At 44.4% G+C, this 72,089-nt stretch overlaps 3 protein-coding genes across 3 annotated transcripts; all 3 read left to right on the top strand.

Moving 5' to 3' along the window:
* The first annotated feature begins 9,313 nt into the window (after positions 1–9,313).
* Positions 9,314–10,783, top strand: LOC147987027 (uncharacterized). The gene is made up of 3 exons (XM_087542247.1): positions 9,314–9,593; positions 10,095–10,311; positions 10,420–10,783. Exons 1-3 carry the CDS (start codon positions 9,314–9,316, stop codon positions 10,781–10,783), a joined length of 861 nt encoding a protein of 286 aa, XP_087398373.1.
* Positions 10,784–44,833: 34,050 nt separating this feature from the next.
* On the top strand, positions 44,834–50,354 carry LOC125534237 (DNA topoisomerase 1 beta-like). The gene is made up of 16 exons (XM_087540225.1): positions 44,834–45,155; positions 45,269–46,244; positions 46,387–46,581; positions 46,734–46,814; positions 47,127–47,186; positions 47,279–47,373; positions 47,471–47,627; positions 47,718–47,843; positions 48,212–48,292; positions 48,375–48,465; positions 48,555–48,688; positions 49,002–49,070; positions 49,159–49,248; positions 49,371–49,474; positions 49,553–49,721; positions 49,981–50,354. The coding sequence occupies exons 2-16, from the start codon at positions 45,324–45,326 to the stop codon at positions 50,047–50,049; spliced, it is 2,442 nt and encodes an 813-aa protein (XP_087396351.1). The 5' UTR covers positions 44,834–45,155; positions 45,269–45,323; the 3' UTR covers positions 50,050–50,354.
* A 1,619-nt stretch (positions 50,355–51,973) lies between these two features.
* Positions 51,974–56,826, top strand: B73 (molybdopterin biosynthesis CNX1 protein / molybdenum cofactor biosynthesis enzyme CNX1 (CNX1)). The gene is made up of 13 exons (XM_048703481.2): positions 51,974–52,204; positions 52,277–52,403; positions 52,516–52,646; positions 53,240–53,341; positions 53,425–53,508; positions 53,608–53,835; positions 54,038–54,225; positions 54,304–54,408; positions 54,501–54,824; positions 55,762–55,919; positions 56,025–56,131; positions 56,296–56,352; positions 56,431–56,826. Exons 1-13 carry the CDS (start codon positions 52,046–52,048, stop codon positions 56,638–56,640), a joined length of 1,980 nt encoding a protein of 659 aa, XP_048559438.1. The 5' UTR covers positions 51,974–52,045; the 3' UTR covers positions 56,641–56,826.
* The last annotated feature ends 15,263 nt before the right edge of the window (positions 56,827–72,089 follow it).

Here is a 72,089-nt window from a genome sequence, read left to right as displayed (position 1 = left end):
GGTGGCCTTGTAATGTTTTATCATAAGTCGAATAAAATCGAGTTGAACTATGTATCATCTTATTTTATTGATGTTTTGTTTATGTATGAGGATGTGTACAGTGGCGATTCACGGGCTTTTATGGTCATCCGAACTGGAACGAACGTCATTTATCTTGGGATGATATTCGGAATTTACATAGTAAGGGCGACCACCCTTGGGTTGTTTTGGGGATTTGAATGAAATTTTATATTCCTCGGAAAAAGAGGGCGGTAATGCGAGACCAAATGGAATGATGAGGGATTTTCGTGAATGCCTTATGGACTGTGGGCTGGAGGACTTAGGTTACATGGGCGGTCCTTTTACTTGGAGTAGAGGTGAAATTCAAGAGTGTCTTGATAAAGTAGTTTGCAATGTGGGGTGGGCACATAAATTTCCTCGTGCGACGGTGATTAATGAAGAACATGTTCATTCCGATCATCGGCCGCTGGTCTTGGACATGGATTATTTGGATGACAATATTTTCAGACGACCAGAGGGGCGCGTGAAGCAATTTGAAGCTAGGTGGTTAAAGGAAGAGATTGTCACTGAAATTGTTAAGGCTTCTTGGGAAAAAGCAAAGTTAGCAGGTATTGTCCCTTCACTAGTTGATCGAATGAGAGCCGTGCATGCCGATTTGCACGCTTGGGATCGTGTAACTCTCAAGGGCCCGAAGCGGAGAATTAATAAATTAAAAAAATAGTTAGAGAGACTGAGGCGTGGTCCCTTGAACACATAATCACGCTGCCGACAAAAGGAGATTATTGTGGTAATTGAGAACCTATTGGACCAAGAGGAAATTTTCTGGCTACAAAGAGGTAGTGCAAACTGGTTGATGCACGGGGATCATAATACGTCGTTTTTCCATAACACAGCCACAGACAGCAAAAAGAGAAATAATATAAAGAAACTTTTAGATGATTCTGGGATTTGGAGAGAATGTAAGGAGCTGAAGAATAACATTACTGATTATTTTTCAAAGTTCTTCATGTCAGAAGTCCAACATCCAAATCAAGAGGTTTTGTCCCTAGTTCGTAGGAGAGTGGCGACTGAAATGAACAATGCTCTTCTTGCCCCTTATACTGCTGAAGATGTTCGTAAGGCGCTGTTTGAGATTGGGGACTTAAAAGCTACAGGACCAGATGGACTTCATGCTATCTTCTATAAAAGATTTTGGCCTATGTTAGGGGATGATCTAGTTGAGGAGGTCCTACAAGCCATCAATACGTGTACTATACCAGCTGGTTGGAACGATACTGCGATCATTACGATTCCAAAGGTTAACACACCGGAAAAGGTAACACAATTTAGGCCGATCAGTGATGTCTACTACACAACCTTCTTCTTGTAGACGTTGTTGGGCCTCCAAGTGCAGAGGTTTGTAGGACAGTAGCAAATTTCCCTCAAGTGGATGACCTAAGGTTTATCAATCCGTAGGAGGCGTAGGATGAAGATGGTCTCTCTTAAGCAACCCTGCAACCAAATAACAAAAAGTCTCTTGTGTCCCCAACACACCCAATACAATGGTAAATTGTATAGGTGCACTAGTTCGGCGAAGAGATGGTGATACAAGTGCAATATGGATAGTAGATAATAGTTTTTGTAATCTGAAAATATAAAAACAGCAAGGTAACTAATGGTAAAAGTGAGCATAAACGGTATTGCAATGCGTTGAAACAAGGCCTAGGGTTCATACTTTCACTAGTGCAAGTTTCCTCAACAATAATAACATAATTGGATCCTATAACTATCTCTCAACATGCAACAAAGAGTCACTCCAAAGTCACTAATAGCAGAGAACAAACGAAGAGATTATGGTAGGGTACGAAACCACCTCAAAGTTATTCTTTCCAATCAATCCGTTGGGCTATTCTTATAAGTGTCACAAACAGCCCTAGAGTTCGTACTAGAATAACACCTTAAGACACAAATCAACCAAAACCCTAATGTCACCTAGATACTCCAATGTCACCTCAAGTATCCATGGGCATGATTATATGATATGCATCACACAATCTTAAATTCATCTATTCAACCAACACATAGAACCTCAAAGAGTGCCCCAAAGTTTCTACCGGAGAGTCAAGACGAAAACGTGTGCCAACCCCTATGCATAGATTCCCAAGGTCACGGAATCCGCAAGTTGATCACCAAACCATACAGCAAGTGAATCAATAGAATACCCCATTGTCACCACGGGTATCCCACGCAAGACATACATCAAGTGTTCTCAAATCCTTAAAGATTCAATCCGATAAGATAACTTCAGAGGGAAAACTCAACCCATTACAAGAGAGTAGAGGAGGAGAAACATCATAAGATCCAACTATAATAGCAAAGATCGCGATACATCAAGATCGTATCACCTCAAGAACATGAGAGAGAGAGAGAGATCAAACACATAGCTACTGGTACATACCCTCAGCCCCGAGGGAGAACTACTCCCTCCTCGTCATGGAGAGCACCGGGATGATGAAGATGGCCACCGGAGAGGGATTCCCCCTCCGGCAGGGTGCCAGAACGGGTCTAGATTGGTTTTCGATGGCTACAGAGGCTTCTGGCAGTGGAACTCCCGATCTATTGTGCTCTCCAAAGTTTTTAGGGTATATGGGTATATATGGGAGGAAGAAGTACGTCGGTGGACCTCCGGGCTGTCCACGAGGCAGGGGGGCGCGCCCCCACCCTCGTGGGCAGCCCGGGACTCTCCTGGTCCATCTCTGATACTCTGTGGGCTTCTTCTGGTCCAAAAATAAGTTCTGTGAAGTTTCAGGTCAATTGGACTCCGTTTGATAACTGGCACTGGGCTCTAGGTTAATAGGTTAGTCCCAAAAATCATATAAAATAGTATATAAATGCATATAAAACATCCAAGTTTGATAATATAATAGCATGGAACAATCAAAAATTATAGATACGTTGGAGACGTATCAGCATCCCCAAGCTTAATTCATGCTCGTCCTCGAGTAGGTAAATGATAAAAACAGAATTTTTGATGTGGGATGCTACCTAACATATTCATCATGTATTTCTCTTTATTGTAGCCAGAATATTCAGATCCATAAGATTCAAGACAAAAGTTTAATATTGACATAAAAATAATAATACTTCAAGCATACTAACTAAGCAATCATGTCTTCTCAGAATAACATGGCCAAAGAAAGTTCATCCCTACAAAATCATATAGTTTGGTCATGCTCCATTTTCGTCTCACAAGAATGCTCTCATCATGCACAACCCCGATGACAAGCCAAGCAATTGTTTCATACTTTAGTAATCTCAAACTTTTTCAACTTTCATGCAATACATGAGCGTGAGCCATGGATATAGCACTATGGGTGGAATAGAATATAACGAGGGGGTTATGTGGAGAAGACAAAAAGGAGAAAGTCTCACATCGACGTGACTAATCAATGGTCAAGGGAGATGCCCATCAATTGATGTCAATGCAAGGAGTAGGGATTGCCATGCAACGGATGCACTAGAGCTATAAATGTATGAAAGCTCAACAAAAGAAACTAAGTGGTTGTGCATCCAACTTGCTTGCTCACGAAGACCTAGGGCATTTGAGGAAGCCCATTGTTGGAATATACAAGCCAAGTTCTATAATGAAAAATTCCCACTAGTATATGAAAGTGACAAAACAAGAGACTCTCTATCATGAAGATCACGGTGCTACTTTGAAGCACAAGTGTGGAAAAAAGGATAGTAGCATTGTCCCTTTTGTATTTTTTTATTTGGCTTTTTTTGCCTTTCTTTTTTTATTTGGCCTTTCCTTTTTTGGCCTTTCTCTTTATTTTGGAACAATGCTCTATTAATGATGATCATCACACTTCTATTTATTTACAACTCAAAGATTACAACTCGATACTAGAACAAGATATGACTCTATATGAATGCCTCCTGCGGTGTACCGGGATTGCGATGAATCAAGAGCGACATCTATGAAAAATTATGAATGGTGGCTTTGCCACAAATACGATGTCAATTACATGATCATGCAAAGAAATATTACAATGATGATGTGTGTAATAATAAACGGAAGGGTGGAAAGTTGCATGGCAATATATCTCGGAATGGCTATGGAAATGCCATAATAGGTAGGTATGGTGGTTGTTCTGAGGAAGATATAAGGAGGTTTATGTGTGAAAGAGTGTATCATATCACGGGTTTTGGATGCACCGGTGAAGTTTGCACCAACTCTCAATGTGAGAAAGGGCAATGCACGGTACGGAAGAGGCTAGCAATGATGGAAGGGTAAGAGTGCGTATAATCCATGGACTCAACATTAGTCATAAAGAACTCATATACTTATTGCAAAAATCTACAAGTCATAAAAAACCAAGTATTACGCGCATGCTCCTAGGGGGATAGATTGGTAGGAAAAGACCATCGCTCATCCCCGACCGCCACTCATAAGGAAGAAAATCAAATAGCACCTCATGTTTCAAATTTGTCACACAACGTTTACCATACGTGCATGCTACGGGACTTGCAAACTTCAACACAAGTATTCCTCAAATTCACAACTACCCAACTAGCACAACTTTGATATCACTATCTCCATATCTCAAAAAAATCATCAAGTATCAAACTTCTCTGTTTTGGGGTGATGATTGGAATCTCAACCCTTCTGCTGGTCCAAGTGCTGAGGTATGGCGACTCCACCTCTCTATGGCGACTCTAGGGTTTTCCCCTAGGATCTCTGTGGTTCTCCGGTGGATTCAAGCCTTTCTCCACCCATTCAACGCGGTGTGATCTCCTCTCCGTCTTGACCCCCATCTCAATGGGATCTCATGGGGGCTCCACTCTAGATCTGGATTTCTCTAAAGGTTTGGCTTTCGCTGATGAGGTTTTTCGGTCCTCTGGTCTTTCCATTCATCCTATGGAGGGTTCTCGTCCTTCCATTCTGGTTGTCTCTTTTAGTAGGCATGCTTTTCGGCATGATATTGATTCTGTGGCTGCGGCCCTAGAGGCTGCAATTGGGGGTTCAGCGATTGATCTTTCTGTTCAACTTCTCAAGGATAAGGTCTTCTCTTTTACGATCTCATGCCATTCTGTTGGGTTTCATGTTGTCAATCTCAGATCCTTTTCATGCCCACAATTCAAATGTTGCTTTCATCTCTGGGGAAAAGGGGGTCCTAATTGGTGGCGTGAGTTTAAGATTTGGAAAAAGGAGTGCGATGCTGAATGGATTTTGGTTAGTCCCTCCAAGCGTAGGGCTGCCCTTGGTATGATTGCTATGCATAAACCTCCCTCTAAGTCAGCCATTCGTTCGGCTAATTCAGTCAGGAAGAAGCTGTCATTTGCTACGTTTCAAAATTATGAGGCATGTCGCGGTTATCGTTATCCTGCTACCCAAGAATGTATTGAAGTGGCTCCAATTGCTGGGTACCCTCTCTCTGATCATGAGCGTGTTGTCATTCATCCTCCGTCGCCGGTGGAACTCCAGTGGACGGTGGCCTCTCCCTCCATCATGTTCGAAACGGTGGCGTCCATTCCGGAGCGATCACCTCCTTCTGTTGCTTCCCCTAGATCTTCGGGCGGGATTTCCGGTGCTTCAAATCTTGAGGCTTTGGGCTCCCCAGTCTCCGGCCTGGGCTGGTGGCTCTCTCGTCGCAGTCTACTTTGGCCCACTCTTCTATGGGCCCTGAAGAGGCATGCAGCCCGCAATCTGAGGATTTTCTTGGCCCATCTCCGACGCGTCTTCCGCCCCCGTGTTTTGGTAGGCAGGATTCTCTATCTGGGTTTCGTATTCCATCTTCACAGGAAGCTAATGAGAATTTTAATGCCATGGTCGATGACATGGTGGACCAAATTGTGACGTGTCAGATTTGCTCTGTCAAGGGCCATTTATCAGTGAGTTGCCCTAGTTCTGCTCTCTGTGTGGCTTGTGGGGTTGTGGGCCACTCCAGGAGGGATTGCGAGAGGATTGCTATTTAATATGGGTTGGTTTGGAAACAGAAGAGTCCCCCTATTTCGGTCTTGCCTTCCTGCCCCGAACGGCGCGCTCTGACTCCACCAATAGCCTGCCCCCTGGTCACATCACCATCATCATCGCCTAAACCCTGCACGCCCTCTACCTCACCACCGAAAACACCGCCTCCACCGCCTGAGCTTCCTCTGCATTCATCACCGCCGCCTAGTGCTTCGCCAATGGCGGTTTTTGAGCTGGACCCAGATCGCTATGTCCCGGTGGGGCATCACATCATCGATGGTGGCGAGCATCATCTTCCTTGGACCTTCGTCACCCCTGCGTCGCCGATTGTGCGCCGTCATGAGTCCTTTATGATTGCTGAAGTCATGCCAGCTCCGCCCCATGGTCAGATTGGTCAGGTTCGTCAGGAAGTTGTTAATCTTGTTAATCAGTTGGGGTTTCATGTCCGCTCTGCTCAGCCTTGGATCTCTGGGGTTGGTTTGTTTGAGGTCAGAGATGCGGGCGAGCGCTTTGCCTTGATTCAGCTGCCGCCGCAAGATCTTGGTAATGATAGATTTGTTCGTTTCATGAAGCATGATCATGGTGAAGGGTTCCGTGGAGTTCAGGGCTTTAGAGAGGGTTGCTTAATGTTTTTAGGGGTCCCCCTTGACCTTCGAAACACTGAAAATCTTAGTGCTGCGGTCAACACGTTTGGAAAGTTCCATCATTGGATTAGTGATGATCCGTATCTTGTCCGCTCTGTGGTTTTTGCGTCTTTTCCTGAGGACATACTTGTCCCCCGTGATGTGGTTTTCTCGGATTATGCTGCTTGGGGAGGCGCTAAGGTTTCTTGGACTGCTCCATGTTATATTCTTGGAGCTAATTTCGCTGAGCAGGTGCCGCAGGACAAAGATCCCATGCCCCTCAATGGCAATGCTCACCCTCTGCCTGGGGAGTTTGTTCAAGATCCCCACTTATTTGCTCTGCCACCTTTTCCAGCTCTGGGTTGGAACGATGTCCCCTTGCCCCCACCGCCTATGGATGAGTAGCACAATCATGCGGGTTGGGGCTGGCAAGCTAATGATCCTGTTGATGCTCACGAAGCTGGCCCTATTGCTCAGGATTAGGAGTCTATGGTCATTGATGAGCATGTTGCTTCGGACTCTGTTGAGCAGGTGGATGCTGTTGAAGATATTCTGATTGTTGATCCTCTGCATGATCATCTGCATGATGTGATTGTGCCCCAAGTGGAGGAAGATCTGCCTCCAGAGGACAATGCTCTTGCCATTGTTCCTTACCAGCCGCCCGTTATTCAACATGCAGAAATTGTGATTGGTATGGCTCGAGTGGTTTATGGGCTCGTTCTCCCTTCGGAAATGATTTGGAAAAGGGCTTTTGACTCCATGCTCCAGTTTGGTACTGCCACGGAGGTCCCTCGCCTGGTCAGCCTACCTCAATTTCAGCCGGTTTATATTCCTAAGCAGTCTTGGGCTGTCGTGATTGAGGATTCTGAATCTGTCTCTACTAACTTGAACGTGGATTCAGCTCGTCGCCCAGTTGCAAGGGCTCTGTTTCCTTCTCCATCCTTGCCTGACAGCAATGTTGCAAGCCAGTCCTCTATGCCTGTGTTGCCGACCAGTTCCTCTATATTGGATGATTAGTTTGATTTCTCTGCTCAACAGGCCAGGAAGAAGAGTGTGAAAAGAAAGATTACTCCTTTGGTTGATTCTTCTCTGCGTCGATGCACCAGGAGTGCAGCTAAAAGAGATGGTTTCAAGCCCGTTCTGCATCAGTTGCCTCTTTCCGAGCCACGCAAGAAGAAGCCAAGAGCAAAGCCATTGCTGAATGACATCCCCGTTGTTGATTCAGTTCCAGTAGATCATGCACCGCCTTCCTCTCCAGTTCGTGGTGAGGCTTCTTCGGGGTCTGTTCCGCCACCTACTCCCATTCGGACCATTCAGATTATTGGTCAAGATCTGGGGATTCCGTCGGAGAATCTCTCTGTTGCTCTGCTTATGGCAGACAGAACTGATGATGTTCAGAAAATGTTCGATGATTAGATCTCTTCTCAGCTCTTGGGTGTGGCAAGCCTGTAAATTTGCTAGTTATCTTAGGGCTATTTTATTTGCTTCTAGTACTTGTCATGTAAGCTATAAACGCTGCTGTAAGCGCTTGAACTTCTACTTTTGCTGTCTGCTGAACTGGTATCTTTGTGCTCTACTATGTGGTGGAACTTTTGGCTCTTTAACCTCAGTGTTTAATGGATTATCGTTCCAATAGAAGCTGGAAAGTTTTTTGCTGGAATGTGCGTGGTCTTAATGCCCCTGCTCGACAGCGTGCTGTTAGGAATAAAATTGATGAAAGTATGGCCTCGGTTGTCTGTTTGCAAGAAACAAAGATGCAGTCTTGTGATTATCAGTCAATTAAAAGTTTTTGTCCGTGGCGATTAGATTCTTTTGTGTATAGTCCTTCTGTTGGTGCATCTGGTGGTCTTTTGGTTGTTTGGAATTCTGCTGTTCTCACTGGGGTGCTTATTGACACTAACCTTATGGCATTGTTTTGCAATTTACCTCTACCCAGAATAATGAACAGTGGACCCTTGTCAATGTCTATGGCCCCTGTCATGGGCAGCTTAGGGATGAATTTGTTTCATGGTTGTACAATATGAATATCCCTGATTCTGAAAATTGGCTTTTCTTGGGTGACTTTAATTTTATGAGGTCCCTGGATAATAGAAACCTGCCTGGTGGAGATGTTAATGATATCTTCATTTTTAATGAAATTATTGGACACCTGGGTTTGCTTGAACTTCCAATTAAAGGCGGAACATACACATGGTCCAATATGCAAGATAATCCTTTGCTTGAGCAACTAGATTGGTTTTTTTTACTTCTGCTAACTGGATTTCTGTTTATCCAATGTCTCAAGTTCTGCCTCTTGCTAGAACTGCCTCAGATCATGTTCCTTGTGTGGTTGATATCAAAACCACCATCCCAAGATCTACTATTTTCCGTTTTGAGAATTATTGGGTGGAAATGGAAGGGTTTTTGGATTGTGTGGCAAACTCTTGGAAGTCTGGTTCTCAAAAGCAAGGTGTCTCTGCTGTTATTTAGATAAACCTAAAGGACTGAGACAGACCCTAAAAAAGTGGCAAACTAATCTGTCTAGACTAAAGATCCTGATTGCCAAGTGCAATAGAGTGGTCCTCATACTTGATTCTCTTGAAGAGCTTAGACCTCTTTTCAGACAAGAATTTAACTTCAGATCTATTGTTAAACTTCATATTGAACATTTGCTGCATCTTCAATATATTTATTGGAGGAAGAGGTGCACCATTAGATCTATCAAGGTTGGAGAGGAAAATACCAAAAAAATCATGCTATGGCCACAGAGAGGTTTAGAAAAAATTCCATTGCCAGTCTGAAGCTTGATGATGGGACAGTTGTTTCTGACCATGAGTCTATGGCTACTGCAGTCTGGGAAGCTTTTAAAGGTAGAATGGGCACCTCTAGAGGGATCAGTATGAGATTTGACCTTTCTTCCATCATCACAAGGGTTGAGGGTCTGGATGTTTTAAGCAGACCTTTCTCCAAGGAGGAAATGTACAAAACAATAAAGGAAATGCCTATTCATAAGGCTCCTAGTCCTGATGGGTTCAATGGTCTGTTTTTTTAAAAGTGCTGGCACATTATCTGTGAGGAGTTTTATGAGTTGGCCAGAGGGTTCCATGAGGGTTCTATTAGTATTGAAAATATTAATTATTCTTACATAACTCTTGTGCCTAAGAAAAATTCTCCTGAATCTATTAATGATTACAGACCTATCTCTCTCTGGCATGGGAGTTAAATTCCTCTCCAAAATGGCTGCTAATAGGTTGCAGGGGGATATTTTGAATTGTGTCCACAAAAACCAATATGGATTCATTAAATCCAAAACTATCCAGGACTGTGTTGGGTGGACTCTTGAGTATATTCACCAGTGTCATCAATCCAGGCGGCCCATTGTTATTCTGAAGTTAGATTTTGAAAAAGCATTTAATTCCATTGAGCATGAGGCCATTTTTCAAATCCTCAGGGCCAAAGGATTTAATGACAGGTGGATCTCTTGGTTAAACAATTTTTATCTACTGGCACTTCTTTTGTGCTTTTGAATGGAGTCCCAGGTAAGCAGTTCTGTTGCAGGAAAGGTGTCAAACAGGGTGACCCTATTTCACCTCTCCTTTTTGCAATTGCTGCTGATTTGCTTCAATCTGTGGTTAATGATATGCATGTTAAGGATCTTCTCCAGTTGCCAATACCCTGCCATGACAAAGATTTCCCAATAATTCAGTATGCTGATGACACCTTGATTATTTTGCCTGCTGATGAACAACAGTTACTGTCTCTAAAAAGCATGCTACTCCTGTTCTCTCAATCCACTGGTCTGCATGTCAATTATCATAAATCCTCAATGTTACCCATTAATGTTGATTCTGTGGAAATGAATAGGCTTCCTGGGTTGTTTGGCTGTGTTGTGGGTACTCTACCTTTTACTTATCTTGGCCTCCCTGTTGGTTTTATGAAGCCAAAAATAATGGATTTGATGCCTTTGGTTGATTCTATGGAAAGGAAGCTTTCTGTCAGCTCTAGTTTCCTTGCACAGGGTGGAAGATTACAGTACCTCAGCTCAGCCCTGTCTTCTGTGCCAATCTTCTTCCTTTGCAGTCTAGATATTCCAATTGGCATAATCAAACAACTTGAGAGAATTCAAAGGCAATGTCTTTGGAGAAAATTTGGAAATGACCATGCTCCTTCCTTAGCAGCATGGGGTTTAGTGTGCAGGCCAAAGAACAAAAGGGCTTGGGAGTCCTAAACCTGAGAATCCATAATGAAGCTCTGCTGTTAAAGTTTCTTAGCAAATTTTACAATAAGGCTAATATTCCTTGGGTCAGCCTGGTTTGGGATACTTATTACCATGACAGGGTACCTCATGCTACTGTCTTGTGTGGCTCCTTCTGGTGGAGAGATTTATGCAAGTTGATGGATAAGTTTAGAATGGTTTCAAAAGTTCAGGTCTTGGCTGGGGATACTGCTCTATTTTGGGGTGATGATTGGAATCTCAACCCTTCTGCTGGTCCTTTTGATCAGGTGTTTCAAAGGTTGTTCTCCTTTGTTAAGGATCCTCTCCTTTCTATCAAGGAGGTTTTAGCAACTCAAGATATTACTACTTTATTTCACCTTCCTCTTTCTGAGAGGGCCCATTCTGAGTTGCTGTCTTTGCAGCAGCTAATGTCTGATTTCTCTCTTGACATTACTAAGTCTGATGTTTGGACGTGGAGAGAAGATGGCAAGCCTTATACAGCTAAAAATACTACTCTTTCCTGCATATGCATATCAACCCCAATCCTTTATTGTCATGGATCTGGTCTAGTTGTTGTACTATGAGAATCAAATTCTTTGCCTGGATGCTCATCATGGGTCGGCTTAATACCCAGGATATGCTGGAGAGAAGGCATTGGAATGTCTCTGATTGTAATCACTGTGTGTTGTGCCCCACCCAAACTAAGGAGGACAGAGATCACCTCTTCTTCTCATGTAACTTCAGCTGCAGGGTATGGACTTATTTGCAAGTGTGCTGGCCGCATGGTGATAACATGGCTGCCATTGCTTATGCTGCAAGAAGGGACTTTCAGAAACCTTTCTTTGCTGAAGTGGTCTTTCTTGCTTGTTGGAATATCTGGTCTGTGAGGAATGATAGAGTCTTCAGAAACATAAACCCTTCCTTTAGAAGGTGGAGAGCATGTTTTATTCATGACATTTCTTTGTTTGCCCATATGATTAAAAATAAGTATAAGGATGATCTTCTTAGATGGATTGCTTTTTTCCACCTTGAGGTGAGCTTTGTATTCTCTTAGCTTTAGATCTCTTCTTTTTTGATGTACATACCTTGTATCTTGTATAGTAAATAAAAATTGCAAGAGCTGTGGGGTGTTTTACCCTATAGTACCAGGTTAAAAAAATCTTCTCTTAGTATTCAATGCACTTATATGAAAGTTTTTATTATATCCCTCTTGGATGCCCATCATATTAGGACTAAATTCATAACCAAAGCAAATTACCATGCTGTTTAGGACTCTCAAACTAATATAAGTGAAGCATGAGAGTTCATCTATTTCTATAAAATAAAACCACCACCGTGCTCTAAAAGGATATAAGTGAAGCACTAGAGCAAATGACAAACTACTCCGAAAGATATAAGTGAAGATCAATGAGTAGTCGAATAATTATGCAACTATGTGAAGACTCTCTAACATTTAAGAATTTAAGATCTTGGTATTTTATTCAAACAGCAAGCAAAACTAAAGAAGAAAGGTGGGGTGTCAACCGGGGTATCCCCAAGCTTAAATGCTTGAGACTTCTTGAAATATTATATTGGGATGCCTTTGGCATCCCCAAGCTTGAGCTTTTGTGTCTCCTTAATTCCTCTCATATCACGGTCTCCCTAAATCTCAAAAGCTTCATCCACACAAAACTCAACAAGGACTCATGAGATAAGTTAGTATAAACCAATGCAAAAACCTTATCATACTCTACTGTAGCAAATCACTAAAATTATTATTCAACATTGCATACTAAATGCCTCTGCATATTTAATAGTCCTATCCTCAAATAGAATCATTAAAGAAGCAAACATATGCAAACATAACAGCAATCTACCTAAACAGGACAGTCTGTAAAGAGTGCAGCAAGATCCATACTTCCCTACCTCCAAATATTATGAAAGAAAATTCCCACTGTAGTAAATTTATCAGAGCTTAATATGAAAAAGTTTTCAACATTTTATCACATTCTGAATTTTCTAGGGAATTTTTGCAACAGCGGTAAACTTTCTGTTTTCAAACAGCAACATGAAGACTTGTAAAATAGGCATAGTAAAGGCTATCAATGCCACTTTTATTGAAATAAAATATGCAAAACATTGTTCTAAATAACAGAAATAAAATCCTAACAAAATAAATTGACGCTCCAAGCAAAACAGATATCATGTGGTGAATAAAAATATAGCTCCAAGTAAAGTTACCGATGAACGAAGACGAAAGAGGGGATGTATTCCGGGGCATACCCAAGCTTAGGCTCTTGGTTGTCCTTGAATATTACCTTGGGTTGCCTTGGGCATGCCCAAGCTTAGGCTTTTGCCACTCCTTATTGCATAGTCCATCGAATCTTTACCCAAAACTTGAAAACTTCACAACACAAAACTTAACAGAAAACTCGTAAGCTCCGTTAGTATAAGAAAGAAAATCACCATCATAAGATACTGTAATGAACTCATTATAAATTCATATTGGTGTAATATCTACTACATTACAACTTCTCTATGGTTCATACCATCCGATACTACTCATAGATTCATCAAAATAAGGAAACTACACATAGAAAACAGAATCTGTCAAAAACAGAACAGTCTGTAGTAATCTGGATCAAACGTATACTTCTGGAACCCCAAAAATTCTAAAATAAATTTCTGGACATGAGGAATTTATCTATTAATCATCTTCAAAAATAATTAACTAAATATCACTCTCCAATAAAAAATTGCAGCAATTCTCATGAGCGCTAAAGTTTTTGTTTTTTATAGCATGATCGCAAAGACTTCACCCAAGTCTTCCCAAAGGTTCCACTTGGTACAAACACTAATTAAAACATAAAAACACATCTAAACATAGGCTAGATGAATTATTTATTACTAAACAGGAACAAAAATAAAATTGGGTTGCCTCCCAACAAGTGCTATCGTTTAACGCCCCTAGCCAGGCATGATGATTTCAACGATGCTCACATAAAAGATAAGAATTGTAACATAAAGGGAGCATCTTGAAGAATATGACTAGCACATTTAAGCCTAACCGACTTCCTATGCATAGGGATTTTGTGAGCAAACAACTTATGGGAACAAGAATCAACTTGCATAGGAAGGTAAAACAAGCATAACTTCAAAACTTTAAGCACATAGAGAGGAAACTTGATATTATTGCAATTCCTACAAGCATATATTCCTCCCTCATAATAATTTTCAGTAGCATCATGAATGAATTCAACAATGTAACCAACACCTAAAGCATTCTTTCTATGATCTACAAGCATAGAAATTTTATTACTCTCCACACAAGCAAAATTCTTCTCATGAATAATAGTGGGAGCAAACTCAACAAAATAATTATCATGTGAGGCATAATCCAATTGAAAACTAAAATCATGATGACAAGTTTCATGGATATCATTATTCTTTATATCATACAAGTCATCAAAATAATCATCATAGATAGCAACTTTGTTCTCATGATCAATTGGAACCTCTTCCGAAGTAGTGGAATCATTACTAAATAAAGTCATAACCTCTCCAAATACATTTTCATCACTATAATCATCATAAATAGGAGGCATGCTTTCATCATAATAAATTTGCTCATCAAAACTTGGGGGACAAAAAATATCATCTTCACCAAACATAGCTTCCCCAAGCTTGTGGCTTTGCATATCATTAGCATCATGGATATTCAAGGAATTCATACTAATAACATTGCAATCATGCTCATCATTCAAATATTTAGTGCCAAACATTCTAATGCATTCTTCTTCTAGCACTTGAGCACAATTATTGGAATCCTTATTTTCATGATAGATATTAAAAAGGTGAAGCATATGAGGTACCCTTAATTCCATATATTTTTTAAATTTTCTTTTATAAACTAAACTAGTGCTAAAACAAGAAACAAAAAGATTCGATTGCAAGATCTAAAGATATACCTTCAAGCGCTAACCTCCCCGGCAACGGCGCCAGAAAAGAGCTTGATGTCTACTACACAACCTTCTTCTTGTAGATGTTGTTGGGCCTCCAAGTGCAGAGGTTTGTAGGACAATAGCGAATTTCCCTAAAGTGGATGACCTAAGGTTTATCAATCTGTAGGAGGCGTAGGATGAAGATGGTCTCTCTCAAGCAACCCTGCAACCAAATAAAAAAGAGTCTCTTGTGTCCCCAACACACCCAATACAATGGTAAATTGTATAGGTGCACTAGTTCGGCGAAGAGATGGTGATACAAGTGCAATATGGATAGTAGATAATAGTTTTGTAATCTGAAAATATAAAAACAGAAGGTAACTAATGGTAAAAGTGAGCATAAACGGTATTGCAATGCGTTGAAACAAGGCCTAGGGTTCATACTTTCACTAGTGCAAGTTCCCTCAACAATACTAACATAATTGGATCCTATAACTATCTCTCAACATGCAACAAAGAGTCACTCCAAAGTCACTAATAGCGGAGAACAAACGAAGAGATTATGGTAGGGTACGAAACCACCTCAAAGTTATTCTTTCCAATCAATCCGTTGGGCTATTCCTATAAGTGTCACAAACAGCCCTAGAGTTCATACTAGAATAACACCTTAAGACACAAATCAACCAAAACCCTAATGTCACCTAAATACTCCAATGTCACCTCAAATATCTGTGGGCATGATTATACGATATGCATCACACAATCTCAGATTCATCTATTCAACCAACACATAGAACCTCAAAGAGTGCCCCAAAGTTTCTACCGGAGAGTCAAGACGAAAACGTGTGCCAACCCATATGCATAGATTCCCAAGGTCACAGAACCCGCAAGGTGATCACCAAAACATATATCAAGTGGATCAATAGAATACCCCATTGTCACCACGGGTATCCCACGCAAGACATACATCTAGTGTTCTCAAATCCTTAAAGACTCAATCCGATAAGATAACTTCAAAGGGAAAACTCAATCCATTACAAGAGAGTAGAGGGGGAGAAACATCATAAGATCCAACTATAATAGCAAAGCTCGCGATACATCAAGATCATATCACCTCAAGAACACGAGAGAGAGAGAGAGAGAGAGAGAGAGAGATCAAACACATAGCTACTGGTACATACCCTCAGCCCCGAGGGTGGACTACTCCCTCCTCGTCATGGAGAGCGCCGGGATGATGAAGATGGCCACCAGAGAGGGATTTCCCCCTCCGGCAGGGTGCCGGAACGGGTCTAGATTGGTTTTCGGTGGCTACGGAGGCTTCTAGCGCGCAACTCCCGATCTATTGTGCTCCCCAAAGTTTTTAGGGTATATGGGTATATATGGGAGGAAGAAGTACGTCCATGGACCTCCGGGCTGTCCACGAGGCAGGGGGCGTGCCCCCCACCCTCTTGGGCAGCCCGGGACTCTCCTGGTCCATCTCCTATACTCCGTGGGCTTCTTCTGGTCCAAATATAAGTTCCGTGAAGTTTCAGGTCAATTGGACTCCGTTTGATTTTCCTTTTCTGCGATACTCTAAAACCATGAAAAAACAGAAACTGGCACTGGGCTCTGGGTTAATAGGTTAGTCCCAAAAATAATATAAAAGTGTTTAATAAAGCCCATAAACATCCAAAACAGATAATATAATAGCATGGAACAATCAAAAATTATAGATACGTTGGAGACGTATCAGCATCCCCGAGCTTAATTCCTGCTCGTCCTCGAGTAGGTAAATGATAAAAACAGAATTTTTGATGTGGAATGCTACCTAACATATTCATCATGTATTTCTCTTTATTGTGGCAAGAATATTCTGATCCATAAGATTCAAGACAAAAGTTTAATATTGACATAAAAATAATAATACTTAAAGCATACTAACCAAGTAATCATGTCTTCTCAAAATAACATGGCTAAAGAAATCTATCCCTACAAAATCATATAGTCTGGCTATGCTCTATCTTCACCACACAAAAATATTTAAATCATGCACAACCCCGATGACAAGCCAAGCAATGTTTCATACATTTGATGTTCTCAAACTTTTTCAATCTTCATGCAATACATGAGCGTGAGCCATGGACATAGCACTATAGGTGGAATAGAATGGTGGTTGTGGAGAAGACAAAAAGGAGAAGATAGTCTCACATCAACTAGGCGTATCAACATGCTATGGAGATGCCGATCAATAGATATCAATGTGAGCGAGTAGGGATTGCCATGCAACGGATGCACTAGAGCTATGAATGTATGAAAGCTCAACAAAAGAAACTAGTGGGTGTGCATCCAACTCGCTTGCTCACGAAGACCTAGGGCATTTTGAGGAAGCCCATCATTGGAATATACAAGCCAAGTTCTATAATGAAAGATTCCCACTAGTATATGAAAGTGACAACATAGGAGACTCTCTATCATGAAGATCATGGTGCTACTTTGAAGCACAAGTGTGGTAAAAGGATAGTAGCATTGCCCCTTCTCTCTTTTTTCTCATTTTTTTTATTTTTTTATTTGGGCCTTTTCTCTCCTTTTTTATGGCCTCTTTTTTTCTCTTTTTTTCGTCTGGAGTCTCATCCCGACTTATGGGGGAATCATAGTCTCCATCATCCTTTCCTCACTGGGACAATGCTCTAATAATGATGATCATCACACTTTTATTTACTTACAACTCAAGAATTACAACTTGATACTTAGAACAAGATATGACTCTATATGAATGCCTCCGGCGGTGTACCGGGATGTGCAATGACTCATGAGTGACATGTATGAAAGAATTATGAACAGTGGCTTTGCCATAAACACAATGTCAACTACATGATCGTGCATAGAAATATGACAATGATGGAGCGTGTCATAATAAACGGAACGGTGGAAAGTTGCATGGCAATATATCTCGGAATGGCTATGGAAATGCCATGATAGGTAGGTATGATGACTGTTTTGAGGAAGGTATATGGTGGGTTTAAGGTACCGGTGAAAGTTGCGCGATACTAGAGAGGCTAGCAATGGTGGAAGGGTGAGAGTGCGTATAATCCATGGACTCAACATTAGTCATAAAGAACTCACATACTTATTGAAAAAATCTATTAGTTATCAAAACAAAATATTACGCGCATGCTCCTAGGGGAATAGATTGGTAGGAAAAGACCATCGCTCGTCCCCGACCACCACTCATAAGGAAGACAATCAATAAATAAATTATGCTCCGACTTCATCACATAATGGTTCACCATACGTGCATGCTACGGGAATTACAAACTTTAGCAAAAGTATCTCTCAAATTCACAACTACTCAAATAGCATTACTCTAATATTACCATCTTCATATCTCAAAACAATAATCAAGTATCAAACTTCTCATAGTATTCAATGCACTCTATATGAAAGTTTTTATTATACCCATCTTGGATGCCCATCATATTAGGACTAAATTCATAACCAAAGCAAACTACCATGATGTTCTAAAGGACTCTCAAAATAATATAAGTGAAGCATGATAGATCAATTATTTCTATAAAATAAAACCACCACCGTGCTCTAAAAGGATATAAGTGAAGCACTAGAGCAAATGACAAACTACTCCAAAAGATATAAGTGAAGATCAATGAGTAGTTGAATAATTATGCAACTATATGAAGACTCTCTAACACTTAAGAATTTCATATCTTGGTATTTTATTCAAAAATCAAACAAAACAAAGTAAAATGACATTCTAAGAATGGCAAACATCATGTGAAGAAGCAAAAACTTAGGATCAACCGAAACTAACCGATAGTTGTTGAAGAAGAAAGGTGGGATGCCAACCGGGGCATCCCCAAGCTTAGACACCTGAGACTTCTTGAAATATTATCTTGGGATGCCTTGGGCATCCCCAAGCTTGAGCTTTTGTGTCCCCTTAATTCCTCTCATATCACGGTCTCCCTAAATCTCAAAAGCTTCATCCACACAAAACTCAACAAGGACTCGTGAGATAAGTTAGTATAAACCATTGCAAAAACCTTATCATACTCTACTGAAGAAAATCACTAAAATTCTTATTCAACATTGCATACTAAATTCCTCTGCATATTTAATAGTCCTATCCTCAAATAGAATCATTAAAGAAGCAAACATATGCAAACAATGCAAACATAACAGCAATCTGCCTAAACAGGACAGTCTGTAAAGAGTGCAGCAAGATCCAGACTTCCCTAACTGCAGAAATTATGAAAGAAAATCCCCACTGTAGTAAATTTATCAGATCTTAATAAGCAAAATGTTTCAACATTTTATCACATTCTGACTTTTCTAGGAAATTATTGCAACAGCGGTAAACTTTCTGTTTTCAAACAGCAACATGAAGACTTGTAAAATAGGCATAGTAAAGGCTATCAATGCCACTTTTATTGAAATAAAAGATGCAAAACATTGTTCTAAATAACAGCAAGCAAATCCTAACAAAATAAATTGACGCTCCAAGCAAAACACGTATCATGTGATGAATAAAAATATAGCTCCAAGTAAAGTTACCGATGAACGAAGACGAAAGAGGGGATGCCTTCCGGGGCATCCCCATGCTTAGGCTCTTGGTTGTCCTTGAATATTACCTTGGGGTGCCTTGGGCATCCCCAAGCTTAGGTTATTTCCACTCCTTATTCCATAGTCCATCGAATCTTTACCCAAAACTTGAAAACTTCACAACACAAAACTTAACAAAAAACTCGTAAGCTCCGTTAGCATAAGAAAATAAATCACCACTTAGGTACTGTTGTGAACTCATTATAAATTCATATTGGTGTAATATATACTGTATTATAAATTATCTATGGTTCATACCCTCCGATACTACTCATAGATTCATCAAAATAACCAAACAACACATAGAAAACAGAATCTGTCAAAAATAGAACAGTCTGTAGTAATCTGAATCAAACATATACTTCTGGAACTCATAAAATTCTCAAATAAATTTCTGGACTTGAGGAATCTATCTATTAATCATATTCAAAAATAATTAACTAAATAGCACTTCCCAAATAAAAATGGCAGCAATTCTCGTGAGCGCTAAAGTTTCTGTTTTTTACAGCAAGATCAAAAAGACTTTCCCCAAGTCTTCCCAAAGGTTCTACTTGGCGCAAACACTAATTAAAACATAAAACCACATCTAAACAGAGGCTAGATTAATTATTTATTACTAAACAGGAGAAAAAATCAAGGAACAAAAATAAAATTGGGTTGCCTCCCAACAAGCGCTATTGTTTAACGCCCCTAGCTAGGCATGATGATTTCAATGATGCTCACAAAGGTAAGAATTGAAACATAAAGAGAGCATCATGAACAATATGATTAGCACATTTAAGTCTAACCCACGTCCTATGCATAGGGATTTTGTGAGCAAACAACTTATGGGAACAATAGTCAACTTGCATAGGAAGGTAAAACAAGCATAACTTCAAAATTTTAAGCACATAGAGAGGAAACTTGATATTATTGCAATTCCTACAAGCATATATTCCTCCCTCATAATAATTTTCAGTAGCATCATGAATGAATTAAACAATATAACTATCACATAAAGCATTCTTTTCATGCTCTACAAGCATAGAATTTTTATTACTCTCCACATAAGCAAAAAATTTCTCATGAATAATAGTGGGAGCAAACTCAACAAAATAACTATCATGTGATTGAAAATTAAGACCAAGATGACAAGTTTCATGGTTATCATAATTCTTTAAAGCATACATGTCATCACAATAATCATCATAGATAGGAGTCATGCTTTCATCATAGTAAATTTGCTCATCAAATCTTGGGGAAAAAATATCATCTTCATCAAACATAGCTTCCCCAAGCTTGTGGCTTTGCATATCATTAGAATCATGGATATTCAAGGAATTCATACTAACAACATTGCAATCATGCTCATCATTCAAATATTTAGTGCCAAACATTCTAATGCACTATTCCTCTAGCAATTGAGCACAATTATCGGAATCCTTATTTTCATGATAGATATTAAAAAGATGAAGCATATGAGGTACCCTCAATTCCATATATTTTTTAATTTTCTTTTATAAACTAAACTAGTGCTAAAACAAGAAACAAAAAGATTCGATTGCAAGATCTTAAGATATACCTTCAAGCGCTAACCTCCCCGGCAACGGCGCCAGAAAAGAGCTTGATGTCTACAACACAACCTTCTTCTTGTAGTCGTTGTTGGGCCTCCAAGTGCAGAGGTTTGTAGGATAGTAGCAAATTTCCCTCAAGTGGATGACCTAAGGTTTATCAATCCATGGGAGGCGTAGGATGAAGATGGTCTCTCTCAAGCAACCCTGCAACCAAATAACAAAGAGTCTCTTGTGTCCCCAACACACCCAATACAATGGTAAATTGTATAAGTGCACTAGTTCGGCGAAGAGATGGTGATACAAGTGCAATATGGATAGTAGATATGGGTATTTGTAATCTGAAATTATAAAAACAGCAAGGTAACTAATGATAAAAGTGAGCATAAACGGTATTGCAGTGCTAGGAAACAAGGCCTAGGGTTCATACTTTCACTAGTGCAAATTCTCTCAACAATAATAACATAATTGGATCACATAACTATCCCTCAACATGCAACAAAGAGTCACTCCAAAGTCACTAATAGCGGAGAACAAACAAAGAGATTATGGTAGGGTACAAAACCACCTCAAAGTTATTCTTTCCAATCAATACGTTGGGCTATTCCTATAGGTGTCACAAACAGCCCTAGAGTTCGTACTAGAATAACACCTTAAGACACAAATCAACCAAAACCCTAATGTCACCTAGATACTCCAATGTCACCTCAAGTATCCGTGTGCATGATTATACGATATGGATCACACAATCTCAGATTCATCTATTCAACCAACACAAAAGTACTTCAAAGAGTGCCCCAAAGTTTCTACCGGAGAGTCAAGACGAAAATGTGTGCCAACCCCTATGCATAGGTTCATGGGCAAAACCCGCAAGTTGATCACCAAAACATACATCAAGTGAATCAATAGAATAACCCATTGTCACCACGGTTATCCAACGCAAGACATACATCTAGTGTTCTCAAATCCTTAAAGACTCAATCCAATAAGATAACTTCAAAGGGAAAACTCAATCCATTACAAGAGAGTAGAGGGGGAGAAACATCATAAGATCCAACTATAATAGCAAAGCTCGCGATACATCAAGATCATATCACCTCAAGAACACGAGAGAGAGAGAGAGAGAGATCGATCAAACACATAGCTACTGGTACATACCCTCAACCCCGAGGGTGGACTACTCCCTCCTCGTCATGGAGAGCGCCGGGATGATGAAGATGGCCACCAGAGAGAGATTTTCCCCTCCGGCAGGGTGCCGGAACGGGTCTAGATTGGTTTTCGGTGGCTACGGAGGCTTCTAGCGCGCAACTCTCGATCTATTGTGCTCCCCAAAGTTTTTAGGGTATATGGGTATATATGGGAGGAAGAAGTACGTCCATGGACCTCCGGGCTGTCCATGAGGCAGGGGCGCGCCCAGGGGGGTGGGCGTGCCCCCCACCCTTGTGGGCAGCCCGGGACTCTCCTGGTCCATCGCCGATACTCCGTGGGCTTCTTTTGGTCCAAAAATAAGTTCCGTGAAGATTCAGGTCAATTGGACTCCGTTTGATTTTCCTTTTCTGCGATACTCTAAAACAATGAAAAAACAGAAACTGGCACTGGGCTCTAGGTTAATAGGTTAGTCCCAAAAATAATATAAAAGTGTTTAATAATGCCCATAAACATCCAAAACAGACTATATAATAGCATGGAACGATCAAAAATTATAGATACGTTGGAGACGTATCACGGACCGTCGAAGATGTTCCTTGACTGGTTTTACTTTCGGGTTGACTCACAAACGATGCTCGGCCAGTCCCTTGGGTACACCCGGCATGTTAGAAGTTTTCCATGCAAAGATGTCCCAGTTCTCACGGAGGAACTGGATTCCTATTTGCTGTCGAGTGAGGTTGAGATATGAGTAGGAGCAGCATTAGAATCGGTCGGGTGAATATGAATCGGCTTGGTTTCACCGGACGACTGAAATGCAGAATCTGTGGCAGACTTCTTGGAGCGCAGCAAATCACTCGGATCTACATTTTTCTGGTATTCTTGCATTTTTACTGCTGCCATTTGTGCATCGGCGATTTTTTAGCCCTTCTATAAGCACTCTTCTGCCTTCTGCCGATTGCCCGTGATAGTGATCACTCCTTTGGGACCAGGCATTTTCAATTTGAGGTACACATAACACGGTCGAGCCATGAAACGTGCATAGGCAGGCCTACCCAGAATAGCATGATAAGCACTCTGGAAACCCACTACTTCAAATGTCAACTTTTCCTTGCGGTAATTCTTGGAATCACTGAAAAACACATCAAGGGCGATCTGGCCGAGTGATTCAGCCTTCTTGCCAGGTATAATGCCATCGAAACTCATATTACTTTCGCTGAGTTGGACATCGGAATCCCCATTCCCTTCAAGGTTTCAGCATAAACGATATTCAGGCCGCTACCACCATCCATCAGCACTTCAGTCAGTCGAGTGCCTTCAACAACTGAGTCGACCACCAACGCTTGCCTCCCAGGGGTGGCTATACGTGTTGGATGGTCAGACTGGTCGAATGTGATGGCAGTCTGGGACCACTTCAAATAACTTGGTTTTGCCGGAGCAACCATGTTCACTTCTCTGTTGATAACTTTCAATCGACTTTTGCTCTCAACATCAGCAAAAATCATTAGAGTGGAGTTGACATTGGGAAAACCATCACCATCTTCTTCCTTATCCTCACCCTTGTCCAACTCTTTTCCTTCTCATTGGGTTGTTTCTCTTAGAATTGATGGATCAGGAGTCGACACTGCTGTGTGGTGTGTTTAGGATAAATCAGATTACCCTCTTCATCTTTCTTGGTGTGAATGTGACATGGCAAATCCAACACATCATCTCTGTCTTGATCTTTCACTTTCTTGGGGTTCCAAGGCCCTTTGGGATTCCCCTTGAACTTTCCTTGAGCCACAACTAAAGCCTCACCAGGAGCAGCTGGCTCGGCCTTACGCTTTTGTTTCCAATTGGGAGTACCTCCACCGGTGTCCTGGGCGACTGTTTTGTGCTTGCCACTCCGGAATCGGTCTTCTTCTTCGCCGTTAGCGTATTTGGTGGCAATCTCCATCATCCAAGCCAGAGACATATCTCCTGTCCGACCGAATTTCAGATTCAACTCCCGATACTTAACGCCTTCTTTGAAGGCACAAACTGCTTGGTGATCTGACACATTCTCCATTGTATGGTGTAACGTGATCCATCTCTGGATATAGTCTCTTAGGGTTTCATACGGTTTTTTCACACAATGTTGTAACTCAGTCAACCCCGCTGGTCGCTTGCAAGTACCTTCAAAAGTCCTAACAAACACTAGGGCGAGTTCCTCCCAACTGAATATACTGCCAGGTGCTAACTGGTTCAACCATGCTCTGACCGAGTCTTCCAACATCACAGGAAGGTGCTTCATTGCGACTTCATCATTGCCACCACCAATTTGTACAGCTACTCGGTAGTCCTCAAGCCAAGTGTCAGGCTTAGACTCACCCGTAAACTTGCTGACTCCAGTCGCCAACCTGAAATTGGGAGGAATCACTGCGGCCCTGATGGCTCTGCTGAAACACTCGGGACCTGAAACATGCACTCTGCCGCCAGTCGGATAATCTCTGTCATGGCCTTCTTTGTGTGCTCTGTTCCTGTCAACTAGACCTTGAATGATAATAGATCTCGCATCGAAGCATGGCTCCCTTGGGTCGACTGATATTCTTCGCTCGCCGCTGTGAGGGCGTCTGTCATCATGCCGCCGAGGCACATATGACCCACTCCTCGGGGGAGGCGTGGGCACTCGACGACGGTCATCGTGGCCGAGGCGGTGATCATATTGCTCATGGTTTCTGTACTGGTCTTGCCTGTGCCCACGTCCTTCACGCCGCGGGGGCGATCTTGGGTTGTGGGCCGACTGTACTGTATCTACCATCATAGACCTGCTATGAATCCTATTCCGCGATTGAGACACTGCCGTGTTCTGCTCTCCGGCTGCTCGGAGCAAGGCCCGGATATGCATCAAACCTTTGCCAGCTTCTAACTGGGAAGGCTGAAATTGACTCTGCTATTTGGGCTGCAGCTGTGAGATTTTGAATCGGAGTGCGGTATACCTGAGTTTGGGGCGGAAAAAGCTACCGTCGACTGGATTCAGGGATCCGCTGCCGAGCACGCTCGTCGAGTGCATGCTGCAGGTTCTCCAGTCAAGTGCGCTCAGCCAAGTTGGCCAGGCGCGCTTCCTCCAAGGTCCGGGCCTCGGGGGTTTCTCCAAGGATAGGAGTGTGAAGTGCATCCATATTGTGGCGGCGAAGCTCTTCCCTCCGCTGCGAAGAAAGAGGCTCGGGGCGGTACTCCTCGTGAACGCGCGACGGATCGCCGCCGCCATCACCACCGTCATTGCTGGGGAAGCCAGGAGGACTGCATGGTCCGTTGACCATCAAGACTTCTGCCGCAGGATCGCTGCTGTCGCACTCGGATGCGGTCTCGACGGAGCCAGTCGAACATGCCGTAGAGGGTTTCGTCGAGCTCGATTGCCGCGACTTCTGAGGTGGCCGACTAGTAGGCCACCGCGTGTCTCACCCACCGCTGGAGCCGCGACCGACCGGAACGCTTGTGCCGGCAAACAGCAGGGGACGAGGACACCATAGGAGCCGACCGATACTGGGTCGACGGTTACCGGAGAAGGACGCCACGGACGCACGCGCAAAAGTGCGTCGCCTACTACCTCTTGAGCACTGCGTTGGTTTTCCCATGAAGAGGAAAGGGTGATGCAGCAAAGTAGCGTAAGTATTTCCCTCGGTTTTTGAGAACCAAGGTATCAATCAGTAGGAGGCCATGCATGAGTCCCTCGCACCTACACAAACAAATAAAATCCTCGCAACCAACGCAATAAAGGGGTTGTCAATCCCTTCACGGTCACTTACGAAAGTGAGATCTGATAGATATGATAAGATAATATTTTTGGTATTTTTATGATAAAGATGCAAAGTAAAGAAAGCAAAATAAACGGAAAAGGAAATAGCTTGTTGATGGAAGATCAATATGATGGAAAATAGACCCGGGGGCCACAGGTTTCACTAGTGCCTTCTCTCGAGAGCATAAGTATTACGGTGGGTAAATAAATTACTGTTGAACAATTGACAGAATTGAGCATAGTTATGAGAATATCTAGGTATGATCATGTATATAGGCATCATGTCCGACACAAGTAGACCGACTCCTGCCTGCATCTACTACTATTACTCCACACATCGACCACTATCCAGCATGCATCTACAGTATTAAGTTCAAAAGAACAGAGTAACGCTTTAAGCAAGATGACATGATCTAAAGGGATAAACTCATGCAATATGATATAAACCCCATCTTGTTATCCTCGATGGCAACAATACAATACGTGCCTTGCTGCCCCTACTGTCACTGGGAAAGGACACCGCAAGATTGAACCCAAAGCTAAGCACTTCTCCCATTGCAAGAAAGGTCAATCTAGTAGGCCAAACCAAACTGATAATTCGAAGAGACTTGCAAAGATAACCAATCATACATAAAAGAATTCAGAGAAGATTCAAATATTGTTCATGGATAAACTTGATCATAAACCCACAATTCATCGATCTCAACAAACACATCACAAAAGAAGATTACATCGAATAGATCTCCACAAGAGAGGGGGAGAACTTTGTATTGAGATCCAAAAAGAGAGAAGAAGCCATCTAGCTAATAACTATGGACCCGAAGGTCTGAAGTAAACTACTCACACTTCATCGGAGAGGCTATGGTGTTTATGTAGAAGCCCTCCGTGATCGATGCCCCCTCCGGCGGAGCTCCGGAAAAGGCCCCAAGATGGGATCTCACGGATACAGAAAGTTATGGCGGTGGAATTAGGGTTTTGGCTCTGTCTCTGGTAGTTTGGGGGTACGTAGGTATATAGGAGGAAGAAGTACGTCGGTGGAGCAACATGGGCCCCACGAGGGTGGAGGGCGCGCCCCCTACCTCATGCCTTCCTGGTTGCTTTCTTGACGTAGGGTCCAAGTCCTCTGGATCATGTTCGTTCCGAAAATCACGTTCCCGAAGGTTTCATTCCTTTGGACTCCATTTGATATTCTTTTTCTGCGAAACTCTGGAATAGGCAAAAAACAACAATTCTGGGTTGGGCCTCCGGTTAATAGGTTAGTCCCAAAAATAATATATAAGTGTATAATAAAGCCCAATAATGTCCAAAACAAGATATAATATAGCATGGAACAATCAAAAATTATAGATACGTTGGAGACGTATCAAGCATCCCCAAGCTTAATTCCTACTCATCCTCGAGTAGGTAAATGATAAAAACAGATTTTTTTGATGTGGAATGCTATTTTGCATAATTTCAATGTAATTATCTTAATTGTGGTATGAATATTCAGATCCGAAAGATTCAAGACAAATGTTCAATATTGACATAGAAATAATAATACTTCAAGCATACTAACTAAGCAATTATGTCTCTTCAAAATAACATGGCCAAAGAAAGTTATCCCTAAAAAATCATATAGTCTGGCTATGCTCCATCTTCACCACATGAAGTATTTAAATCATGCACAACCCCGATGACAAGCCAAGCAATTGTTTCATACTTTTGGTGTTCTCAAACTTTTTCAATCTTCACGGAATACATGAGCGTGAGCCATGCACATAGCACTATATGTGGAATAGAATGGTGGTTATGGAGAGGAAAAAGGGAGAAGATAGTCTCACATCAACTAGGCGTATCAACGGGCTATGGAGATGCCCATTCATAGATATCAATGTGAGTGAGTAGGGATTGCCATGCAACGGATGCACTAGAGCTATAAGTATATGAAAGCTCAACAAAAAGAACAAAGTGGGTGTGCATACAACTCGCTTGCTCACGAAGACCTAGGGCATTTTGAGGAAGCCCATCATTGGAATATACAAGCCAAGTTCTATACTGAAAAATTCTCACTAGTATATGAAAGTGATAACATAGGAGACTCTCTATTATGAAGATCATGGTGCTACTTTGAAGCACAAGTGTGGAAAAAGGATAGTAGTATTGTCCTTTTTTATTTTTTATTTTATTTTTTGGGGGCCTTCTTTTTTTTGGCCTTCCCCTTTTTTGGGACAATACTCTATGAATGATGATCATCACACTTCTATTTATTTACAACTCAATGATTACAACTTGATACTAGAACAAAGTATGACTCTATATGAATGCCTCTGGCGGTATACCGGGATAGCAATGATGCATGAGTGACTTGTATGAAAGAATTATGAACGATGGCTTTGCCACAACTAAAAATGTCAACTACATGATCATGCAAAGCAATATGACGATGATGGAGCGTGTCATAGTAGACGGAACGGTGGAAAGTTGCATGACAATATATCTCGGAATGTCTATGGAAATGCCATGATAGGTAGGTATGGTGGCTGTTTTGAGGGAGGTATATGGTGGGTGTATGATACCGACGAAAGGTGCGCGGTATTAGAGAGGCTAGCAATGGTGGAAGGGTGAGAGTGCGTATAATCCATGGACTCAACATTAGTCATAAAGAACTCACATATTATTGCAAAAATCTATTAGTTATCGAAGCAAAGTACTACATGCATGCTCCTATGGGGTATATTGGTAGGAAAAGACCATCGCGCGTCCCCGAGCGCCACTCATAAGCAAGACAATCAATAAATAAATCATGCTCCAACTTCTTCACATAACGGTTCACCATACGTGCATGCTACGGGAATCACAAACTTCAACACAAATATTTCTCAAATTCACAACTACTCAACTAGCACGACTCTAATATCACCATCTCCATATCTCAAAACAATTGTCAAGTATCAAACTTCTCATAGTATTCAACACACTCATAAGAAAAAAAATTAATCTTGAATGCCTAACATAATTAAAGCAAATTACCACGCTGTTTTGTAGGACTCTCAAAATAATCTAAGTGAAGCATGAGAGAACAATAGTTTCTATAAAACAAATCCACCAACGTGCTCTAAAACATATATGTGAAGCACTAGAGCAAAAACTATATAACTCAAAAGATATAAGTGAAGCACATAGAGTATTCTAACAATTTCCGAATCATGTGTGTCTCTCTCAAAAGGTGTGTACATAAAGGATGATTGTGGAAAACTAACAAATAAAGACTCAAATAATACAAGACTCTCCAAGCAAAACACATATCATGTGGTAAATAAAAATATAGCTCCAAGTAAAGTTACCGATGGAAGTAGACGAAAGAGGGGATGCCTTCCGGGGCATCCCCAAGCTATGGCTTTTAGGTGTCCTTAGATTATCTTGGAGTGCCATGGGCATCCCCAATCTTAGGCTCTTGCCACTCCTTGTTCCATAATCCATCAAATCTTTTACCCAAAACTTCAAAACTTCACAACACAAAACTTAAAGTAGAAAATCTCGTGAGCTCCGTTAGCGAAAGAAAACAAAACACCACTTCAAGGTACTGTAATTAACTCATTATTTATTTATATTGGTGTTAAACCTACTGTATTCCAACTTCTCTATGGTTTATAAACTATTTTACTAGCCATAGATTCATCAAAATAAGCAAACAACACACGAAAAACAGAATCTGTCAAAAACAGAACAGTCTGTAGTAATATGTAGCTAACGCAAGTTCTGGAACCCCAAAAATTCTAAAATAAATTTCTGGACGTGAGGAATTTATCTATTAATCATCTTCAAAAAGAATTAACTAAATATCACTTTCCAAATAAAAATGGCAGCAATTCTCGTGAACGCTAAAGTTTCTGTTTTTTTACAGCAAGATTAAAAAGACTTTCCCCAAGTCTTCCCAACGGTTCTACTTGGCACAAACACTAATTAAACACAAAAAACACAGCCAAACCATAGGATAGATAAATTATTTATTACTAAACATGAGCAAAAAGCAAGGTATAAAAATAAAATTGGGTTGCCTCCCAACAACCGCTATCGTTTAACGCCCCTAGCTAGGCATAAAAGCAAGGATAGATCCAAGTATCTTTAGTTGGTAATTCTTTAATGAGACATCTATCACCCTTAGGAGTTTCTTTATTTTTATAAATTATCAAACTTCTAGGCACAAAATCTAAAAAATCATTAGTAGCAAACAGTTCCTTAATGATAGCAAAAAGATTGGGATGAATACTTATAGATTTGAGATCCGCGGTTTCCTTGCTAGAGGATTCACCCTTATTTTTAGGAATATACATAAGCTTGGCATTTTTAGTTGGAGGACTTGGAGTATTCTTTACGGAAGAAAAAGCGGTTCCCAAGTTGGTAATGATACCCTCAAGTTTATCGATTCTAGTGGAATCCTGATTTATTCTTTCATTAACTATGGGTTCCTCCTCCTTAATATTTTCAAAGTGACTCCTACTTTAGATCCATATTGAGTAATTTGGTTGTGGTCTTTTTATCCAAATTTCCAATTAACTCTATGGTAGAAACTTTATTTTCAATAATTTCAAGTTTTTGCATTACATGCTCCAAAGTTAACATAGTTCCATTAACCAAAAGAGGGGGTGAGCCAAACAAATCTATCATAGCATTATAGGAATCAAAAGTGTGACTACCTAAGAAATTCCCTCTGGTAATGGTATCAAGGACATATATGTGCCAAGGAGTAGTGCCTACATAAAAATTGCGGAGAAGAACGGAAGTAGATTGCTTCTTGGTAGATCTATTTTAAGCATTGCAAATTCTATACCAAGCGTGTTTTAGGTTTTCTCCTTCCCTTTGCTTAAAATTAAGAACTTCATTTTCGGGAGACAACGGAGAATATAGGGGACTAGACATAACGAGAAGCAAGCAATCCAACACACAAGCAAACAAGAAATGGGCAAAAAGAGGCGAATAGAGAAAGAGAAGGAGGACGGAGAGAGAGGGCGAATAAAACGGTAAGGATGAAGTGGGGGAGAGGAAAACGAGAGGCAAATGGCAAATAATATAATGCAGGAGATAAGAGTTTGTGATGGGTACTTGGTATGTTGACTTTTGCGTAGACTCCCAGAAATCCTTCTTGCTACCTCTTGAGCACTGCGTTGGTTTTCCCTTGAAGAGGAAAGGGTGATGCAACAAAGTAGCGTAAGTATTTCCCTCAGTTTTTGAGAACCAAGGTATCAATCCAGTAGGAGGCCACGCACGAGTCCCTCGCACCTACACAAACAAATAAAATCCTCGCAACCAACGCAATAAAGGGGTTGTCAATCCCTTCACGGTCACTTACGAAAGTGAGATCTGATAGATATGATAAGATAATATTTTTGGTATTTTTATGATAAAGATACAAAGTAAATAAAGCAAAATAAACGGAAAAGGAAATAGCTTGTTGGCGAAAGATCAATATGATGGAAAATAGACCCGGGGGCCATAGGTTTCACTAGTGCCTTCTCTCGAGAGCATAAGTATTATGGTGGGTAAACAAATTACTGTTGAGAAATTGACAGAATTGAGCATAGTTATGAGAATATCTAGGTATGATCATGTATATAGGCATCACGTCCGAGACAAGTAGACCGACTCCTGCCTGCATCTACTACTATTACTACACACATCGACCTCTATCCAGCATGCATCTAGAGTATTAAGTTCAAAAGAACAGAGTAACGCTTTAAGCAAGATGACATGATGTAGAGGGATAAACTCATGCAATATGATATAAACCCCATCTTGTTATCCTTGATGGCAACAATACAATACATGCCTTGCTGCCCCTACTGTCACTGGGAAAGGACACCGCAAGATTGAACCCAAAGTTAAGCACTTCTCCCATTGCAAGAAATATCAATCAATCTAGTAGGCCAAACCAAACTGATAATTCGAAGAGACTTGCAAAGATAACCAATCATACATAAAAGAATTTAGAGAAGATTCAAATATTGTTCATGGATAAACTTGATCATAAACCCACAATTCATCGGTCTCAACAAACACACCGCAAAAGAAGATTACATCGAATAGATCTCCACAAGAGAGGGGGAGAACTTTGTATTGAGATCCAAAAAGAGAGAAGAAGCCATCTAGCAAATAACTATGGACCCGAAGGTCTGAAGTAAACTACTCACACTTCATCGGAGAGGCTGTGGTGTTGATGTAGAAGCCCTCCGGGATCGTTGCCCCCTTCGACGGAGCTCCAGAAAAGGCCCCAAGATGGGATCTCACGAATACAGAAAATTACGGCGGTGGAATTAGGGTTTTGGCTCTGTCTCTGGTAGTTTGGGGGTACGTAGGTATATATAGGAGGAAGAAGTACGTCGGTGGAGCAACATGGGCCCCACGAGGTTGGAGGGCGCGCCTGGGGGGTAGGCGCCCCCCCCCCCTACCTCATGCCTTCCTGGTTGCTTTCTTCACGTAGGGTCCAAGTCCTCTGGATCATGTTCGTTCCGAAAATCACGTTGCCGAAGGTTTCATTCCATTTGGACACCATTTGATATTCTTTTTCTGTAAACTCTGAAATAGGCAAAAAACAGCAATTCTGGGCTAGGCCTCCGGTTAATAGGTTAGTCCCAAAAATAATATATAAGTGTATAATAAAGCCCAATAATGTCCAAAACAGGATATAATATAGCATGGAACAATCAAAAATTATAGATACATTGGAGACGTATCATCGCCCCGCAGACGGGGAGCGCTTCGACGTCGAGTGGAGCTTCCTGAAGCCAAGCCGAGTCGTCGGCAACGAAAACGAGCGCGCCGAGATGGATCTCGTGGCCCTCAACCAGTCCGCTGGCGGAAGCCATGATGATGAGAATCGGAAAAAATCGCAACTCCACCAAAAAATCGCTAAGACACCTGCCCCACGGTGGGCGCCAACTGTCGTGGATCTAAGACTGACAGTAGAATGGGGGGTAGGTATGAGGAGGCAAGATCCTAGCTATGGCGAAGTTGTACACACGAGTTTTACGAGTTCAGGCCCTTCACGGAGGAAGTAACAGCTGTTGGGGAACGTAGCAATAATTCAAAATTTTCTACGTATCACCAAGATCAATCTATGGAGTCATCTAGCAACGAGGGAGGAGTGGATCTACATACCCTTGTAGATCGCGCGCGGAAGCGTTCAAGATAACGGGGTTGATGGAGTCGTACTCGTCGTGATCCAAATCACCGATGATCCTAGCGCCGAACGGACGGCACCTCCGCGTTCAACACACGTATGGAGCAGCGACGTCTCCTCCTTCTTGATCCAGCAAGGGGGAAGGAGAGGTTGATGGAGATCCAGGAGCACGACGGCGTGGTGGTGGAAGTAGCGGGATTCCAACAGGGCTTCGCCAAGCGCTGCAGGAGGAGGGAGATGTGCCATGGGAGGGAGAGGGAGGCGCCAGGGCTTAGGTGTGGCTGCCCTCCCTTCCCCCCACTATATATAGGGCCAAGGGAGAGGGGGGCGCAGCCTTGGCCCTTCCTCCAAGGAAGGGTGCGGCCAGGGAGGAGTCCATCCTCCCCAAGGCACCTAGGAGGTGCCTTCCCCCTTTAGGACTCTTCCTTTCCCTTATCTCTTGGCGCATGGGCCTCTTGGGGCTGGTGTCCTTGGCCCATATAGGCCAAGGCGCACACCCCTACAGCCCATGTGGCCCCCGGGGCAGGTGGACCCCTTTGGTGGACCCCCGGACCCCTTTCGGCACTCCTGGTACAATACCGATAATGCGCGAAACTTTTTCGGCGACCAAAACAAGACTTCCCATATATAAATCTTTACCTCCGGACCATTCCGGAACTCCTCGTGACGTCCGGGATCTCATCCGGGACTCCGAAAAACTTTCGGGTTACCGCATACTAATATCTCTATAACCCTAGCGTCACCGAACCTTAAGTGTGTAGACCCTACGGGCTCGGGAACCATGCAGACATGACCGAGACGTTCTCCGGTAAATAACAAACAGCGGGATCTGGATACCCATGTTGGTTCCCACATGTTACACGATGATCTCATCGGATGAACCACGATGTCGAGGATTCGATCAATCCCGTATTCAATTCCCTTTGTCTAGCGGTATTGTACTTGCCCGAGATTCGATCGTCGGTATCCGATACCTTGTTCAATCTCGTTACCGGCAAGTCTCTTTACTCGTTCTGTAACACATCATCCCGTGATCAACTCCTTGATCACATTGTGCACATTATGATGATGTCCTACCGAGTGGGCCCAGAGATACCTCTCCGTTTACACGGAGTGACAAATCCCAGTCTCGATTCGTGCCAACCCAACAGACACTTTCGGAGATACCTGTAGTGTACCTTTATAGCCACCCAGTTACGTTGTGACGTTTGGCACACCCAAAGCACTCCTACGGTATCCGGGAGTTGCACAATCTCATGGTCTAAGGAAACGATACTTGACATTAGAAAAGCTTTAGCATACGAACTACATGATCTCGTGCTAGGCTTAGGATTGGGTCTTGTCCATCACATCATTCTCCTAATGATGTGATCCCGTTATCAACGACATCCAATGTCCATGGTTAGGAAACCGTAACCATCTATTGATCAACGAGCTAGTCAACTAGAGGCTTACTAGGGACATGGTGTTGTCTATGTATCCACACATGTATCTGAGTTTCCTATCAATACAATTCCAGCATGGATAATAAACGATTATCATGAACAAGGAAATATAATAATAACCAATTTATTATTGCCTCTAGGGCATATTTCCAACAGTCTCCCACTTGCACTAGAGTCAATAATCCAGTTCACATCGCTATGTGACTAACACTCAAGGTCACATCCCCATGTGACTAACACCCAAAGAGTTTACTAGAGTCAATAATCTAGTTCACAATACCATGTGATTAACACTCGATGAGTTCTGGGTTTGATCATGTTATGCTTGTGAGAGATGTTATAGTCAACGGGTCTGAATCTTTCAGATCCGTATGTACTTCGCAAATTTCTATGTCATCTTGTAGATGCAACTACTACGCTACATTTGGAGCTATTCCAAATAACTGTTCTACTATACGAATCCAGTTTACTACTCAGAATAATCTGGATTAGTGTCAAAGTTTGCATCGGCATAACCCTTTACGACGAACTCTTTTACCACCTCCATAATCGAGAAAATTCCTTAGTCCACTAGTTACTAAGGATAACTTTGACCGCTGTCCTGTGATCCATTCTTGGATCACTCTTGTACCCCTTGACTGACTCATGGCAAGGCACATTTTAGGTGCGGTACACAGCATAGCATACTGTAGAGCGTATGTCTTAAGTATAGGGGACGACCTTCGTCCTTTCTCTCTATTCTGCCGTGGTCGAGCTTTAAGTCTTAACTTCATACCTTACAACTCAGGCAAGAACTCCTTCTTTGACTAATCCATCTTGAACTCCTTCAAGATCATGTCAAGGTATGTGCTCATTTGAAAGTACCATTAAGTGTTTTGATCTATTCTTATAGATCTTGATGCTCAATGTTCAAGTAGCTTAATCCAGGCTTTCCATTGAAAAACACTTTCCAAATAACCCTATATGCTTTCCAGAAATTCTACGTCATTTCTGATCAACAATATGTCAACAACATATATTCATCAGAAATTCTATAGTGCTCCCACTCACTTCTTTGGAAATACAAGTTTCTCATAAACTTTGTATACACCCAAAATCTTTGATCATCTCATCAAAGCATACATTCCAACTCCAAGATGCTTACTCCAGTCCTCAGAAGGATTGCTGGAGCTTTACATACTTATTAGTATCTTTCAGGATTGACAAAACCTTCCGGTTGTATCACATACAACCTTTCCTCAAGAAAATCGTCGAGGAAACAATGTTTTGACATCCTATCTGTAAGATTTCATAAATAATGTAGTAATCACTAATATAATTCCAACAGACTCCTAGCATCGCTACGAGTGAGAAAGTCTCACCGTAGTCAACTCCTTGAACTTGTCGGGAAACTTCTTAACGACAAGTCGAGCTTTCTTAATGGTGACATTTACCATCATTGTCCATCTTCCTTTTAAAATCCATCTGCACTCAACAGCCTTACGACCATCGAGCTGTTCTGCCAAAGTCTACACTTTGTTTTCATACATGGATGCTCTCTCGGATTTTATGGCCTCGAGCCATTTATCGGAATCCGGGCCCACCATCGCTTCTCCATAGCTCGTAGGTTCATTGTTGTCTAGCAACATGACTTCCAAGACAGGATTACGTACCACTCTGAAGTAGTACGCATCCTTGTCATCCCACGAGGTTTGGTAGTGACTTGATCTGAAGTTTCATGATCACTATCATAAGCTTCCACTTCAATTGGTGTAGGTGCCACAGGAACAACTTCATGTGCCCTGCCACACACTAGTTGAAGAGACGGTTCAATAACCTCATCAAGTCTCCACCATCCTCCCACTCAATTCTTTCGAGAGAAACTTTTCCTCAAGAAAGGACCCGATTCTAGAAACAATCCCTTATTACTTTCGGATCTGAGACAGGAGGTATGCCCAACTGTTTTGGGTGTCCTATGAAGATGCATTTATCCGCTTTGGGTTCGAGCTTATCAGCCTGAAACTTTTCACATAAGCGTCGCAGCCCCAAACTTTTAAGAAATGACAGCTTAGGTTTCTCTAAACCATAGTTCATACGGTGTCATCTCATCGGAATTACGTGGTGCCCTATTTAAAGTGAATGTGGTTGTCTCTAATGCCTAACCCATAAACTATCGTGGTAATTCGATAAGAGACATCATGGTATGCATCATATCCAATAGGGTGCAGTTATGATGTTCGGACACTCCATCACACTATGGTGTTCCAGGCTGTATTAGTTGTGAAACAATTTCCACAATATCTTAATTCTGTGCCAAACTCGTAATTCAGATATTCATCTCTATGATCATATCATAGATATTATATCCTCTTATCACGACGATCTTTCAACTTCACCTTGAAATTACTTGAACCTTTCAATAATTCAGACTTGTGATTCATCAAGTAAATATACTCAACATCTACTCAAATCATTTTTGAAGTAAGAACATAACGATATCCACTACACGCCTCAGCACTCATTGGACTGCACACATCAAAATGTATTACTTCCAACAAGTTGCTTTCTAGTTCCATTTTACTGAAAACGAGGCTTTCAGTCATCTTGCCCATGTGGTATGATTTGCATGTCTCAGGTGATTCAAAATCAAGCGAGTCCAAACGGTCCATTTGCATGGAGTTTTCTTCATGCATATACACCAATAGACATGGTTCGCATGTCTCAAACTTTTCAAAAATGAGTGAGTCCAAAGATCCATCAACATGGAGCTTCTTCATGCATTTTATACCGATATGGCTTAAGTGGCAGTGCCACAAGTAGGTGGTACTATCATTACTATCCTATATCTTTTGGCATGAACATGTGTATCACTACGATCGAGATTCAATAAACCATTCATTTTAGGCGTAAGACCATTGAAGGTACTATTCAAATAAACAGAGTAACCATTATTCTCCTTAAATGAATAACCGTATCGCGATAGACATAATCCAATCATGTCTATGCTCAACGCAAACACCAAATAACAATTATTTAGGTTTTAATACCAATATCGATGGTAGAGGGAGCGTGCGATGCTTGATCATATCAACCTTGGAAACACTTCCAACACATATCGTCAGCTCACCTTTAGCTAGTCTCCGTTTATTCCGTAGCTTTTATTTCGAGTTACTAACACTTAGCAACTGAACCGGTATCTAATACCCTAGTGCTACTAGGAGTACTAGTAACGTACACATTAACATAATGTATATCCAATATACTTCTATCGACAGTCTTCTCATCTACCAAGTATCTAGGGTAATTCTGCTCCAGTGGTTGTTCCCCTTTATTACAGAAGCACTTAGTCTCGGGCTTGGGTTCCACTTTGGGTTTCTTCACTTGAGCAGCAACTGACTTGTCGTTTCATGAAGTATCCCTTACTTGCCCTTTCCCTTCTTGAAACTAGTGGTTTCACCAACCATCAACAATTGATGCTCCTTCTTGATTTCTACTTTTGTGGTGTCAAACATCGCGAATATCTCAAGGATCATCATATATGTCCCTGATATATTATAGTTCATCACGAAGCTCTAGCATCTTGGTGGTAATGACTTCGGAGAAACATCACTATCTCATCTGGAAGATCAACTCCCACTCGATTCAAATGATTGTTGTACTCGGACAATCTGAGCACAAGCTCAACAATTGAGCTTTTCTCCCTTAGTTTGCAGGCTAAGAAAATCATCGGAGGTCTTATACCTCTTGACATGGGCACGAGCCTGAAATCCCAATTTCAGCCCTCGAAATATCTCATATGTTTCGCGACGTTTTAAAACGTCTTCGGTGCCTCAACTCTAAACCGTTTAACTGAACTATCACGTAGTTATCAAAATGTGTATGTCAGATGTTCGCAACATCCACAGACGACGTTCGAGGTTCAGCACACTGAGCAGTGCATTAAGGACATAAGCCTTCTATGAAGCTATGAGGACAATCCTCAGTTTACGGACCTAGTCCGCATAATTGCTACTATCAACTTTCAACTAAAATTTCTCTAGGAACATATCTAAACAGTAGAACTAAAGCGCGAGCTACGACATAATTTGCGAAGACCTTTTGACTATGTTCAGGATAATTAAGTTCATCTTATGAACTCCCACTCAGATAGACATCCCTCTAGTAATCTAAGTGATTACATGATCTGAGTCAACTAGGCCGTGTCCGATCATCACGTGAGACGGACTAGTCATCATCGGTGAACATCTTCATGTTGATCGTATCTACCATACGACTCATGCTCGACCTTTCGGTCTCTTGTGTTCCGAGGCCATGTCTGTACATGCTAGGCTCGTCAAGTCAACCTAAGTGTTTCGCGTGTGTAAATCTGTCTTACACCCGTTGTATGTGAACGTTAGAATCTAACACTCGATCATCACGTGGTGCTTCGAAACAACGAACTGTCGCAACGGTGCACAGTTAGGGGGAACACTTTCTTGAAATTATTATGAGGGATCATCTTATTTACTACCGTTGTTCTAAGTAAACAAGATGCAAAAACATGATAAACATCACATGCAATCAAATAGTGACATGATATGGCCAATATCATATTGCTCCTTTTGATCTCCATCTTCGGGGCTCCATGATCATTATCGTCACCGGCATGACACCATGATCTCCATCATCGTGTCTTCATGAAGTTGTCTCGCCAACTATTACTTCTACTACTACAGCTAACGGTTAGCAATAAAGTAAAGTAATTACATGACGTTTATGTTGACACGCAGGTCATAAATAAATAAAGAGAACTCCTATGGCTCCCGCCGGTTGTCATACTCATCGACATGCAAGTCGTGATTCCTATTACAAGAACATGATCAATCTCATACATCACATATCATTCATCACATTCTTCTTGGCCATATCACATCACATAGCATACCCTGCAAAAACAAGTTAGACGTCCTCTAATTGTTGTTTGCATGTTTTACGTGGCTGCTATGGGTTTCTAGCAAGAATGTTTCTTACCTACGCAAAAACCACAACGTGATATGCCAATTGCTATTTACCCTTCATAAGGACCCTTTTCATCGAATCCGATCCGACTAAAGTGGGAGAGACAGACACCCGCTAGCCACCTTATGCAACTAGTGCATGTCAGTCGGTGGAACCAGTCTCACGTAAGAGTATGTGTAAGGTCGGTCCGGACCGCTTCATCCCACAATGCCACCGAATCAAGATTGGACTAGTAACGGTAAGCATATTGAACAAAATCAACGCCCACAACTACTTTGTGTTCTACTCGTGCATAGAAACTACGCATAGACCTAGCTCATGATGCCACTGTTGGGGAACGTAGCAATAATTCAAAATTTTCTACGTATCACCAAGATCAATATATGGAGTCATCTAGCAACGAGGGAGGAGTGGATCTACATACCCATGTAGATCGCGCGTGGAAGCGTTCAAGAGAACGGGGTTGATGGAGTCATACTCGTCGTGATCCAAATCACCGATGATCCTAGCGCCGAACGGACGGCACCTCCGCGTTCAACACACGTACAGAGCAGCGACGTCTCCTCCTTCTTGATCCAGCAAGGGGGGAGGAGAGGTTGATGGAGATCCAGCAGCACAACGGTGTGGTGGTGGAAGTAGCGGGATTTCAACAGGGCTTCGCCAAGCGCTGCGGGAGGAGGGAGATGTGTCATGGGAGGGAGAGGGAGGCGCCAGGGCTTAGGCGTGGCTGCCCTCCCTTCCCCCCACTATATATAGGGCCAAGAGAGAGGGGGGGCGCAGCCTTGGCCCTTCCTCCAAGGAAGGGTGCGGCCAGGGAGGAGTCCATCCTCCCCAAGGCACCTAGGAGGTGCCTTCCCCCTTTAGGACTCTTCCTTTCCCTCATCTCTTGGCGCATGGGCCTCTTGGGGATGGTGTCCTTGGCCCATATAGGCCAAGGCGCACACCCCTACAGCCCATATGGCCCCCGGGGCAGGTGGACCCCTTTGGTGGACCCCCGGACCCCTTTCGGCACTCCCGGTACAATACCGATAATGCGTGAAACTTTTTCGGCGACCAAAACAAGACTTCCCATATATAAATCTTTACCTCCGGACCATTCCGGAACTCCTCGTGACGTCCGGGATCTCATCCGGGACTCCGAACAACTTTTGGGTTACCGCATACTAATATCTCTATAACCCTAGCGTCACCGAACCTTAAGTGTGTAGACCCTACGGGCTCGGGAACCATGCAGACATGACTGAGACATTCTCCGGTCAATAACAAATAGCGGGATCTGGATACCCATGTTGGTTCCCACATGTTCCACGATGATCTCATCGGATGAACCACGATGTCGAGGATTCGATCAATCCCGTATTCAATTCCCTTTGTCTAGCGGTATTGTACTTGCCCGAGATTCGATCGTCGGTATCCGATACCTTGTTCAATCTCGTTACCGGCAAGTCTCTTTACTCGTTCCGTAACACATCATCCCGTGATCAACTCCTTGATCACACTGTGCGCATTATGATGATGTCCTACCGAGTGGGCCCAGAGATACCTCTCCGTTTACACGGAGTGACAAATCCCAGTCTCGATTCGTGCCAACCCAACAGACACTTTCGGAGATACCTGTAGTGTACCTTTATAGCCACCCAGTTACGTTGTGACGTTTGGCACACCCAAAGCACTCCTACGGTATCCGGGAGTTGCACAATCTCATGGTCTAAGGAAACGATACTTGACATTAGAAAAGCTTTAGCATACGAACTACATGATCTCGTGCTAGGCTTAGGATTGGGTCTTGTCCATCACATCATTCTCCTAATGATGTGATCCCGTTATCAACGACATCCAATGTCCATGGTCAGGAAACCGTAACCATCTATTGATCAACGAGCTAGTCAACTAGAGGCTTACTAGGGACATGGTGTTGTCTATGTATCCACACATGTATCTGAGTTTCCTATCAATACAATTCCAGCATGGATAATAAACGATTATCATGAACAAGGAAATATAATAATAACCAATTTATTATTGCCTCTAGGGCATATTTCCAACAACAGCCCTACGTCTCGGTGCCCGGAGGCAGTCGACTGGATTATGTATGTGTGTGTTTACAAGGGGTGTGAACCCTTGTGCCAGTGGAGGGGGGTGGCTTATATAGAGTGCACCTAGACCCCAGTCAGCCCATGTTACAAGGGTTTTAAGGTACATCAAGAGGGGGCGTTACTGGTAACGCTAGCAATAAAGTGACATAAATGTCTATTAAGTCTATGAAGTAAATGTCCGACTGTTGCCGTGCAGAGTGACTTTAGATCTTCTGTCTGTCGAGTGGTAGTTGTCGTGGTCGAGTGACTTCGAGTCTTCCGAGTGGAATGCTTCGAGGTCGAGTGGATTATGATATCCCTCAAATGCTTCTGGTTTTAGGGTGATGTCCTAGGGAAGGGTGTCTAGGTCATGCCTACGACCCTACCCTAGGTACATAGCCTCATCAATACCCACCTATGCAATGTCGGTCTTTAAAATTCCTAAAAAAATTGTAAAGGAATCATTGACGCGATAGCGTATTTCTGGTGGGGAGATGAGGAGAACCAGAGGAGGATGCACTGGATGGCCTGGTGGAAAATGTGCATACCTAAAAACCAAGGAGGGATGGGATTTCGTGATATTCACTGTTTCAATCTGTCACTGCTCGCCAAATAGGCATGGGGCCTTCTGGATGATCCTAATTCTTTGTGTGCTACAATTCTAAGGGCTAAATACTATCCTGATGGTGATTTGTTAAATTCTAAGCAAAAGAAAGGCTCTTCTTTTACCTGGCAAAGTATTATGGCAGGCATAAATTCTCTGAAACATGGCTATATTTGGCGTGTGTGGAATGGACAAAATATCAATATTTGGGAAGATGCCTGGATCCCAAATTGTGCTACTAGGAAAGTTGTGACACCTAAGGGAGGACAACTGTTAACTAAGGTGGGTGATCTGATTGATCCTGCTTCGAATACTTGGGATGAGGACCTGATTACACAAACAATGTGGCCCATTGATGTTCAACGTATTCTGTCAATCCCAATCTCGCAACATGATATGCCAGATTTCATTGCTTGGAGTTATACGAAAAATGGTATGTTCTCGGTTTGGTCTGCTTATTTTGTGGAGTGGGACCATCAGTATGGAAGTAGACTAAGACATTCTAATGGGATGGGGCGAACCACGGTTAATCCTATTTGGAGTAAGATATGGAAGTTATCATGTCCGACAAAAGTTAAAAAATTTATATGGCGTACATTACATGGAGCGCTTCCGTGTCGGGTTACCCTCGCAAATAGACATATGAAGGTCACGCCCATTCGTCCTACTTGCTCTGAGGGTTCTGAAGATACAAAGCATATGCTTCTCTTTTGCAGTAGAGCAAAGGAGGTTTGGACACGGCTGGGGATGGATGATATCATTGATAAAGCTTGCGAGGTTGACCTTGCTGGAGAGGCGGTGTTGGAGTACCTACTACTTCTGCCAGACCAAGAATTGAGGATAATGGGTTATCATAATGTGCGTGAAATGATTGTTGTCTCAGCATGGTATCTATGGTGGGAAAGACGGAAGTTAGTGCACAAGGAGACAACTCAGGATGCACTTCAAATTTCAATGGGGATTCTAGCCCTTACGTTAAACTTCGTAAATGCATCATCCCCCAAGGCTTCTATGAAAAAAGGGGGGTTGCTCATGTCCTCCTAGGGGTTTTGTGAAACTTAACGTTGATGCTTCTTTTGACCACGACCTGCTTAGGGGCACGATGGGGGCGGTTTTGAGAGATGAAAAGGTAGGTTTATCGCGGGAGAGAACGGGAAGATTGACTATTGCCTAGATGTGTTGATGGCCGAAGCCTCAGCTCTTAAATTTGGTATAACATTGGCACAAAGGGCGGGATGTAATCGCCTTATTATTAACTCGGACAACCTGGAGATGATTGATACCATGAATAACGGAGGACAGTCGGCGGGTGCGGCGGCGGCAATTTTCGACGATTGTTTTCATTATGCTTGTGACTTCGTTGCTACTAGATTCGAACACTGTAATAGAGAAGCAAATAAAGTAGCTCATGAGCTAGCGAGTTTAGCAAGATTTTCGTTGATTTCTGATTGGTTTGAGGAACCTTTAAATGAAATTGTAATGATGCTCACAAACGATGTACTTTTTATCTCTAATGAATAAAGTTTTCGTTTATCTCAACAAAAAAAGGTTAGACCCACCTAAACATCCCACATGTGTCTTGCCCGAATCCAGGAGCAACTAAGAGCCTGTTTGGGACTGCTCCACTCCTTAAAATTTAGCTTCGGTCTAGAAAACACAAGCGAAATGGGGTAGCTCAATGATATGCAGCTCCGCAAAAAACTAGAATCAGGGGTACAACTCCCAGTTTTTTATAAAGCTCTACAGGGGGTGCTCCAAAAAACTCTAATAGCTGAAGTTTGGTGGAAATTACCCAACATTGCTACCAGTAAGTGGATATCCCTTTGTTTCTCACCCCTCATCCAATCAAATAGATCATTTCCTTCAAATTTTTCATTCTTGAAGCTGGAGCTAGATGAAAGCCAAACATTCTCTTTGGTAGTGCTACGGCTTCTGTATGCAACTGCTCCAAAGTGAATTTAGTGAAGTGAAACTAATTTTGGTGAAGGGAAGCAGTCCCAAAAAGAGCTAAAAAAAGTCCATTTTACTACCCTGAATAAAATGGGTGGTTCACTTTACCCCCTAATCTATTTTTCGGTTCCTCTACCCCCCTAAAAAATCTCATACCAGACAAAAAACACCCTAAGTGGTTTACCCAGACCGGATGGTGACGTGGACACGGTCAAAAGTGGTATTTGACCTGTGGGTGGGTCCCACTCGTCAGTTTTTTTACAAAAAAAATCAAAGAAATAGAAGAAAAAAGGGGCGGGCCCCTACTGCAGTAGCAGCCGGCCACAACGGCGGCGTCCGGTGCGCGCGGCGCTGGCAGGCGGCCAGGCCGAGCGGAGACAGCGCGCGCCGAGCGGGGTAGGCCGGCCGTAGCCAGGCGCAGCGACGCGGGCGCGACCAAGTGCAGAGCGGCGGGCGGCCGGGGACGACGAGGCGAGCAACATGCGGGGGCGGACAAGGACGACGACGTGCTCGGGGAGGAGGCGGGGCGGCGCACGTGGGGGCAGAGTGGGGGCAGTCGAAGCCGGCGGGCGGCCGGGGACGACGGCGTGAGCAACGCATGGGGGCGGACGGGGACGACGGCGCAAGCTCGGGGAGGAGGTAGGGCGGCGTAGGCGCACGGCCTGAGCGGCGACGGGGTGGACGACGGGGGTGAGCTCCTCCGAGCGGGGTCGGGTTCCCGGAGAGAGGGAGAGAGAGAGACCTGACAAAGGGGGCCCATCCAGGACAAAACCGCCGTTGACTAGTGCCACATCAGCAGCGGGTGGACACAAAACCAGCCAGGGGTGTTTTGTCCGGTTTTAATTTGTTTGAGGGGTAGAAGAAGTCGAAAAATAGATCAGGGGGTAAAGTAAACCATCCACTTTATTTAGGATAGTAAAATGAACTTTTTTCTCTCCACAACGGATATTCGATGGGTGGACCGGAACTTGAACCCGAACCCAACAGGGAAAAGGTCGGCAACGCGGGTTTCTAAAAATCAAGGAACCGACATTACCATCGCGCTGTATCTGCCAAGGCAGTATATAAGAGAGAGAAAAGAAAGAGATACTCCACGCCGGTGCCGCGCTAACCCTACCTCCACACCGGCTTCTTCCCCGGCGACCCCTCGGCCTCGCCGGAGCAAAGGGAGAAGAATTGCCTGCCACTCGCGCGGCGACGCGCCCAAGGTAACTTCACGTCTCTCCCTCCCTCTCCGGCGCTGGCCTTGGCCCTTGGTTCCCAAGGTCACCGTGGGTCTTAGCTTCGTGTTTGATGATCTTGAACGGGAGAACCATGGTAGCTTGCAGGTCTGTCCATTCAATCCGGCATCCTCCTGCCACCTCGAGGAATAAGCAATGCCGGCGGCTGTCCATACGTTTGACAGCGACGACGACGACGAATTCGACGGCCCAACCTCCTTCAAGCGGCCGAGTGCCTCTCTGAAGCAAAACAACATGCCCACCCCCTCATCAGGAAACGCACAACATTGCCACAAGAGTAGATTGAAAAGACCTCATGTGGAAGATGTCCTCATGTCGGATACCGATGATTCAGACGACGACATACCACTTGCATTGAGGAAAAAGGCCGATGACAGGAAATTCAAGATAATCAACACATGTAGTGCCGATGCAGATTATTCAGAAGATGACGAGAAACCACTCTCCGCAAGGTTGTTCAAAGACGCCGCTTCACCAAGTGGGGGCAGCGCCTCCGATGATGATGATTCAGATGATGATAAACCATTGGCTGCCCGTTTTTCACCCGTTGCTCGGAATTCCGTGGACATGCCGATCAAACCTAACAACAAGGCGTTGAACACTAGTGCAAGTAGTGCTCCCCGAAATTCAGTCAAGAGGCCATGTGATAGCAATATTCAGCCTAGTTCAGCTCTTAAGAAGGCAAAGTGTACAGACAGTTCTGCCTCTGCAATTTCAGAGGATGATGGAAGTGACAACGTACCTCTCGCACGAAGGCTGACAGTCGGTGAGCCTTCAAAAAGAAAGCCGCCTGCAAAGGATATTGCGAAGAAGAAGAAAAAGAAGAGTCCTTCATCTTCTAAGGACAACCAGAAGGTAGTAAAAAGGAAAACAAAGAAACTAATGAGAAATTCCCGGTCCTCAAAGGCAACGAAGGTCCGTGAAGTGTCTGGCGGTGGGAAGAAATGGTCTACTTTGGTGCACAATGGTGTTATCTTCCCCCCTCCGTACAAGCCGCATGGTGTCAAGATGCTTTACAATGGAAAACCTGTTGATCTGACCCCAGAACAGGAGGAGGTGATATATATTCAGCATTGACAGTTTACTGCTTTGTTTTTTACTACTTCTGTTTCGTAGCAATGAGGATGACCAGGCTGCTCCTAAATATCAAGATCACAATTCCGTATTTTTGTTCCTCCGCTAATTCTCTGCTCTGCAGGTTGCAACCATGTTTGCTGTGATGAAAGACACTGAGTATGCGTCCAAGGAAACATTTATCAACAACTTCTTCACCGACTGGAGTAAAATTCTTGGTAAAACCCATACTATCAAAAAGTTCGAGCTTTGTGATTTCTCACCGATCTATGAATGGCACCTCCAAGAGAAGGAGAAGAAAACACAGATGACTTCAGAGGTAGATTTCTATGAATTCTGCAGAATGAACATATTGTTCTGATCTCCAAAAATTCCCACAGTTTGATGACTAAAAGATCTCCAAGAACACAGATTTATCCTGCAACCATTGATCATCTGAAGTATTTAATCCTTGTAACTCTTTCTTGACAGGAGAAGAAAGCATTGCGGGAAGAGAAAGAGAAACAAGAGAAGAAATTTATGTGGGCTTCCGTAGACGGTGTTGAAGAGAAGGTCTTTTTTTTCATGGTTTCTGAATATGACTTGGGCTTTTATAAATCCTATTAGAATAGACAGTCCACTCTTTTTCTTTGGGGACTATACACATATGCCACTAGTCTCAAAAGCAAATTCAGATTTTTGCCATTATTTTTTCGATAACGAAATTAAAGATTTTTGCACTGGATGTAGAGAAATGATATGTTAGTACTATATAAACGATGGATTTCCTAAGTGGAAGTGAGACTTGCATTGTTGTTCATATTCTTCTACATGCATATATACCAGTTTGGCTACTGAGCAAACTGACATGTTTAATTGCTTCAGGTTGGTAATTTCAGAGTAGAACCACCTGGCTTGTTCAGGGGACGTGGAGAGCATCCTAAGGTACAGATTTGCAAATTTTTAATCACATAAGTATTTTTGTTTTACTTCAAGTGAGGGACTTCAATTTAAGGCTCTCTACTGAATTGTTTTAGATGGGAAGACTGAAGCGACGCATCCGACCAAGTGATATTACAATAAACATTGGAGAAGAGGCTCCAGTCCCAGTGTGTCCTATACCTGGAGAAAGGTATCCTGGAATTAAAGTTATTGATGTTATTGGAAAGGAGTATTTGTGAAGGGGCTTCTAGCATGTATAAATTCATGATTGGTAATGTGTTCTGCAGCTGGAAAGAAGTTAAACATGACAATACTGTTACATGGTTGGCCTTTTGGAATGATCTGATAAACCAAAAGGATTTCAAGTATGTTTTCCTGGCGGCAAGCAGCTCCCTAAAGGGGCAAAGCGACAAGGAGAAATATGAGAAGGCCCGGAAGCTGAAGGTGAGGAAGTTAGTTTTGTGAAACATATAGGTTTTCTGTTCCCGTGAAATAATAACAATAATGCTAGTTGTGTTCATATGGCTATGGCAGGATCACATAAAAAATATTCGTGCAAATTACACCAAGGATTTCAGGAGCAAAGAGCAGGTGAAGAAACAAATTTCAGTGGCGACATACCTTATAGATAAACTAGCCCTTAGGGCAGGGAATGAAAAGGTATATCCTACTGGACTTATAGTTACTGAATGATATTTCCATTTTATTCAAGGAGGTTGTGATAGCATGTATGTTGGCAATGCACTGTATACCCTTAAAGGTTGTTGCACAAATTCTTCTGCTTTTATGCTTGATACACAACTGTGCTATGCTTTTATTGTAACATAATGTATGTTCTGTCAGCATCGCTGACAGCGTTATCTGAAATACCCTTTTGCATCAGGATTAGTGGACACAAATAATTTACATGATGAGTCATTCACCCAAAATCAATTCCTTTCCACATACATGTTAAATTTTTTAGTAATAATCCACTTAGTTTTGAACTTCATCGACATATGTTCTCATGCTACTTCAATCCTTTTTAGGATGACGATGAGGCCGATACTGTTGGTTGTTGTACGCTGAAGGTTGAAAATGTTGCCTGTCTGCCTCCAAACAAGTTGCAGGTCTTGATCTTTGTTCCCTATTCTGGTACTCACTATATGAGAAAATTTCATGTTATCTAATGTTCGGTCGATTTCTTTTCAGTTTGACTTCCTTGGTAAAGATTCTATAAGATACTTGAACACTGTAGAGGTTGAACCACCTGTATACGAGGCGATTAAGGAATTCTGTGCAGGTATCTCTCAATGCTCTTTTCCCATCCCTCCATCTCTTCCTGCCCTAGACAAATATTATTGACACATGTTTTGCATACCTGCTTTCTAGGTAAAAATAAAGGTGGGCATGTCTTTGACAAGCTTGATACAACTAAACTAAATGCTCATCTCAAGGACTTAATGCCTGGCCTTACTGCAAAAGTCTTCCGTACATATAACGCTTCCATCACTTTGGACAAAATCGTAAGTTCAATGCAAATTTCACTGTTCCATACCAGGTCTTTGTTTTCTACTTTTATGTTTACACTATTTAATCTAAGGGCTTGATGAAGTGACTAGCTGAAGTTTGTCATGAGTAAAACAATTTAGTAGCGTATGTTTTACTGTTTTATTTTGGTACTGTAATATTCACAGCTGCAGCTCAAATCAACAACAGACATTTAGTTTGTCAATGACACGCAGAAATCGTCAGCATTATTATGTGCCATGTGACTACGATGTTATGTCATCATATATTTTGGATCTGAATAAATATATATGTGTGATGGTATTACAGTTGAATGAACAAACAAAAGATGGGAGCCTTCTTGAAAAAATTAATGTCTACTCCCGAGCAAACAAACAGGTAATGTCTGTCACTCGTGAGGAAAAAAAACTTGCATATTCAGTACATCACTCTTATTGACTCTCAACGATGTTTCTCGTTTATTCAGGTTGCCATAATCTGTAACCATCAGCGTGCCGTCCCAAAATCACATGATTCCCAGATGACAAAGTTGAATGAAAAGATTGATGAATTAAAGGTTGGTTTATGGTTGCAAATGATTAGAACAAATTTATGCTAGTTTAATGTGGGTGCAAGTGATTGCCTCAAATTTATCCTTGTCCTCTAAACTTTTGACTATCATTTGGTTCTTTTCTCCAGGCCCAGAGGGATGAATGGAAAGCAGACTTAGTGAGAGCGAAGAAAGGAAAGCGTCTAGCCAGTGATGAAGATGGGAAGCGAAAGAGAAAATTGACCCCTGAAGTGTACGTCTCAACCACAGATGTCATGTTTTGTACTTGCCTGAATATAGAGTGAAGGCAATCTCATAAATCTACTTGCAGGTTGGAGATTAAGATCTCTAAGATTGAAGCCAAGATAAAGGAAATAGATATCACTAAGACGAACAGAGAGGAGTTGAAGACAGTAGCACTAGGAACATCAAAGATTAATTACCTTGATCCTAGAATCACTGTGGCGTGGTGCAAAACCCATGAAGTTCCTATTGAGAAGGTATTACAGTCCCTTGGATCTCCTCTCGCTTGTATTATAGTTCTCAGCATCTCTGCTCCTTGACCAACCATATATACAAGAGACAATTCCCTCAAGAAAAATATATACAAGAGACAAAAAAAAAAAGCTTCTCAGTTAATCTATCTATAGACATAAAGCCATATAAACCGTCCTTCCTATAAAATTAAGCGTTGTTTTAATTTGATTAATCGTTATCATTTGGTAGTCCTTAACAGAAGCTGTTTTTGTGTGTGTGCAGATCTTCAGCAAGACGATTCTCGCGAAATTTGGATGGGCGATGGATGCCAACCCAGATTTCAGATTCTAAGGGATGCCTGGCCAGTCAGTAAATTCGAACAATCTTCCAGACCCCTTATCCCCGACCGCAATCGGAGCTAGGAAAGAAAGAGCTCCCCGAAAGAAGGAATCTACGGTCATTCTCTGTGTAGGCTCTGCTTTTGCTTTTGTCCTGTGTTTGCCATCTTTCGAATGCCTTGTATGCGCTTGGCCCGATGGAATTTAGTAGAATCTCAAATATAGATGACGGTGTGTGCATGTGCTTGAGAACTGCTGACTGATTTTTATGGAAGAAATGCTACAATGTGCAATTTTTGATAGAGTACTTCACTGGTTGTGCCATGCTCTTCCTGTATTTTATACGCATTCTAACAAGAATGCACTGGCGGTGACTGAATTTGCTAGCCTGTATTTCGGAAACTTCAAATTACGGTTGCGGGGAAGCGTTTTTACATGATCCAAACTGTGAGCTCCCATCCCCAAATATGAATGGTGGCTATGTCGGCCTCGCTCGCCGCTCAATGCCGGTGGTCGTCCACCGCAATCTTGCCCGCACCAGCTCTGCTCGCCTCGCTCTGCTAGCTCTCCTCCATTCTCCGGCGCGGCGACGGGGGTGGAGGGAGGCCGCGTCCTCTTTGCGATGAGGCACGGCCGCAACCCTGCACGGCGGCGAGCGTGCCCGCAAAGCGAGGCCACGCTGGTGTGGTCGCCAAGACTGCCGTGGCTCGCGCACGTGTAGACAGCTGACGCGCGCTCCAAATGGCAGGGCTCAAGGCGGTGGCTACCCGAGTGGAAGGGCGGGCGGGTGGAGGCGCAGACGGTGCGCGGGGTGACCAGCATGGCCACGTACCCACTGCGGCAGCGGAGGCAGCTGGGCGGCGCGCTGGAGGAAGTGCGGCCTCGGACGGCCGGCGGAGATTCCTAAATAAAAACATTGGGGCATCTTCAAAACGGACCTTCAAACCGCTTGCATATATTCGAACTGCGAAAACCATCCAATAGAATCTGTATTGATCTGTCGAGCGGTGTGGACGTACTTTTTCGGACAAACATGGAGCTGTGCGGGAATCCGGACAGTAGACACGTATGACTCCGAGTCAAGGGATGGATTAAGGGTTATCGAGTGGTCAACCGCAACAAGGCACCCGGCCATTTGACATTGTTGGCCGACTCCTTCGATGCACTCCTCGCTGACCATTTTGGCCAATGTTTTCAGATGCGCAAGACTATCTTCGATTGTTTATAACATTTTGCTTTCCTCAACCTCGCCACCTCGGGCTCGCAGACGACAAATCCAATCCACATAGCCTCGATGAAAAACCCATGTCCATTCCCCAGAGCTCCCCTTCCTGAGCTGTGGAACCTCTGTTCCGAGATTCCACTTTAATGGTAGAGTTTTCTTTGATTTTCAGTCGACCGGAGGAGGAAGCGTTTGAGGTCCGTCGTGCATCGGCATCGATCAGTAGCCGCCCCCACCACAAGACCTGGTTCCACATGCCCCCACAGGATCGGTCTTGTGGTGGCCTCGCTACTGATCGATCATCGATGCCTCATCTGCGACGTCTTCATGAAGCCAGGCTAGCTTTTGCTGTCCACTTGCCGGTCCCTTAGGCGTCCTGAGTGAGTGCAGAGTGCGTTGATCTAGTTTGCTTTGATGTTTTTATCATGCTCTGAGGTGTATGGTTCGGTCGGGACGCGACCTTTGTGCTTTGTGTCCGGCCTCTTTGTCATTGTTTGGCCTGAGTTTGGGTAAAGAAAAGAGAAAAAGAGATTCACCTAGTCCATTCCAATGAGACGGACATGATTTTGACGGGTGAATATTCAAGCACGATTTGGAAGCCGTCCCTCGGCGCTACCAACTCAAAGTAATCACGCCACACGTGGCACGTCGCCGGGAGCGTGGCTGGGTGGCTGGCTGTCTGGTCGATAGAGAGGCCCCCACCTCAGCTCAGCCCAGCCAAAGCCCAGCCGCCGCCCCTCAGTCGACCCTAATCAACCGGAGAGAGCCGAGAGGGAGAGAAAAAAAAATGCTGCGGGTGGAGGAGGCGCTGGCGGCGGTGCTGTCCGCCGCGGCGGCCTGCCGCGCCGCCGCGTCGGCCGTGCCGCTGCTCGACGCGCTCGGCCTCGTCCTCGCGGAGGACATCCGCGCGCCCGACCCCCTGCCCCCCTTCCGCGCCTCCGTCAAGGTCAGTCCCAGTCGAGTCAACCACCCCCCTCCCGCTGCTCCGTCTGAGGTGAATAACGGCCGTCTCCTGCAGGACGGGTACGCCGTGGTGGCCGCCGACGGGCCCGGGGAGTACCCGGTCATCGCGGAGGCCAGGGCCGGCGACGACGCGCTCGGCGTGGTCGTGACACCCGGCACCGTCGCGTACGTCACGACCGGAGGTGCGTCGGCGGCTTACCACTACTACGCCCTATCTATCTCTCTCGGGTGCTCCGGTGCTGCGTGCGTTTTTCAGTGAGCTGACGATGCGGCTGTTGTTGCTGTGCTGGGCAGGGCCGATTCCCGACGGCGCGGATGCCGTCGTGCAGGTGGAGGACACGGAGCAGGTCGCCGCCGCCCCGGATGGGTCGAAGAGGGTCAGGATCTCGGCGCGGGTAGCCGAGGGGCACGATATACGCAGCGTGGTATGCCAATTTTGTCAGTGCTTGCTAGTTTTATGTGCTCTCTCTCGGTTTATGGGGATTAACCACGGCTTGTGAGACTGAATTTGATGGATTGCTATAGCCCATGCTCTGCAGCCGAGTCAGCTGCGCCTAAATTCAGTTTACATGTTTGACACTCTTACTGTTTCATCTCTATTGTAAATTTGTAATGAGCTCTCCTGTGTTTTGGAGGGCAACCGTTGGTTCTGATTTGTGATGCTATGCATTTGATAGATACTAGCTATAGTTCTCACACTCTGCTGCCATGTTAACTGCATCCAAATTCAGCTTGCGTAGTTCGGTAGTTGTTTTATCTCTTGTCTTGGAAACTGGAAGCAAGATTCTTGTTTATAATCTTGTCATGGCCTCATGAGATTAGTTGTGTACAAATGTATATCAATTGCCACCACTGTTCGTACTCAATGCAATAAAAGATCAATGAAATGTTGCATGCACAATAAGGCATTTGTCTAGCACTACAACTTTGTGCTCTCTCTATAAAGATGGACCACAATCATCTGTGGTGAGTTTTTTTGGTAACCGGTGTGTTAGTTATCTGAATTTATAATTTCCAGGGATGTGACATAGAGAAAGATTATATAGTGCTGAAATCTGGTGAGAACATAGGTCCTGCAGAAATTGGGCTACTTGCAACAGTGGGAGTAACTACTGTCAAGGTGAACATCTTATGATTAATTTTACCAAGTATATGAGAGTAAAACTAGTGCTCTAATGCAGCATTCTGTGTTTGCATGTGCAGGCATACCGTCGACCAACCATTGCTGTATTTTCTACAGGGGATGAGTTAGTTCAGCCAGCCACTGCAACTCTCAATCGTGGTCAGGTTATTTCTACTATTCCACAATGTTTGCGTCCTTCTCATTTCTTTGCATTCCATATTTACCAAAATGCATAATCTCTCTGCTTCAAACTAAAATTTCAGATTCGTGATTCTAACCGGGCCATGCTACTTGCTGCTGCTATTCAGCAGAAGTGTAAAGTGGTTGACTTGGGTATTGCAAAAGATACTGAAGAAAGTCTTATGGAGCATATGGATGCAGCTCTACATTCTGATGCTGATATAATCCTTACTTCTGGTGGTGTTTCCATGGGTGATAGAGATCTTGTCAAACCTTGCTTGGCAAAGATGGGTAAAATTCACTTCGAAAAGGTAACCTAGAAATCCTTATGGGGTATTGTGTACCAAGATGTTGATAAGCAGCATCAGCCTTATGATTGTATTCTTTTCCTCTATGCTGTTGGATAACCATTGAAAGCAGTTATGTTTGCAAAAGATACCTTTTAAACTCGACACCGCTATATCTGTCCATTTTTCTCCAATGATTTTAATCATTTGCTGTATGTGCATGCAGATCCGGATGAAACCAGGGAAGCCATTGACATTTGCTGAGATCACATCAAATGACCCAACAAAGCCATCCAAAACAGCTCTTGCTTTTGGCTTGCCTGGAAACCCAGTGAGCTGTATGGTTTGCTTCAATCTCTTTGTTGTTCCTGCAATACGTCTTGTCTCTGGTTGGTCAAATCCTCATCTAGAGAGGTAGTTATCCTTTGTGCTTGTTATTTGTTTTTCTTTCATCATTTTGTTCTTCATTTTCCACTGATGAGACTTTTTTAGAGTGCATGTGCGAATATCACATCCTCTAAGAGCAGACCCACATCGTATGGAGTTCCATCGTGCAGTGATCAGATGGGTGCTCGACGATGGATCCGGTAGACCAGGGTAAGAGTTATATTTTACCATGGCAGCCTGATGTTTCATTACACCATATTTGACACCACGTAAGTAAATGTCTGCTAATTTATTTTTGGCAGTTATGTTGCTGAGAGCACTGGCCAACAAGCTAGTAGCCGCCTTCTAAGTATGAAATCTGCAAATGCCTTGCTGGAAGTGCAATCATCTGAGCAGATATTGGCAGCTGGAGCATCTGTCCAAGCTATACTTATTTCTGATATAACTAGCCCTCCTCTGGATAAGCTGCCTGCTGCTTCCAGCCCCTTATCATCTCATCTTGTTTCTTCTGCAAAAGGTGCTTTGGCGGATGCGCCACAGGTTGCAGCTTCTCAGAATGCTGAAGTTAAAGTAGCAATTCTGACTGTTAGTGACACTGTTTCTTCTGGAGCAGGCCCCGATAGGAGGTATTTCCTTAAGTGCAATACCTTTTTCTTCAGTCTTAAGTTCTGTTGTTTGTGATTTTGTTCCCACTCTCAAAAGACATTAGAAAGAAAAAATCTGTATGGTATGCAGAGTACATGCATCCTGATACACCTCTTTGCCCTAAGCTGCAAATGGGCCACTCTTGATGCAAAATGAAATGAGTCAAATTACTGTCTATTCCTTGCATGTTCACATAAGATGGTGATGTGTTTCAGTAAGGACTCCACATTTCACAAATTTATCATCGTACCTAGGCCTCAAAATTTGTACTCTTTGCAAGCACGTGCATCCTGATACACCTCTTTGCTTCGAGTTGCAAATGGGTCACTCTTGATGCAAAATAGAAGAGTCAAATTACTGTCTATTCTTTGCATATTCACATAAGATGGTGGTGCGTCTCAGTAAGGACTCCACATTTCACAAGTTTATTATCATACCTAGGCCTCAAAATATGTGCTCTTTGCAAAGTACATGCATCCTGATACACCTCTTTGCCTTGAGATGCAAATGGGTCACTCTTGATGCAAAATAGAAGAGTCAATTTACTGATGATTCTTCTCATAAGATGGTGATGTGTCTCAGTAAGGACTCCACATTTTACAAATTTATTATCCTACCTAGTCCTCAAAATTTGTACTCTTTGCAAAGTACGTGCATCTTGATACACCTCTTTGCCTCGAGTTGCAAGTGGGTCACTCTTGATGCAAAATAGAAGATATGATTAACTGATGATTCTTCACATAAGATGGTGATGAATTTCAGTAAGGACTCCACATTTCACAAAGTTATTATCCTTTCTTGGCCTCAAAATTGCGGATTAATCATAACTTCTGTTTATTCTTCGTGATGTGAATCATGCTTCCATGAAAAGTAACTTATGTCATTGTTATTTCGTCTCTCTTATCATCCCATCTGTAGTGGCCCAAGAGCTGTATCTGTAGTGAACTCTTCATCGGAGAAATTAGGGGGAGCAGTTGTTGTTGCTACTGCTGTGGTTCCAGATGAAGTGGACAAAATTAAGGAGATTCTGGTGAAGTGGAGCGATATTGACCGTGTTAACCTCATCTTGACCTTAGGTGAAAATTTTATTTTGAAGAAGCTGCTTAGGTGACATGATCTCAAGTTTCAAGTTGTTTCCTACTCACATGAGGTTCTACCTCCTGGTAATAACGTACATGCAGGTGGCACTGGCTTCACACCTAGAGATGTTACTCCAGAAGCAACTAAATCTGTAATACAGAAAGAAGCACCTGGCCTTGCGTTTGTTATGATTCAAGAGAGCTTGAAGGTGATGACAGCGTTTATTACAGCCTCTAGGTTTAGCACAGCTAACTGCAAACCATGCAGATTACACAAAACGCAATCTTCGCCAATAGCATTTACTGTCATAAAGTTTGCAGGATTGTTTTGTTATCTGTACTGACGGTGCTTGCACTGTTATTTTTGGTACAGGTGACACCATTTGCGATGCTATCCCGAGCCGCGTGTGGGATAAGAGGATCAACACTTGTACAGACTAAAACCCAAGAATGCTCTTTAATTTCAAACTTGTAGGTCCTGAACCGCTCACAAGAGTTTTCTTTCCAGATCATCAACATGCCTGGGAACCCGAATGCTGTCGCGGAGTGCATGGAGGCTCTTCTCCCAGCGCTGAAGCACGCCATGAAGCAGTTGAAGGGTGACAAGAGGGAGAAGAACCCTCGACACGTGCCTCATGCTGAAGCGGCACCTGTGGACCAGTGGGAGCGCAGCTTCAGAGCCGCGTCGTCGGGCGGTGGCTGCTCATGCGACCCTTGATTGGCACTCGTCCAGAGGTGGTGGAACACTCTTCCTGGGGAACCTGCTTTCGTAATCCTGCTGCATCTAGTTTGAAGCTGAAACAGCGATGGTTTCGATTTTGATCGTTATGGCCATTTCGTGACTCTTTGGACATTTGAGAACCGGCGTGTATGTGCTACCAGCAAAGCAGTGAGAGTTTCTTTTTGTTCTTGTGTCTATCAGGCCAACTCCACCGCGCGACTCCATCCTGTCCGCGCGTGTCCGTTTGGGGTAAAACGGACGAATAGCGCGGCCCAGAAACGGACAAATGTCCGGATTCCGTCCGTTTTTGACCCATCCCTGGCCTAAATTTATGCTCGGTTTGGGGTGAAACGGACGCGTGCGGATGGCCTGGACGCACGCCCTTGTCCCCCCTGTGGCCCGTCTGTCGGGGACACTAGCAGTCCCTCCCAACGCTTTCATCCCCTCTTTCCCGCCCGCCGTCGGCGCCGCCGCTATTCTTCGGCCGCCTCTTCACCGCGTAGCCCCCGGCTGTCCCTGCCAAACCATGTCTCGACATGGCTGCCATCACGCCCGCGCTTTTGGCCGTCGATCGGAGAAGGTTTGGCCGTCGCTGTCTTTGCCGGTCGCAGAGGGGACACGACCGCCGGCGACGTACCACGACGGCCTCGGCAGCTTCCGACGAGAGCTCCAAAGCGGCCAGTAGCCGGCCCGCAACCACCCCTACTGCGTCGAGGTGATCATCGCGGCCTCTTCGCCACCACGACCGCAAGGTGTTCGACATTTTGCCCACAAAGGTATGGACAGTGGAGCCGAGTTTTTCTTCCTTCACTTCCTTTGTTCATCGGACGATTTGTCGTCGGATGATGAAGATCTTGTGGTGGCTGCATTGGTCGTTCACGACCACATTCAACGACAGCTTCCTCGGTACAGGGGGTTAGTCCCTGGCCGTGCTCCCAACCTGAACCGCAACAGGGAGAGAGGCCACGCCCTGCTCTATGCCGATTACTTTGCGGAAACCCGCTTTTCAAGCTGGATAAATTTCATCACCGTTTTCGTATGGCAAGGTATGTTTTCAATCGTATCCGATAGGGAGTGGTTGCTCATGACCCATACTTCGAGTGCAAGACGGATGCCCTTGGCAACTTTGGATTCTCCTCTTACTAGAAATGCATCGCGGCCATCTGCATGCTTGCATATGGAATTCCAGGTGATCTGGTGGATGAGTATGTGCGTATGAGTGAGACAACATGTCTGATGTCAATGTACAAGTTTTGCCAGACTGTGATCGAGGTATTTGGCCTAGAGTACTTGAGGCAGCCAACTACCGCTGATACAGAGAGATTGTTGGCGACCAACGCAGCTAGAGCTTTCCAGGCATGCTTGGCAGCATAGATTGTATGCACTGGGAGTGGAAGAACTGTCCATTTGCTTGGCAGGGCCAGTACAAGGGGCATGTCAACGCGTGCACTGTCATATTAGAAGCGGTGGCTTCGCGGGATCTTTGGATATGACATTCTTTCTTTGACATGGCATGTTCTCACAATGATATAAACGTGCTGCAGCATTCTCCAGTCTTCGCAAGGCTTGCAGAAGGCCACTCCCCATCTGTCAACTTTGAGATCAACGGCCACCAGTACAACAAGGGATACTATCTAGCTGATGGGATATATCCTCAGTGGTCAACTTTTTGTGAAGACAATCTCGAAACCCCAAGGTGAGAAGAAAAAGAGATTTGCCCAAATGCAAGAGAGTGTTAGAAAGGATGTGGAACGTGCTTTTGGTGTGCTTCAATCCCGGCGGGGTATCGTTCGAAACCTTGCACTATCATGGGATGAAAGGAAGCTTTGGGAGGTGATGACTGCTTGTGTGATCATGCATAACATGATCGTCGAGGACGAGCGTGATGAGAGTATCTTCGACCAAGGATTTGATTATCAAGGTGAAAATATTGAGCCCCTGCATCAAGACCCGGCCACATTTGAACAGTTTGTCTAATTCCACCGTGAGATGCGTGATTGACACACTCATTTGAATCTTCAAAATGACTTGGTTGAGCACGTGTGGGATCACATTGGCAACCAATAGATGTATTGGTTCATTTTATATTCAGTCAAGACAATTTCGATTTGGTTGTAAAACTATTTTATTAAAGACAATTTCATTGGGTTGAAAACTATTTTAATTTTCAGACAAATATTTGGGTTGTAAAACTAGTTTTGTTGAAAATATGGGCATTTTTGGTCTTGATGGACAGGATGGGGCAAACGGATGCGGCCGTGCGCTGGGCGTACGGCCACCGCATCCCAGGACACGCCCGGACACGACCCCATTGCCCTACCCAAGCGGAAAGAAACCGGACAAAACGAACGTCCGTTGGGGGTCACACGATGAAGTTGGCCTCAGTCTATCCTCTCACAATGACAGTTGTCATTTTATCTATGTTATACAGTGTAACGTACTGATACTTATGATCCCTGGAAATAAAGTGCAGTAAACTTGTTCAGAAAACAATGTAATTTTTAGATGCATAGAACCAACCAAAATGGCACGAAAAACCATTGATCTTTCACAAAACGAAAACTAGTTTATCATCAATAGCTGTACAAAAGGGTTAGAAAAGAAGGCAAACTTTCCAATAAACAAAAGCATCTATATATTTGGGAAGCATTTGCAGAACAATACAATTTTTCTATCTTTTTTCTGAGTAAATACAATTTTTCTATCTGAAAAGCTTATTTTACATAGGCAAACTATTCAAATTACATGGCAACATGTTGGCAGGGTATGGGAACTCTGATGCATCTCACGATCAACAAATCCAATCTGGATTTGTAAATCTCCTGGAGTTGTTGCAGTCTATTTTGATTCCTACCATCGACTCATGCTGCAAAAGGGTTTATCCCCGTTTGGATCCTCCTCTGGTTGGGAACAAGTCTTCCTGAAAAAAGTGGATCACCCTCCTCTGCCGCTCCCGCGGGCAACAGGGGAGGCCTCCCACCGTTGCCGGCCCCTGACCTTCCTCTTCCTCCTTTCTCCTCGCCGTCGCCCAGGCGTGTCGGCGGTCGAAGCCTACCTGGTATGGGCGGCGGCGGGGTGCCTTCTCCCTCCCTTGCGGTGGGATCGACGTGGGGCGATTTGTCCGGGCTGGGGCGCGACGCTATGCAGGGCGTAGCGGCGCCAGAGCGGCGTCAATGCTAGTTGTCGCGGCAGCGCGTGGATGGCCGCACGAGGGTGGCGGCGGCGCGACTCTGCTCTTGGCGGTTCCGTCTCGCGGCGGACTGTGCGGCGCGTAGGTTGTTGTTGGCGGCGGAGAACTCGCCTAGATCCGCTGTCTGATGGCACATGGCGGAGCAGGCTGCGTACGACACAGACCGGTGGCTAGTACTGTCCTTGGGGCAGTGGTGGCCGGGGGCTATGCTGGGCCGTGGTGACGGCACAACAGTGGTCCTCGGAGTTCCGGCGATTGCGTGCGTCTCCTCGGCGACGCACCGCACGGTTCCAGTTAGGTACTGGGTAGGAATGGCGTGACGACCGGTGAGAATTGCGCCGACTTCGGTCTTGACAGGCGATGGCGGCGTCATTGACGTCGTTTCCTTGTTGAGGCGTTGTCATTGTAGGCAACGTCATCTCCCTCGGGCTGCTCCGGGGGAAACCCTAAATCTGGGTCTTCCTGAATCGGACGATGACGGCATCTTCGATGTTGTTCTTCCTCTCAGGGGCATCGTTTTGGAGCAGGTGCTGACTGAAAGGGCCTAGAGGCGGAGCGGGGTTTCATCCTCCGTATCAATGACGGCGGTTCTCGACGGCGTGGTGCAGTGGAGTCTCAGCGTCTGATGCGGGTTCACGGACTCGCGCAGGAGGACAGTATTGTCTACCATCATGGTGGCGTCGACGGCATGGCGGTCAATGCATCAGTTCTTGTTCTGAAGATGGATAAGTGGAAGACTGCGACGGTAATCTTTGAGAGTGCACCGGAGCAGTGTGTGCCCCAGACCCGGCATTATGGCTTGGTTGGGGCCTCCAACTTTAGATGTTAGGTTTTGGTGCGAAGTCTGTTTGGTATTCGGCTCGGATTTTTGACACCCATTCATCAAATGAATAGGAGTAACGATAGATGTTGCCGAGATGGTGGCTTTAGATATATTACTTTGTAAGATTTTTATAAATAATTAATAAAATGGTTGCATGCATTGTCCGGATGCAGAAGCTGGGGTCATCCTTCCTTTCTAGAAAAAAAGGGTTTATCACCGTTTATTTCCATCAGGATCAAACTTGGTGCACAATGGTCTATACAAATTTATTTTGGAGGACTGAACTTTGTGCGTAGTAGTAAAACGTGTGTGCATTATTCTATCCATTAAGATTTAAACCATATAGTACTCATATTTAAAGATTGTTTGTGCATCTTAGGCCTCCTTTGGTTTAAAGGAATTTCATAGTAATTCTAGAGGATAGGATTCTTATAGGATTTTTTTCTTTAGAGCCCTTTGGTTCATAGGAATGGATTCATATTTCTACATAGGATTAGTTCCTATCCTTCATATTTCATAAGAAAACAAAAAAGAGCCTAGGCTCAATGGAAAAATTCTTTTGATGTCAACCAAATGACATCTTGTTTCCTATTCCTACTCATAGGATTTGAGATACATATCATCTCATTTCCTACAAGATTTATATTCCTATAATAATCCTATCCTATGAACCAAAAGAGGCCTAATTGGTATAGAGACCAGGAGAACTAAAATTATCCCCTAATTCTTCCAGTAATAGTGTGTGTTACGATTGACAAATAAAGTGTGAAGTATCTTGTTTCCTGTGTCAGCAAGTTCATCATTTCCCATCGTGATGAATGCCATTTTACCTCTAGTATTCCGGGTCGTGTAGATACCCAGTCATCGTGATGCCAATCACACAAGATTGTCTGATTGTGTCTGGAAACATGATGCCTGGCAAATGCTGCGGGATTTGCACGCTGTCGTGGATCCATGCGTCTTCCTAAAGCGTCGAGCCGAAGCCAAAATCTGCTTTTACGAACTGGCCGGACACCGAGCCAAAGGCCCCCCGCGTCGCTCCGCACAGGCAACACGGGCGGCGGCGAGGGGCAGCGGTGCAGAGGCGCCTGGACAGCGCAGTTCTGCCGTGCTGGGCGCGCGGCTGCACAAGGGGTCAGACGCCTTGGTTCTGGCGTCGAGCGGAGGCTCAGGTTGGCAAAGAAGGGTGTTTCCGGCTGTGTATGCGGCAGATCTGGTCTCCGGAGGGTGTGGTGGCGTGCGTGGTGCGCGTTGGTGCTCGGCCACGGCTTGGAACCGAACCATGGTGGTCCTTGGCCTCGGACAACACTCTTTTGTTCCCTGTCGGCATGATGCTCGGCAAGGCATAGTGCCTCGCGCTGCGTCCGATGGCTCTGTGTTCGGAAGACTGTGGTCGGATCTGGCGGATGAAGACTGACCGTTGTTGGTCTCCGCATCGTGCGGTTGGCTGCGGCAGATCTTGATGCTTCTTCTTTGATGGGCAGCTCCGATGGTGTGCCAGTGATTGGTGGGCTTGTCGGCGCCGGTGCAGGATGATGTGCAGTTGAGGTGGTGAGGAAGCTCGGGTGAAAACCCTGTCTCGACCTTGTGCTATGACCAACGATGGCGGCGGCGGCGGCCATCGTTAACCTTCTTGGAGGCATCGTTGCTTTGCTTCCGCACCCCTCCTGCACGGATCCGGCCATCTCGGCCTCTTCAGGAAAAACCCTTGATCTTGTGTGATCGGATGATGGTGGCGTCTTGGTGTCGTTTTCTCTCTTGGGGGCTTTGTCTCGGAGCTCGGCATCGGCAAGCGGGACTGGTGGATGGCGGCGGTTGTGGTGTCCGAACTTCTATGGCAACGATGATGCTGGGAGCGATGTCGGCAATGTAACAATGGTTGAGGTAGTCGGCTCTTCTCCGACGTGTCCGCGGGATTGACTCGGTTTGTTTGTTGCTATGAAGTTGAGCTGCAGCTGCGGGGCCTCTGTTGTATACGATGACTGGCTGTAGGTGGCCAGTTTGACGATCTTCCGCGGCGCCAGCCGTACCTAGTTTTGTCCTTCGTAGTTCTTCAGCATGGATCTTCATTCATCTCCATGCGGCTCTGCCGTGTGTGTTGAGTGGGCGCCATGTGATAGTGGGCAGGACGTGTTGTGTGGGCCGTTCCATCCCTTATATGTCTATTTTTTAAATATGTGAACACGTTCAAAGCAATACATGAACACGGTTTGTAATTGTACGAACATTTTTCAAACCTGTAGACATTTTAAATCATGAACACTTTTTAAAATTTATGACCACTTTTTAAAATGTGCGGAATATATCATGCAAACACTTTATAAAATGTCATGAATATATTTTAAAATCTACGGAAATATTTAAAAGAAACAATATGTACATTTTTAAATGTGTGAATATATCATGCAAACACTTTATAAAATGTCATGAATATATTTTAAAATGTACGGAAATATTTGTAGAAACAATATGTACATTTTTTAAAATGTCAAGAACATGTTCTAAAATACCTTTTGATATTACTTACACATTTAGTTATTTTTAAAACTAAAGTAAAAAAGCAACACAAATAGAAAAGAAAAGGAAAAAAACTGGCCAACCTATATTAAAGGGTCACCCCCAATATATAAATTAGCAGGCAGGGCAATGCTATTGGACTCTAAGAGCAACTCTAGCAGACCCCGCATCCCGTCCCGTCCCGTAAAATAACCGTCAAATTGCGGGTCGGGGCCGGAAAATCGGCACGATCAGACCCCGCATCCCGCCCCGACCCGCAAATATTTTTGCGGGGCGCAACAAATCTTCTCCCCCAACCTCTATCTTCACGGGCTGGGAGGCCGACCCGAGCTCAACCCCTATCCCGTGCGAGATTTGGCGGGAGAGACATTTCCGCGCGCCGCTTCCCGCTTCCCGCTTCCCGCTTCCCGCTTCCCGCACTCTCCGCCACCATTGCCCCCCCCCCCTCCGCAAGCTCCGGTTCCTCTTCCCCGGTCGTCCCTCGTCGCCATGGACGACCCAATGCTGCCCCCCGTCACCGTGGAGGTCGCGCACGCTCCTTCCCCTCGGGCGGATCTCGTCGCCGGCCATGTTGGCCCCGCCGCCGTCGCCCAAGCACAAGCCGCGCCTGCTCGCAAGCGGCAGGGCAACATGGTCGTGCAGGGCGGGAATCCGGCTGCTCCCGCCGCGATGGCCCGCGCTTCGGGTGCCAACGCGGCAGCGCGATCCCGGCCGGCGTCGGAGAAGGTCGGCAAGGTCGTGGGCGTAAAGCGGAGGAAGGTTCCGGCTTCAAAGAAGCCACCTTCTTCAACCTCTCACTCCATCCCCCCGCAAGGAGGTGCTCCGGCGATGCCGTTCAACGGTGCCGCTCCCCCCGCGAGCGAGGTGTTCGACGAAATGGCCGGAAGGTATGCGTCTTCGGTCTTGGCGATTCCCTTTCATTTTCACCATTATTCTCGATAGCTCGTGACTTGTTATCGTTCGCTATATCGGTGGTTCAAACAATGCAACAAACGAGTTCGTGAACTTGTTGGACACGAACGCGGTTGACATCGATCAAGCCCCTTTCGAACCATTCGACAACAATGAAACGGAGGGCGGCGTGGATGATCATGGTTGTGCGGACGAATTGGAGGAGATCGAAGCGCGTTTGAGCAATCACAAGCAAAATCTAGGAAAAGCATAAGATCGAAGAACTATTGGAAATATGCCCTAGAGGCAATAATAAAATGGTTATTATTATATTTCTTTGTTCATGATAATTGTCTATTGTTCATGCTATAATTGTGTTATCCGAAAATCGTAATGCATGTGTGAATACATAGACCACAACACGTCCCTAGTGAGCCTCTAGTTGACTAGCTCGTTGATCGAAAGATAGTCATGGTTTCCTGACTATGGACATTGGATGTCATTGATAACGGGATCACATCATTAGGAGAATGATGTGATGGACAAGACCCAATCCTAAGCATAGCTCAAAGATCGTGTAGTTCGTTTGCTATAGCTTTTCTGAATGTCAAGTATCATTTCCCTAGACCATGAGATTGTGCAACTCCCGGATACCGTAGGAGTGCTTTGGGTGTGCCAAATGTCACAACTTAACTGGGTGACTATAAAGGTACACTACAGGTATCTCCGAAAGTGTCTGTTGGATTGGCACGAATCGAGACTGGGATTTGTCACTCCGTATGACGGAGAGGTATCTCTGAGCCCACTCGGTAATGCATCATCATAATGAGCTCAATGTGACAAAGTGGTTGATCACGGGATCATGCATTACGGTATGAGTAAAGTGATTTGCCGGTAATGAGATTGAACGAGGTATTGGGATACCGACGATCGAGTCTCGGGCAAGTAACGTACCGATTGACAAAGGGAATTGTATACACTGGTAAAAAAAGGGCCTATAGTCCCGGTTCGTAAGGGTCTTTAGTCCCGGTTCCGGAACCGGGACTAAAGTTTCGGTACTAATACCTCCCCCTTTAGTCCCGGTTCAATCCAGAACCGGGACTAAAGGCCCTCCACGTGGGCAGTGCGCAGAGCCCAGTCAGGAGACCCTTTGGTCCCGGTTGGTGGCACCAACCGGGACCAATAGGCATCCATGCGTCAGCATTTCTGTGGCTGGGGTTTTTGTTTTTTTTTGAAAGGGGGGGGGTTGGGGGTTTTGGGGGGTTAATTTAGGTGTTTCATATATTGTGTTAGCTAGCTATAATTAATAGAGAGAAGTGTCCTCTCTTATGTCCGTGCTTGGTCGACGCTACGTACTATACATACGTATAGAGAGGACTAGACACGCTGGCTAGCTAGTAAGCAAACGAAGGAAACAGAGATCGTCATGAACATATATGCATACAGAGAGAAGTGATATCGACCACCTCTCCTTCTCCGAGAGATTGGTCGAACAACAAGTTCTCGTATATCTATCTGACACTACCGGCTACATATATACAATAATTATCTCTTACAAATATAATCATACGGACTCAGGGTCCACATAGAATTCTCCGTCTTCAGGGATCACGTGGTCAAGAAAGAATGCCGCCAATTCCTCTTGAATTGCTCGCATGCGAGCTGGTGCTAGGAGTTCATCCCGCTTTCGAAACATCTAATTTGAAGAAGGGGGTCAATACATATATATATTAATGAATGAAACTCAACACAAATGATGGTAATAAAATAAAATTGTGAATGTTGTTATTTACGTACTTCATATTGTTCGTTAGAGTACCCGCCCCGCTCACAGGTCGTGTGGCGGATGGACTCGCAGATGTAGTATCCACAGAAATCATTCCCTTGTTCCTGCCACAACCACTTTACAAGAAATAGAGGTCAATCAAACTGATAAGCAAGAATGCTAAATGGTATTGATGAAACTAGCGCTTGAATCACTAGGAGATGCGCGGAACATGCTACTATAGTACTTACTTTCGGGTGTCTAAATTCCAGCTCCTTCGGCAGTCCCGGAACTGTTTTGGTGAATTTTCTCCAAACCCTGCCGGACAAAGAAAACAATTACTTGATATCAGGAAATGAACAAAGTTGCTGATATGGTGGATAATGATCGATTTAACTTACTTCTGGAGTATTTGAGTCATGTCTGCATAGTCCTGGGGATCTTTTCGTTTAGAGTCTAAGACGGTTACTACTCCCTGCTCAAGCTTAATCTCTAGGAGAATATAGTGGAAACTGCACACACATGCATAACTCATCAATTACATTACTATAACCTTGACTAATATATAAAGGAAACCAAATACGCACAAGACAGTAACACTCACCTGAAGTTGTAAGGAAAGAGTATTATATATTTGTTTTGATTTATTACGAACGATCGTAGCAAGTTGGCCTCGGTAGCTGCGGTATGAAGTTTAACCTCAGTTGCATCTATGAGATATGTGTTAATGAACCCAATATCACCGACTTGTCTTTTCTTCAATTCGGCGATCATCAATCTGCATAATATAGTGAGGATGATTATAAATACATGCAATGAAAGAGCTAAGCTATATAGAGAAACTTAATGACAGAAGTAGTACTACTTACAGACAGTAGCAGGCGACCGTTGTTTTATCGAGGGCCAATTGATTGAAAAACTGATAGAACTCCTCAAATGGAACAGGCAACAGATCAATTCCAACGAGGTCATGCTCCTTTTTAACTTTCACATACAAAGTACTCCTCCCCCCAGAGTCTCTGCAGATTTTCAAGTACCAATCATGCAATCTTCGCATCATCGTTGATAGAGATCTTTCATCTTTGACGAGAGGCTTCCCGTACTCGTATCTTTGTATCTGCACGTCCATGGGTTCATAATGTACTTCATCGGGCAGGTAATCTGCAAGATTGCTATAACCGGGCACCATCCTCGGATCATTAGCGACGTTGTGGCTAGGCACCTTGAGCGGGGGGCACGATTGCTTCGCTTGTTCGCCGAGCTGGGCAATTTGTTTCCCAGCTCGTCGTTCTTTCAGCCTTTGATCACTAACAGTACTTCCCGACCGCTCCGCTTCGACAAATTCCTCTCCAATAATGTGGTCATAGTTTCCTTTCGGTGGATCAGACTTCGGTGGTTTTGTCAGGGCAGCCAGAGTGCGCTTCACTTTCACCCGATCTACCTTCTCCTCCGGAGGTGGATGTTTCTTTGCTTTCACCCCTTCAAAGAAGTTCCTCACTTCTTCTCGTGCGATCTCGACGTTCTCCTCCAGGGTCCTCTCATATGGTAACTTCTCTGGAGTCTTCAGAGAAGGACCGAATCTGTATGTCCTCCCGCCTCTGGTTGTACTGCTAGACGCCGATCGAGCAGACGTAGCGGTTGTCTTCTTTACTTGCTTAAGAGGAGGAGGAGAAGGACTACGACACGCCGGAGCAGCTGGAGCGGCGGCAGGTCTCTTCCGCCCTTGCTGACGAGGCGGAGAAGGAGGAGGTTGGCTGCTCGGGCGCGTCGGCGCAGGCGGAGTGCCACCATGCGCCGGAGAAGGAGCCGGCCGAGGGCCCTGATCGTCACTCGCCAGAGGAGGAGGCGGTGGAGGAGGAGTGCCCTGACTCGCCGGAGGAGGAGGAGGAGGCGGTGGAGGCGGAGTGCCCTGACTCGCCGGAGGAGGAGGAGGAGGCGGTGGCGTCCAGTTCGGAAGGTTGATGAGCTCCTTCCGCCATAGGCATGGAGTCTTCAGAGCAGACCCCACCGAGTCTCCCCTTCACCGGTAGGGTGGTCAAGCTGGAGGTCATCAAATCCCTCCGTTATCTCATCCACCATCACCCTAGCATATCCTTCTGGAATCGGCCGGCAGTGAAAAGTTGCGCCGGGTTCAGTAGGATAAATAGAGCCAACAGCCGCCTTGACCTTCAAATTCATCCATTGCGTCATAAGGTGGCAATTTTGAGACTCCGTTATAGCATCCACGGGATAGCTGGCAGGAGCCGTCAAGGCATGCTCTGGCTGAAGCAGCTCGGTGGAAGCCATGCTGCTTCTGCGCTGAGATGGCGGGGTAGCTTCGGGGGAGGCTTCGGCAGTACGTTTGCTGCGATTTGCTTCTCGTTCCTCTATCGCGTCTACCCTTGCTTGCAGCGCCTGCATTTGGGTCTGCTGCACTTTTTTCCTCCTCTCATGGGATTTGTAACCGCCTGCGTCCGGAAACCCAACCTTCCACGGAATGGAGCCTGACGTGCCTCGTGTCCGTCCAGGGTGCTCAGGATTCCCGAGGGCCATTGTGAGCTCGTCATTCTCTCTGTCTGGAAAGAACGTCCCTTCCTGCGCTGCTTCGATATACTGCTTAAGCTTACTGACTGGTATGTCCATTTGATCGTTCGTCCAAATGCACTTCCCTGTTACAGGGTCCAGGGTTCCGCCAGCCCCGAAGAACCAAGTCCGGCAATGGTCTGGCCAGTTAATTGTCTCTGGTTCGATCCCTTTATGAACCAGATCATTCTCAGTCTTGGACCACTTAGGCCGGGCTACGAGGTAGCCACCTGACCCCGTGCGATGGTGAAGCTTCTTCTTCGCAGCATTTTGCTTGTTTGTCGCCGACATCTTCTGACTCTTTTTCGATGTCTTGTGGGCCACAAATGCGGGCCAGTGATCTCTGATCTTCTCATATCTGCCCTTGAATTCTGGTGTCTCATTATTTTCGACAAACTTAGTCAGCTCTTTCTTCCACCTCCTGAATAGTTCTGCCATCCTCTTCGGAGCAAAAGACTTGATTAATTTCTCTTTAACTGGGTTCTCTGGATTATCCTCAGGCGGTAGGGTGAAATTTGACTTCAGCTCAGTCCAAAGATCATTTTTCTGCATATCATTGACATAAGAGACCTCAGGGTCTTCTGTAGCCGGCTTAAACCATTGCTGGATGCTTATCGGGATCTTGTCCCTAACCAGAACCCCGCACTGAGCAACAAATGCGCTCTTTATCCGGAAGGGTTCAATAGGTTGGCCGTCGGGCGCGATTGCTATGATCTCAAACTTTTCATCCGAGCTCAACTTTTTCTTCGGGCCTCGTCTCTTTACCGAAGTTGTGCTCGATCCAGAGGGCTAGAAAAAAGAACAAAGACTTAATTAATATGTGTACATACCAAAACAATGAATGCATCAATCAGCTAGTCAGCATAGGCTTAACTAATATATATACTTGGCCGAACTCGGTTCGGTCACCGGAGCCGTCCTCATGTTTTTCTTCTTGCACCGGCATTAGGTCACCGTAGCCAGCTTGTTCACCCTCTCCTTCCAGACCATCGGTTTCGTTGAGAAACAACGAGATGGCATCACTTCCTTCTGCGATTATGTCCCTCAACAACGCTTCTTTTGTTGCTTCGTCTAGGGCGGTGTCCATAGTTTCTACAAATATTTACAACATGGCAATTATTATTCAAACATGCAGATGGATATATTAGTGCCAAAAGTAGAACTAGCTACCTAATCATAGTAAGCTATCGGGAGGGGGTATATATCGAGAATAGAGGAGAAGAACCCTGGAACCCTCGACCCCTAGACGACCCTCTTCTTCCTCTCATGTTCGAGAGGATCGCCGAGGGGTCGGGAGGTTTCCTAGTGTCAAAGGATTCAAAAAAACCATGTCTTCATCATTAGGCGAAAGTAACATGTGCATGATGGTACGAAGCTCTTCAAAGTTGTTCTGGAACGGAGTCCCAGATAGGATAATTCGCTTTTTGGCACAAAGTTCAGCAAGAGCCTTCCGAATATCGCTATTTGGAAGGCCTTTGCTGAATTCGTACCAAAAGGCGGATTATTCTATCCGGGACTCCATTCCAGAACAACTTTGCAGAACTTCGTACCAACATGCCCTGGTTACTTCCGGCTAATGATGAAGGCATGGATTTATTCAATACTTTGACACTAGGAAACCTCTCTCGACCCCTCGGCGATCCTCGACCCCTCGAACCCTCGACGACCCTGGAACCCTCGACCCCTAGACGACCCTGCTGGAACCCTCGACCCTATAGGAAAAAAAGAAGAAAAAAAGAGGAGAAGAAGAAAGGAATAGTGGAGAAGAAGAGAAAATAGAATATATTCTATTTTCTCTTCTTCTCCACTATTCCTTTCTTCTTCTCCTCTTCTTTTTCTTCTTTTTTCTTCTTATTTATTTCTCCTCTTCTTTTCGGTAGAGGAAACCCTAAATAGCTAGCAAGTATCGTGGGTGTGAGATACATGTGGCCTTCGGTGTCGGACACTACATCCACGTCCCACAAGTGACATGGCCGTCGAAGCCCGCGCCACTTGTGGGATGTGGATGTAGTGTCCGACACCGACGGTACATGTATCTCACACCGACGATACTTTCTATTTAGGGTTTCTCCTCTACCGCTCGGCGACCCTCTCGACGACCCTCGTTCTCGATAAAATAAAGAGGAAGAAGAAGAAGAAGAAAGAAGAGAAGAAAGAATAGAGGAGAAGACTTCCTCTTCTTCCTCTCCTCTTCTTCTCCCTCTTCTTCCCCTTCTTCCTTGCCTCTCTCATGAATGTCCGACGTTCTCAACCCCCCCCCCCCACGTGTCGAAGAAAAAAAAGAAGAAAAAAATAGGAGAAGAAGAAAGGAATAGAGGAGAAAAGAGAAAATAGAATATATATATATATATATATATTCTATTTTTCTCTTCTTCTCCTCTATTCCTTTCTTCTTCTCCTCTTCTTTTTCTTCTTTTTTCTTCTTCTTATTTATTTCTCCTCGTCTTCCTCTCCCCTCTCGGCGACCCTAGACCCCCTCTCGACCCTTGACCCCTAGGCGACCGTCGACCCCTCTCTTTTTTTTCTTCCTCTTCTTTTTTATCCTCTTCTTCCTCTACCGCTCGGCGACCCTCGTTCCCGATAAAAAAAAGAGGAAGAAGAAGAAAAAAAAGAGGAGAAGAAAGAATAGAGGAGATCTTCTCTATTCTTTCTTCTCCTCTTTTTTCTTTTCTTATTCCTCTTCTTTTTTTATCCTCTTCCTCCTCTCATGTTCGACGACCCTCGACCCCTCGGCGACCCTAGACCCCCTCTCGACCCCCTCTTCTTCTCCCTCTTCTTCCCCTTCTTCCCCGCCTCTCTCATGAATGTCCGACGTCCCCCCTCCCCCCCGTCATCATCATCTATCATCCCCCCTCTCATGTTTGGACTTTTCTGAACATATATAGCCACACATACACATAGCCACATACACATACATAGCCACACATACATATAGAACTTTTCTGAACATTCATATAAACTTTTCTGAACATTCATATACACATACATAACCACACATATATATAGCCACATTCATATAAACTTTTCTGAACATTCATATACACATACATAGCCACACATATATATAGCCACATTCATATAAACTTTTCTGAACATATATAGATGATTTTCTAAAAATGTAACTTTTTCATATATGAACAGGAGAGCAGTGGCGGCAATGGGTGGCATCGTCGGCGACGGGGATGGGAAAGGGGGGAGCTCACTGGGGGCGGGCGGCGACGGGGAGAGGAGGCCAGCGACGGGAAGGAGGACGGCGGGCTTGGGGACGGCGTGCGCGGGGCTCGGGGACGACGGGCTCGGGGTGGCACACGGAGACGGGGACGGCCGTGGGCTCGGGGCGGCACACGGCGACGGGGACGACGGGCTCGGGGTGGCACACGGCGACGGGGATGGCCGCGGGCTCGGGGCGGCACACGGCGACGGGGACGATCGAGGAGGCGGGGCTCGGGGCAGGGCGCGCGGACGGCAGCGAGCTCGGGGCAGGGCGGCCGGCGACGGGCAGGAGGGCGCGACGACGACGACAGCGACAGGGCGCGGCGATGGCGATGGGGCAGGGCGCAGTGACGGCGACGGGGCAGGGCGCGGCGACGGCGACGAGGAGGACGAGCAGCCTGGCGGCGTCGGCGATGGGGAATGGAGCAGTTGGCGAAAATTTCCAAAGTGTGGGCTTATATAGCAGAGCCTTTAGTCCCGGTTCA

This window comes from Triticum urartu, chromosome 2A (genome assembly GCF_056163025.1).
Source record: "Triticum urartu cultivar PI428250 chromosome 2A, HENAU_Tu73, whole genome shotgun sequence".
Classification (NCBI taxonomy): domain Eukaryota; kingdom Viridiplantae; phylum Streptophyta; class Magnoliopsida; order Poales; family Poaceae; genus Triticum; species Triticum urartu.
The sequence above is the reverse complement of the archived record's forward strand: the minus strand, read 5'-3'. Positions and strand labels throughout refer to the sequence as shown.

Coding starts and splice junctions, on each gene's coding strand:
- LOC147987027 (XM_087542247.1), top strand. CDS start 9,314: ATGGCCACAGAGAGGTTTAGAAAAAATTCCATTGCCAGTCTGAAGCTT. Junction 9,594..10,094: donor TAGTCCTGATGGGTTCAATG/GTCTGTTTTTTT, acceptor ATGGAGTCCCAG/GTAAGCAGTTCTGTTGCAGG. Junction 10,312..10,419: donor GCTGATGAACAACAGTTACT/GTCTCTAAAAAG, acceptor GGAAATGAATAG/GCTTCCTGGGTTGTTTGGCT.
- B73 (XM_048703481.2), top strand. CDS start 52,046: ATGCTGCGGGTGGAGGAGGCGCTGGCGGCGGTGCTGTCCGCCGCGGCG. Junction 52,647..53,239: donor GGCACGATATACGCAGCGTG/GTATGCCAATTT, acceptor TATAATTTCCAG/GGATGTGACATAGAGAAAGA. Junction 54,409..54,500: donor GATGGATCCGGTAGACCAGG/GTAAGAGTTATA, acceptor TATTTTTGGCAG/TTATGTTGCTGAGAGCACTG.
- LOC125534237 (XM_087540225.1), top strand. CDS start 45,324: ATGCCGGCGGCTGTCCATACGTTTGACAGCGACGACGACGACGAATTC. Junction 46,245..46,386: donor TGACCCCAGAACAGGAGGAG/GTGATATATATT, acceptor TCTGCTCTGCAG/GTTGCAACCATGTTTGCTGT. Junction 48,466..48,554: donor GATTAAGGAATTCTGTGCAG/GTATCTCTCAAT, acceptor CCTGCTTTCTAG/GTAAAAATAAAGGTGGGCAT.